General features: G+C 33.7%; 5 protein-coding genes across 8 annotated transcripts; all 5 read left to right on the forward strand.

Moving 5' to 3' along the window:
* The first annotated feature begins 892 nt into the window (after positions 1–892).
* LOC115982972 (peptidyl-prolyl cis-trans isomerase CYP23) lies at positions 893–8,680 on the forward strand. Its single transcript, XM_031105741.1, has 8 exons — positions 893–1,100; positions 1,205–1,318; positions 1,420–1,568; positions 5,985–6,057; positions 6,147–6,236; positions 7,115–7,154; positions 7,770–7,852; positions 8,265–8,680. The coding sequence occupies exons 1-8, from the start codon at positions 981–983 to the stop codon at positions 8,283–8,285; spliced, it is 690 nt and encodes a 229-aa protein (XP_030961601.1). The 5' UTR covers positions 893–980; the 3' UTR covers positions 8,286–8,680.
* Positions 8,681–27,264: 18,584 nt separating this feature from the next.
* On the forward strand, positions 27,265–28,726 carry LOC115979413 (transcription factor PRE6). The gene is made up of 2 exons (XM_031101444.1): positions 27,265–27,873; positions 28,351–28,726. Exons 1-2 carry the CDS (start codon positions 27,745–27,747, stop codon positions 28,501–28,503), a joined length of 282 nt encoding a protein of 93 aa, XP_030957304.1. The 5' UTR covers positions 27,265–27,744; the 3' UTR covers positions 28,504–28,726.
* A 3,480-nt stretch (positions 28,727–32,206) lies between these two features.
* Positions 32,207–36,835, forward strand: LOC115982852 (binding partner of ACD11 1). Its single transcript, XM_031105575.1, has 5 exons — positions 32,207–32,299; positions 32,436–32,623; positions 34,288–34,363; positions 35,940–36,053; positions 36,167–36,835. The coding sequence occupies exons 2-5, from the start codon at positions 32,505–32,507 to the stop codon at positions 36,590–36,592; spliced, it is 735 nt and encodes a 244-aa protein (XP_030961435.1). The 5' UTR covers positions 32,207–32,299; positions 32,436–32,504; the 3' UTR covers positions 36,593–36,835.
* Positions 36,836–45,566: 8,731 nt separating this feature from the next.
* Positions 45,567–57,848, forward strand: LOC115982850 (sucrose transport protein SUC3). 2 transcript variants are annotated; one of them, XM_031105574.1, is made up of 14 exons: positions 45,567–46,111; positions 47,810–47,875; positions 49,005–49,103; positions 49,188–49,252; positions 49,344–49,428; positions 49,539–49,572; positions 49,721–49,820; positions 50,125–50,200; positions 51,347–51,685; positions 55,171–55,288; positions 55,631–55,758; positions 55,853–55,916; positions 55,999–56,042; positions 57,327–57,848. In XM_031105574.1, exons 1-14 carry the CDS (start codon positions 45,818–45,820, stop codon positions 57,495–57,497), a joined length of 1,683 nt encoding a protein of 560 aa, XP_030961434.1. In that variant the 5' UTR covers positions 45,567–45,817; the 3' UTR covers positions 57,498–57,848. The 2 variants fall into 2 exon arrangements, with proteins under 2 accessions (XP_030961434.1, XP_030961433.1); XM_031105573.1 differs by having other exon boundaries at positions 45,568–46,111; positions 55,171–55,314; positions 55,525–55,758.
* An 11,251-nt stretch (positions 57,849–69,099) lies between these two features.
* Positions 69,100–71,326, forward strand: LOC115982853 (homeobox-leucine zipper protein ATHB-13-like). Of its 3 annotated transcripts, none has more exons than XM_031105578.1 (4): positions 69,100–69,253; positions 69,392–69,611; positions 69,692–70,068; positions 70,678–71,326. In XM_031105578.1, the coding sequence occupies exons 2-4, from the start codon at positions 69,485–69,487 to the stop codon at positions 71,026–71,028; spliced, it is 855 nt and encodes a 284-aa protein (XP_030961438.1). In that variant the 5' UTR covers positions 69,100–69,253; positions 69,392–69,484; the 3' UTR covers positions 71,029–71,326. The 3 variants fall into 3 exon arrangements, with proteins under 3 accessions (XP_030961438.1, XP_030961437.1, XP_030961436.1); XM_031105577.1 differs by having other exon boundaries at positions 69,431–69,611; XM_031105576.1 differs by having other exon boundaries at positions 69,100–69,611.
* Positions 71,327–72,089: the final 763 nt, after the last annotated feature.

The raw sequence follows: 72,089 nt of genomic DNA on the forward strand, positions 1-72,089 counted from the left end.
CTCAAACGGGCCTTACAATTCGGTTCTAGGAATTCACTTTACGACTAGGGTAGCGCCAACGACGGTAAGAATGGAACACAACAACAGAGTATCAAAGGTTCGAGCAGACACGGATAAGAAACAAAGACACAATCACACTATCACTGGACAGAAAAGAGTGACTTTGATACCATAAAGGGGGAAGGTGACGTATAGCTGAAGGGAAGAGACAGAAGCACAATGTATAATTTAGTGAATGTAATGTACGTAGCTTAAAAATAAATAACTTGAAAGTAAGAACAATAGTAAGGCGGTAGAACTAGTCAAGTAGTATATATGAAAATAGTTCAAAGTAAATGAAAGCAATTTAGAACCGTCTGTTATAACGGTAATCCGTCCAAAGTGGCGGTAGCAACAAGTAGAATAACGAACATAAAACTGAAAATACTTGTTATTGAAAGTATAATAAACACTTACAGTAGTAGTGAATATAGAGATGCTGACAAGACATTTTTTAATGTCAAAAAATATTTTTTATTATTAATTTAGGTCACGTGGACATTAATTTAGTATTATTTATTCCTGTCGTTTGTCACTTTAGCTTTCTCCGTTTATGATGTAACAACAAGGACCAAAATGGGAAATGTTTTTCAGGATAGAGACTAAAAGAGGTACAAATAAAATGCAGGGACTAAAATGAAAATAGCCTGAAAATGTAAGAACTAAAACGTGCTTTCCATCCAAAAAAAAGAAAAAGAAAAAGAAAAAAGAAACAACACACACATACTTCTGGGCCCCTAATAAAATCTTATTAGCCCAAAACCTTTCTCCTAATGGGCCCGTTACTCAGCCCAATTTCCACATCCAATATTTCTTGCTTTTTTGGGGTGGAGAATCAAAATGTGAAATTTCACATCATATAGATACTATAGTAATATTTCTGATACTCATAAAGTCAAAAAAATTCAGATCATACACCTAATTTTGGAGCTAAAAAAAAAATGTGGGCATGTAATGTATGGATCTCCTTTAGCTTACTCTGGTGCGTGGCATCAGTTATTTCAGTTAGTGCACTGTCCCAAGAAGAACCCCAACTGGGTTCTGTTCGTGTAGTGTTCCAGGTTCTTATTTTTTTTCGATTATTTTAATGTAATTTGGTTTGGTTTTAGTTAAAATTTTTGTTGGGTTTTAATTTATTTATGTGTGTAACAATTTTGGAAAACAGACAAACTATGGAGACATCGAATTCGGTTTCTTACCAACCGTTGCACCCAAAACTGTTGACCACATTTTCAAGCTTGTTCGGTTGGGATGTTACAATACCAATCACTTTTTTCGGGTATTTTAATGATTTTTTGATAAGCTGACTATGCTGTATAATGTACTTGTTATTTGAATTTATGTGTGTAATAATGGGATTAGTGTGTACTGTATTTGTAGGTTGATAAGGGGTTTGTTGCCCAAGTGGCTGATGTTGTGGGTGGAAGAACAGCCCCAATGAATGAAGAGCAAAGAAGAGAAGGTGAAAAAACTGTTGTTGGTGAATTTAGTGATGTCAAACATTTAAAGGGTGTTCTTTCTATGGGGAGGTAATGTAAATGTCTTCTTTGCTAAAGCAAATTTTTTTTTTTTTTTTTTGGGTTGTTTATAACTTATAATTTAGCTTATATAATTGTTAGTGCTATGATATTTCCCTGTTTAGTTCCTGTGTGGTTTATATTTTTTGCATCCTAAAACATAATGTATTACCAGCTTTACCTTTTTTTTTTTTTTGGGATACATGCTCAGTTGATTTTTAAAGCAAAATAAACCAATTCAATAGTTACAACCTAGGAAGCACCGACATGGACACGGACACGGGTACAGGGACTACATAACGACACAAGAACTTTCTAAAAAATTACAACATGAAATGGCCGGTATGACTCCGGTACGGCATCCTAAATGAAGTGTCCATGGGATGGGGATTTGAACCCTAGAGGTTTCTATTGGAAAAACTAGGAGGTGCCTTTTGAGCTACAAGGCTCTTGGCAAGCAAAATATCCCAATGGAAAAAAGTAACACCAAACAAACACTTAGTTGGTATTGTCTTCCTCAAAAGCGTTAATTTTGTCACGCTCATCGCCGGGCTAATTCACACTGTAGAAATAGTTTTATTGGGAGTCTGTTCTTTGAGGGAAACACAACAAGAAATGCAGATGAGATTAAGGGAGGCATTTTACAGTTTTATAAAATCTGTATTATGAGACACTAAACTGGAGACCAACACTAGATGGGCTGCAATTGAAAATACTTGAGAGTGAGGAGGCAGTTGGGTTGGAAAGACCTTTCGAGGAGGTGGAAGTTGTAGAAGCAGTCAAAACTATGAATGGAGACAAAGCATGAGGCAGTTTCAATATGATGGCCTGGGCATCAGAGGTTTCATGAGATATCAAAAAAATCACTGGGACTCCTACATTTTCAATGTTGAAGTTTCACTTGGTAAATTAGAAGATAGTTTGTTAGCCGATTCAATATCATGGTCTGTGCATTTGTAGTTTCCTATGTTTTAATAATGCATTACTGGGAAAGTGGATTTGGCGCTATGCCATGGAAGAAGACACAATATAAAGAGCAGTAGTAGATAAAAAAATATGGGTATCATTGGAGAGATTGGGTTTTGGGGGTGATCAATGAACCTTATGGATTGCCTCTTTGAAACATATTTGCAATGGCTGGGAGAGGTTCTCTAAATTCATCAAGCTTGAACTGGGTAGTGTATTTCATATTTGTTCTTGGCATGATCCATGGCATGGGGTGGTGATCGTTAAGGAGGCTTTCTTGCAGTATTTCAAATAGCCCAAAATAAGGAGGCTTTGTGATGGACTATATTTGATGGAATAGTGTAGCTAATTATTGGGACATTATGTTCACTAGATTGTCCATGATTGGGAATGAAGTTTTTACATTCTTTTCTCTACCTTCTCTATTCCACTAAAATTACTAGAGATGGGGAAGACAGAATGTGTTGGAATCCCACTAGGAGATGTATATTTAAGGTTAAGTCTTATTATCAGGCTCTTACTAGCAGAAGCCCTCATTTCTTTTGTGGAAAAGCATTTGGAGTGTTAAGATTCCTACACAAGTAACTTTCTTCACATGGATAGCTGCTAGAGGAAAGATTCTCACTATGGATAATCTACAAACCATTTGCTCATTCATTGGGATTATGCGCATAGACTATGGTCATTGGTGGTTTGTTTGTTCAAACTCCATTGGATTATGCCAAAAAGGGCAGTGGATTTGTTGGTTTGTTGGAAAAGGGCTTTGGCAGGCATCATTTTGCTTACTTATGGGGGGAAATTCCATTATTCATCATGTGGATTATTTGGAGAGAATGCTACCAATATACTTTTGAAGGGGTTGAGGGTTTGCCTTTAGAGTTAACTTTGTTTTAATTACACTCCAGGCATGATTGGATGGCTGCTTTGAGTGGTCACTCCTTTTCTATTTTGGAGGAATTTCTAATTTGTGAAAAAAAAAAAAAAAAAATGGTGGCTCGAAGAGATTTGTGAAACTTTAGATGACATTGTAGCATCCTTTGTACATGGTTATGCTTTTCTAAAAATAAATAAATAAAAATCTTTGATTACTATCAAATAAATAAATTGAAGTGTTACATGCATCGTAAGGTGTCACACTGTCTGTTAGCTTGGGACATTAGAGTTGATTACCAAAGATAGTTGTTAGCTATGAGGGTTGAAATGTCATGTGGAAGCAAAACCAACCGCATACTGGCTTTACTGAAGCATATTAAGTCTTTTAATTCTTCTGTTGGTTGCTGAGTTCCTCTGAAACTGAGGGTCAATCTATTTTCTATTTTAATCAAACCATTTGTGTGCAGTGTATGGTCAAGCCTAGGAGACAGCTACAACCGATTGGTAGATAGGATATAAAGTTTGTATGAATGCTATGCGATAGTAGCAAGTCAATTGTATTTTGTTCTGATTGTATCTGCAGTATGTCAGCTTTATTTAGAATTCTTTATAGTCTTGCATGTTCTTGTCTATTTTTTGATGAATTAACTTATTCATTAAAAAAAAGTGGAAATGAACACTTCTAGAGGTGAAAAAGTGCAGGAATTCTGCTGCTCATTGTGAATCAATACTTAGGGTTCAGTAAAACTAAAATAATTGTTTATAAGGAGTCAGAAGTACCTATATAATTCTGAGACAGTCTAGGGTGATTGATTGTGAGACTTGTTTGGTATGAGGTATTTTAGGGAGGATGAAAACTTGGGGAAGGAAAAGAGGAGAGAGATTGCAATTTTCTTCTGTTTGGTAGGGAAGAAAACTAGGTGGAAAGAAAGTACTCCCTGGACCCACTGAATGTTCCCCATCCAAAAGTGAGAAAATATGGGAAGAAAATGTGGAGGGAAGAAAATTGTACTATTTTGACCCTTATCTATCTGCTTAAAATGTTCCTGCCTGCAAGTTCCATTGCACCAAGGCCAAGACCTACTTTCTTGACCCCTTCTCTTGCCCCTTCCGAGAACATTCTTTCTGCAACTTATTTTCATCATCGACATGGTCATTTTGAGCACTAGGTGTTGATCTTCCAATTGAGGAGTGGAGTCTTGGGCCAGTTATGCCTCCTAAATGGGCTCTGAGTCTCCAGAAACAGGTCAGATTTCTGGTTAATTGCCAGGTGGGTGGTCAACCTGTGCTTGAGATCTAAGTTAAAGACAGGTTTAGGGTTTTGGACCAGAGACTTGTTGGGACTGACGGATTTGGTTATCTTAATCTTCGCTAGCTAGATTCTCCCATTTAGAGAGAAAATAGAAGCTAGAGAAAGAGAAGGTGTTTTTGTGTGAGTTTGTGTTACAGTAAATTGTATAATAGTAAATTAACACAATTGTTATTTCTTTTCTTTCATTTTTCTTCTCAACCAAACAAAGGAAAGTTGTTGGTATTTTCTATTCTTTCATCTCTTTTACTGAACATACATGATGGAGAATTGGTATTTTCTCCATCCTCCCTTTTTTCTATCCTTTTGTTTTTTCATCCTTACTTCCAAACAGACCCTAAAAGATAAGTTGGAGGGTGCCATCCGGATGGAAGTAGTAGGAGCCTATTTATATATGATATAGGCCTGAACAACGAAAGCATTTCAATATTTCTGATTTCTCCAAAGCTCTGCCTTTGGAACAGTTAGAAAGGAAATTTTAGATTCTGTGCTAAACTTACTTTCTGGTTCTCTATTTTTGGTCAGTTTGACAGCTTAAATTTGTGAAATTCAGTGTCTAATGGGGTTTGAATTGTTAACCCAGTGGTATTGGCACCCTTTGTGGAGCCCATGTCTAGGGTTTGAAGCCTACCTCCCTCTTCCCCTATTTACCTAGCCAAAATAATAATAATAACAATAATCTTAATACTTGCTTGGTATACCCTTGGATTACATCTTCAAAATGTATTGAAGAATAAGAACCAGATCATCACAATGGGACTGAGCTGAATACTTCATACTGATCTACTCGTGATTGTAAAATATTCCATGGTGGTCTATAGTCACCAACATATGAGGATAGACCAAGTTTGGTTAGAATTCATGTTTTATGTTTTCCTCATGAACAATTTATCAGCCCTCTCTTGCTCATAACTTTATCACAGCATCATGTAAAGAGTCATTTAGAGTGTTAAAGATATTGGGTTTATGTTAATGTAATGCCCAAGAGGTCAAATATGTTGTAAGCTCATGTAGGGCTAACCCTAGCTCCTATATACACTACTAGGGTTCATTGTAATAAATAATTGAGAATACAGTAAAGATGTAGCCCTTAGGGCATTATCTCTTGGGCATAGTCCATCGAGCTGAACCATGTAACTCTTGTATTCTTCTCTCTTTCCTGCTTCCGCATTTCTATATTATGTTATTCTCGTCTTTAACAGTTGCATTTGACTTTAATCTTCTATGGACTTCCTCATTTAGTTCGAAAGTTTGACAGGTTGATTTTTACTTTGGTATAGGTTTGAGGATCCCAACAGTGCTCAATCCTCTTTTTCGATGCTTCTCGGAGATGCTCCTCATCTTGATGGCCAGGTTTGCTAGTTACACTTGCCAGCTTTGATTCAAAGATATTTTAGTATCTCGTATGATATGATTGCTAATAAAATGGCTGACGTCTTCAGTATGCAATTTTTGGACGAGTTACCCGAGGTGAAGAAACATTGAAAAAGTTTGAGCAGCTCCCTACTCGTCGTGAGGGTATTTTTGTAATGGTAATATTCAGTTGATCACTCTCAATAGAATGATCTGAAATCTCGAACTGGTACAATTTTCTCCGGCCTTCTGATTGAAAATATATTTTAATGATGAACGACTATGGCAAGTTTTTTTGAGTTTGTATGTGTCTCTTGCAGAATTTCCCATGTGATATGTTAGTAGTTAACCCTCTTCTGATTATTCTCTCTGATAACCAATATTATTTTTATCTTTTCCCAATGTATTATCTTTTCTACTATACAAGATTTGCATCTTAGACCTCTAATCAAACTCCACTGGACCCCTTTACCATCTCATCTAAAGCCTAGGTTTATTGATGCTGTCATTTGATTGTAATATGTACTATAGTTTTACCATGAAGACAGATAATCATGTCATGTAAATTTCAAGAAAGCGATGTTTGTCCTTGTCCCATTCTTTCATGTGGGACCAGCTCTGGTAATGACCATTTCATTCACTTGGTACAACTTATATTGGTTTAGGTAGGGAACCTGAACTTACTGCATTCTTTTACAGAGACTAACATCTGATTGGAACGCTTAAATCATTGTCATGTTAATCATGTGATTTTCAGTCTGATTTATGAATCTTTGACTGGGATTTTTTGATGAGACTGGTTGAACAGTGATTCTCATGCCTCTTACTCTGAAACTTATGCATCAAGAAGCAGTGAGGATGATCCCATCCTAGTCTCTCTGACTTTAGTATTCTTCCATATGTAAATCCCATTAGTTCCATGCAGTAAATCTGGCCTTTTCTTTGTCCGGCTAGTTTGTCTGCTTCTGAAATTGTGCTGTTACATCACTTTGTTAGCATTTTAATTATTCATTCTCGGCACTCAGCTAATTTTTCTCTCTTTTTTCCGTTATTTCAGCCAACTGAACGCATCACCATCTTATCAACGTACTATTATGGTGAGAATTAAGCAGCCTGTTAATTTGATCTTGTTTGTGCATTTTCTGGTAACTCGCCTTTTTATTTCTATTGATATAGATAGAAACAGATTGCATTAGTATCTTCCCTATATAGATGCAACCTACATACCCTTGACATCCAGAGAAAAACTTCTCTAGATTTTCCCAATGGGGTTTACAAGCAGGATTGGGTTTTCTAGGAAAGCTTGTTATAAAATTTTATATACATATTATCACTAGATTCACTACAATGTAAATTAGTGGGCAGATCACCTGCATGGATCATTTTAAACTGCAAAGCTATCTGAAAAAAATTGAGCAGTGTTTATAGCTAGTTATGATGAGTAGGAAGAAGATTAAATTACGATAGTCAAATCAGCATGGACTATATGCCAATAATAGAAACTAATAGCTGACATGCAATAGAGATTGGGTTTTATTTTCTTATCAATTAAAAGACTTCCTAGGTTATTATGAGAAAATACTGATTATTATATAGCTGTCTTGTCAGTGGATTTTGATAATAGAAAGAAGAAATGAGTAGAGTAACATGATAGAAAAATTGCATTTTACTCGATGTAATTCTTGTTGCTTGTCTTTTTTATTTATTTATAGATACTGAGATGGAGAGCTGTGAAACGGAGAGGTCAGTTTTGAAAAGAAAGCTTGCTGCATCTGCTGTTGAAATCGAAAGACAGGTAATGAGGAATCCTACAAGATTTATACAGTTCAGACTCTTGAAGACATGACACTCTTGCGCCCCAATGTCTGGGATCATTTGTACATGTAGAAAAACTCTCCCCTACTTACCTAAAAGTACAGAGTTATGAAGTGTTCTGCATTCCGTCAAGATAACTAACACATCATTATTTCGAGTCACGGTTCTTATGCAAGGAAACATTTGCTTATAGACACACGATATTATTGATCAACAAAGACAAAAACAGCCGTTATTATGTTTATATTTTTGGGGAGTTATTACGCATGATACCTTGTTTCTGTGTTGAAACACAGCATGTGTGCTTCTGTCTGCTTATCTTCCAATTAAATTTACTTGACAAAAATGCTTTATTGTCTGACTTGGCCTTGTCTTGTGTTTTTTTCTTGCAGAGAATGAAATGCTTCCCTTGATTTTGCAAGCATGAGCCTGATCATCAAGAAGAGATGGTACAATTACTGTAAAGTTCTCCAGTTCTAACAGCAGAGCTCCGCGATATGATGTTTACTCAAAAACAAGAACCTGTATTTTAAGTTTGAATTGAATAGGCTTGTGTGAAGTAGTCAAGAAGCACGAACAACGAGCTCACTACTACATTTTTACCAATATGAACCGGTTCATTCATTGCATGAATAGACCAGAGCTGGTGTGTAATGAAGCTAATGGCTCAGAATTCATGTTGGAACTTGGATCATCGTCTTGGTGAGCTCAGAATTGACTCCTGGGTTGTGTGACAGCTGAAATTGTTCTGTAGCATGAGAGCAAGCCCATTATAGACTGTTAATAAAGCCCTATGCATTGAGGTCTATTAAGTTGCATGAGGCAATTGCCTTTCTAAGGACTTTCCCCGAATGCATGAAACCATGGTAGTTATAAATTTTTTTACCCAAAAAAAAAAAAAAAAAAAAAAAGGATAGTATAAAATTTAGGTAAAATATACTTATACTTTGCAGTGGTTTAAAATTGCACTCTTTTAAGGTGTGTGTATATATATATATATATATTTTAACTTTACTTTTTTCTAGTTAGTTTTAAAATTGCACTTATTTAAAAAAAAAAAAAAACTATACCAAATGAGCACTCTAATGTTGTTTTATTGACATCCCTAGGTTTTTAATTTTTCTGATCATGTCTCATGTCATTCATTTAATCAAATATATCATGTAATTTTTTTTTTTAAATTTTTTATGAGCTATTTTCATCTACTTGTTAAAATCATTAATGCTACTTAGGCTAAATCTGGATCCAGCGTTTTGCATTTCAAAATCTGGCGTTTTTTTTTTTTTTTTTTTTTGTGCAAGCGTTTCAGCTTTTACCATACAAAGTATACTGTTCATGTACTGTTTACAGGACCCACAACCACTTTATTTTAAAAAATAAAAATAAAAATGGGTCCCACAGTATTATTTACACATTTAAAAATTATTTTGCTACAGTGTTTTTAATTTTCAGCAAAATAAGCTCTATCCAAACGAAACCTTAGTCAAATAAGTTAAACGCAACCTTACTTGTTTAGCCACACCCCTCTCTAATCATACCCATATGGTGTCAAATTGTCACTATGCTTTGTTTGATGTTAATATTTTCTAGAAAATGAGTCATTTACCAAAAAATATTTTCCACAAAACCATCTTATTTTTCTATGTTTGGTAGCAACCTTACATGAGTTGGAAAAAAATAATCTAATTTCCTTTATTTAACGTGCTATGAGATATAATTGTTTTCCAAAACAAATTAGCAGAAAACAATCTCCAAAAAATAAGCCATATTTTTACATTAATTAATGACAGTTTTCCTTTTAATCATTTTTTATGATACTACTAAACACTGAAAAATGTGAAAAACTATCTTCACATAGCGATGACTAACCCAAGTGGACACTGAGAGAAGTGGATGGGAGTAGTTGACTAGATCAATTGATAGCACAGAATGTGACTCTAAACTTTGGGGGGGAGTGAATAGAACTGTTAGATAAGGATAAAGATTTATTGGTAAAGGGAAGAGGATGGTCCTAAACTCCTAATCCTAAGCCATCTCCTCCCTCCTGACAGAGCACCGAAAGAGGGATGGAGGACATGGACATTGGACCATCATAGAGTTATAAATGGGATTTTGGCTCCAAATACACAGATGGGTTCATTGTTTATGGATGTTTTGAGTTTTGATGTCAACATCAAAACTCAAAATGACTTCCAGGCTTATAGCAAAACCTTTCATCAAGATTTTAGAAGTCACACAACCATTCTACAAATGGTGGTAAAATGTAATTAGGGAAAACGGAGTCATTTTTCAGTTCTTCATTTTACGGATATGGAAACAGCCAAAATGAACTTCTGTTTTTTGAGAGGGGAAAACTGGAAATTTTATTATTGTAAGCCATCTAAATCAACTTGAAGTACTACAGAATATATGTTTGTAAAAAGAGTTGACATGTAATGGGACCAAGTGATGAACTAGTTTGGAAGAAAGTTTTGTCAATCGTGATTACTGAAATGAGTATTCACATATATTGTTGTTGGAACATTTTAATATTAAATAATTAAAATGAGTAAATGTTATAAAATAAATGTAAAGATGTGGAGTGAATATGGAAGATGAAGAGTTGTGAAAAATGTTTAATCCCACATTGAAAAGGAGAGAGACTTTTTTATTCTTTTTAATTGTGGTGATTAATGGGCTAACATGAATTGTCTCAGATATTGGGCTAGATACGTGCGCAAGGGAGAGGGGAAGAGTGGAGGTATCAAAAATGGAAATGAATCAGCCCCTTGGATCCTCCTACTTGACAGTCCATTCAGTAAGTAACTCCAGCCCATCAGATTAATATCCAACAATTAATCTTATAACACCCATTACATCAGAATAATTGGACCTAATTAATTAGAATAAATTGGGTAGTAATTTCGTAAGGCCCATTGAGCCTATAAATAGACTCATTCAGACCCAATCCATCTGGTGGAGCTTTGGGCTTGAACACTTTGTGCAGAGGTTGTTCTAGCCATACAACATTTGTTGGGCTGTTGTATCCTGGGGGAGACAAGTCAGAGAAGGTCTGCACAAGTCAGAGAAGGTCTGCACCGGTTACAAGAGTTAGCCAACCAAGGGCTTGAATCTCCTTAAAGAGAGCGAGTGCCGCGCCTCAGTCCAAATAGTGTTGTGTATTTCCTTTCTTTATATTAATAATATTCAGAAGTACTATTCAGTTTCTCTTTGTGTATTATTTCCATTATTATTGTGTTTGCACCAACAATTGTTAATCATATAAACTAATGTAAAGAGTTTTATAGTTCAATTAGTTAACATTTCTTGGCGTTTTTAAAAAGAGATATCCAAGTTCAAATCTCTCATCCCAACTATGGAATTATCAAAAAAATAATCAGATAAACTAATTAATACTTCAATAGAATATAATTTATTTTAAAGATTTAATAAGTCATGCGGTTATTAATATACGTGGATAATCTTCTAAACTATCACAAAAAGGATTAAAAGAAAATTTTTCTCGTTTTACATTTACATGACTCAACCAAGAATTGAATTGGCTAAATATTTTTAGCCACGAGTTTTTTTTGTGTGTGTGTGTGTGTGTGTGTGTGTGTGTGTGTACAATTAGGATAAACCAAAATGAATGGCGTACAACAAAGTGGAAAAACGATCACATGTATAACCAGGCCAAGTTGGAAATCACAATCACAATCACATGTAAGCCATGGTATTGAGAGCAGGTCGGTCATAACCTTTTCACGCTACTATACAAACAAGTTGAAAGCGATTTGAACGTGTCTCAAATTCCGATTCACGAAAACGTAGCATGTGCTTCCAGCTTTTAATGAAGCCAAACCATGATTTTTCGCAGAACTTGAGAGGAAAAGAAGAAGAAAAAGTCACCCACAATCGAGCATGGAGGGTATTGAACATTTGCCACTTGGCAGCACCTCAATTCCAGTAGTACAGGGGCTCCCCCTGAATTTTGAGTCCTCTCAATAGATGCAGACTGCAGACACAGTTTTGGCTGACTTTTTTGGATGCTGCAGTCTTATCATGCTCCACTTTTTATAATGATTTGTCTTCAACTAAGCCAAGGGGGAATATTATCACATGAATAAAACCTTAGAGACCTCTCATCTCATGTGTGATCCATGAGATCCTCGGCTCTAATTTTGAAGTCAATGCTTTGAAATTGTTCTAGTTGTTTCCAAATCTCATATGTGATCCATGAGATCAGGGGTGGCGCCACCTTAAGGCCAGCGTGGTCCTAGGACCACTTTAAGGCCAGCTTTTTATAATAATTTTATGCCAATAAAATTAAATTTTACTCCATAATTTGTTCTACATTCAGTAGATGAATGATTGCTTGGTTATGTACATTGAAAAAGATGTAGCTTGTAGCATTGATAATGAGACTATAATGCAACGATTTCAAAATATGAAAACTCGTAGAAAGCAATCGTAAATTTTATGTATTTGCGTGTTTTTTTATTATTGTTGTTGTCAATATATGAATTTCTCTTTTTATTAGATTATATAATTTATGCTTCTTAAAGAACACCTTGAGAAAAATTCCTGGAGCCACCACTGCATGAGATCCTCAATTCTAATTTTGTTCAATAATTTGAAACTTGTTTAGTTGTTTCCATATCTCCTATGTGCATCCATGAGATTGTTTAGTTCTAATTTTGTAGTCAATATTTCGAAATTGGTTTAGTAATTTCCAAACCTCTCATATGATACATGAGAATTGAGATCCTTGGTTCTAATATTGTAGTCAATACTTTGGGTTTCAAGGGATTTCTCACTGTCATACTTAATCTGTATGGCATAGGGGATTACATATTTCGTGGGGATTAGTTAGGTACCTAACTCTATGTTTGAATGGAGCAAAATGAGGGAAAAGTAGAGGACATATAGGACAATGGAAAATAACTAGAAAGTAGTCCTACCAAGAGCATGTTTGGTGCACTTTAATAAATCTTGTAATGGAATTCTTATTTATGTGGAATAACTACATAATCGTTTGGTTAGATTTTATGACATGTTATAGTTATTCATTACGAATTATTATTCCTTAAATTGAGGAATAGCTATTTGTCTCTTTTGGTATGTTTGGTTGGGGTGAAATGATAGAAAGGGAAAGAAAATAACAGAGGAAGATTTTGGTTTTTTAGGGGGGGGGGGGGGTGGGGGGGGTGGGGTTGTGGGAGTTTTCTTTCTAGGCCCACATTTAAGAAGAAAAAGTTTTCTCTCCAATTTGGGGAGAAAACTAGAGAAAAGTGGGAAAGAAGTGGGTTTGACAGAAAATTACCCATTTGCCTTCCCCCTTATTTAATGTTGTTGTTGTTGTTGTTGTTGTTGTTTTTTTTTTTTTTTTTTTTTTTTTTACTTCCTCTTTCTTTTGTTGGCATTGAAATTGACTTTGTTTTGATGTTTTGCTTTTTGGTTTTGTTTTCATGTTTTGCTTCCTTCTTCAAACAATTAAAAAAAAAATTCAAATCAAACATAAACTTATTATTATTAGTTTTTCTTTTGCTAGATGTTTTATTAATTGTGTTAGTTTGTAAGTTTGTAGTAATTAAAAAAAATTAATTTTTATAAACTATTAAAAATAGTTTTTTATGTAATAAGGGCATGAGAGTAAATTTTTACAAACTACATTTTTTATCCTCTCATTTTTTTACCTAACCAAATAAAATAGTTTTCTATCTCTCCACTTTAATTTCCACTCCCTCGACCAAACACATGAAGGGAAACTAAGGTCTTATTTGGGAGGAGGGAATGGAATGGAATAGAAAGGAATAAAAAAATCATTTTAGAATATTCTTCCATTTTCTTGTTTGAGAGTTTTAATAGAGGAAATAGAAAGCTTATTCCCTTATTTGAGAGTTTAAGTGGGAGGAAATGGAATGGGTATGAGAGAATACTCATTCCTCTCTATTCCCTTAAAACTTCAAATTTTCATTCCTCCGAAATTGAGAGGAATGGGAGAGAATGAAATTAGATTAAATAATTTTTTTACTAAAACTCTCAAAATGCACCTATATATTCAACTTTTAATTTTAAAATAGGAGTCTAATAGTGATATTGTCATAAAATAATTCCATTCTATTCCCTCCATATTGCTCCCAAACAAGATTATTTACATTCCATTCTTTTTCATTCCTTTATTTTTAAACATCCAATCAAGGTTACTTAATTCCATTCCATTCCATTCATTTCCATTCCATTCCTTTATTTAAATACATTCTTTTCCATTCCATTCCCTTATAATCATTCCATTCTATTCCATTCATTTATGAACTCTTAAACGGACCCTAAATCTTTTCTATCCACCAACTTTTTCACCTTCTCTCCGTTTTTTATCTTCTTACTTTTCCATTTTCCCAAGCAAATGGGCTTAAAAGAGATGTAATAGCTATTTCTTAATATTTAATACATTTAATAACTTTAGAAATTATTATATTTTCAAAAATAGAAGTTTGTGGCTTTATTCTTATAGTTATTTCACATCCAAACTTATTGATATGAATAATTATTCCATTATATCACATTTTATTTCTAGTAATACAAATTTTCATCCTTAACTTAACTATCATTCAGTGTACTAAGCATATCCTAAATTTTAGTATATTTTAGACAACTTCCCTTTTAGTCTTTTACTTTCCTCACTTCTCTCTTCATTTGAAACTGAAAGCTCAAAATGTGTGAAAACACAAGAGCTTGTTTAGACCCCCAATTTAAATTACGGCTTAGTTGATTTTACACTAACTTAATACTAAGTGCGGAATAGTGTAAACACAAGCATACAAACACGAGAGCTACTCTAATCAATATTTAAAACAACACAGCAGTAAAATGAAATGAACAAAAGTAGGGAAGAGAGATGCAAACACAAAAAACACCAAGACGTGTTATCAAAGAGGAAACCGAAGAATTTTGCAAAAAACTTCTCTGTCGCCCTCCAAGCAGAAATCGATACACTAGGCAATCAGTTGGGATACATGGGATAGCAAGAAACTCTCTAAACCTAATCTACTTGTTGTACCTAAGCCCTCCAAGCTCCTACTCCAACAAGACTTCTTGGAACCGTGTCTTGTCTAGCTCTCCGGATCCCGCAACAAGTTCCATGTTGCATCTGCCATCCTTGGCTTCTTCCAATGTTTCCCAGCAGCACCAAAACCTCACTGGACACTCTCAAAAGGTGTGATAAGTGTTTGAATTATTGACCTCTCAATGATATGGAAATGGAGAGGTAGGAGATGAGGAAATTCCACAAACAAATGTGTAGAGAATTGTTGGAATAACAATTTTTAACTCTTAATTGTTTTAGCTAGAGTTTTCTCTCAGAAGCTCTCTCTATCATTTGTGGGTAATATGGGTATATATAATGAGGGTACAGAAAGTGTGTATCAGACAGCACAGATTGGCAAAATAGAATGTCTCGCGGGACGGCCTTACCCGCGAGATACTCGCGAGACACAACTGTCTCCATTTGTACAGACTCTTCTCATTCCAGTCATGTGCAAGGCACATGCTTCACTTCGCGGGAAGCTTAGTCACGAGACACCCGCAAGAAGTCTTCTGGCTTCACTTGCTTGAGTTTTCACACTCTCTCTCTCTAACACACAACCCTTACAATCACATCCCATAACAAATACAGGATACACAACATTGAATAAAATTACAATCAAATTTAGTAAGGAATAAAAGCCAACAAAATACAAATTTGTAAATCACAACTTTATAGAAACATACCATAAGGTTATTTAAAAAATTAACAAAAGAAGAAAGAAGAAAAAGAAGAAGAAGGAGAAGAAAGAAACATTCCATGAGAAATATGGATTAGACATGGAGGCATCAATTTGCACGATGGGTCCGTTTTTAACAGTGTTGTCTTGTTTCTTTTACATGGGTTGATGCCCATGTTTGGAGGCAAAAGTACGAGACAACAAACCTTTAGATCCCATGAAAAACGATCAATGTTTGGTGTGTTTCATGTCAATCCGAATTTCTGCATGCTTTGTTCCTGTATGTTTATATTATTCAACCCGAAATAGATAGAAAACGTCTAATTTCTACGGGAGGCTAAGTTGATTTTAGTTTTCACCCTCAATAATTAATTTTGATCATAAGTGGAAAACTATGTTGTGGCGGCCGGGGGGACAATATTTTGATGTAACCACTCTTAATTAACAATAAGTCTACAAACACAGCAAAAGTTATTGAGAACTTTACACTTTTTGAGGAAATGTGCCACCTCATCTCACTTGGATTTGTGAAATTTTATGTGAATTTTTTGGTGCTTGTGTAGATTTATTGCTTTATTAAACCTATAATAACTATTTTTGCACAAACTAATTTTGACAAAATCTGAAAAGAATTTTCTTCGAAAACGTTAAAATGTATTCATTTTCAATTTTAAAAAAAGGGACAAAACTTAGATGAGGTGCTACACATTAATTTTTTAATTAAATTCAAACATATAATTGTATTGATTAAACCAATTGAATTCAATAGGTGATTCATTGATCAATTCAGCCATAATAATTGAATTCAATTATGTGATTTAATGATCATAATAGTTGAATTTAAGTAAAAAGTCTAAAGTATGTTTACAAGAAAGTCTAAAAAGTTAAAAAGAATTTAAATTTATACTTAAAATTTTGTCATTAAAATATTTTACATATGGACAAAACCATCTTAGTTATGGTGACTAAATTCAATTTGGTGTCTATTAAATTGAAAGGACCTACAAAAATAACGGCAGCTGTCGGGGTTGTGTGAAGCACATCAATTGGTCTCTTCAACAACAATTTTCCATTAGAGCAAAAGAATTCTCTTTAACAACACTTGGGTGAATTTTTTCATGTTTCACATTTTTATTGGTCTTTGTAACAACTAAACAACCTTGACCTTTGTAACTTTTGTTTGTTTTGTTTTGTTTTTTTTCAACCCTCGAGGTGGCTACAAGTATGGGAGTGGATTTCCAAAACTTTAGTGCTTGTTTTGTTTTGTTTTTTGTTTTTTTTTTTTGTTTTTGTTTTTTTTTCAACCCTAGTGGTGGATACAAGTATGGGATTGGATTTTCAAAAATTTTAGTATTACCTAATTTTTTTTTTTAAAAGTTAAGCAATTATGCTCATCTAGATCTGTCTTTTACAACCAAGTTGTGTACTTGGAGAATTATCTTTTCATTTTTCGTTCATTGGAAGAAATTTCAACAGATGTCTATGCCACAATTTTCATGAGATTCAATCTTGTAGTTTTGTGGTACTTCTTTATGATGGTGGTGGTGTGAGATTCAATAGCACTAAAAAGGCCTTCTCTCAGAACGCTACTCAAAAACTGATACTATATGTTTTAGATCCAACAATTGAGACATAAGTTCATGCAAAAATTTCTATTTATTTTAGCATAAAAATTTATTATATCACTAACATACACACCAACTAAAAAAAGTGTATTAAGAAATGAATAAAATATATTGTTGCACATGAACAAAAGTCATGTAAATTTACATGGGTATTGTGGTTGTGGACAAAATATGCATAATTTTAGAAAAATTAATGTGGGTGATTTTTTTGTGTTAATTAGCCAAAATTTTGTATTTATGTTATTTTAATTTTTGCATCGACTAATGCAACTACTCTATATAGAAATCTTAATAATTCTTACTCCATCCAAATTAAGTCAGACAATTTTTGGGTAAAGTTTATTATTAGTCCTTCAATTATTCGGTAAATTTTATATTGATCTTTCAAGTTTCAACTACCAATCATGTCATTTAGTGCCCTCGACTTTAAATGTTTAGACAATATCATTCTTGAATTTATTCATTCAATTTTTGAATGAAATTAATAGTTGAAGTTCATTTGATTTTGAAATTTTTCATGATAACCTTTTAAGTGGAGTAAGTCTAGAAACATACCCAAATCCACAACATACTTAAATGTCACATTGTGATTGGTGCATCTTTTTTTTTTTTCTTTTTTTTATAACAAATACTCATGGTGGTCTCATATGTAAGTACTAAAATTCAATAACAAGTTAACCTCCAAGCATGTTCTGGGTTTGGATGTGTTTGTAGGAAGGCTCTCTAAGGTGTTCTTCATTTGCACTTTTGCCACATCAACTAATTTAAGTAAAAATTAAATGAAGAGGAGATTCAATAATGAAATTGACATAATTTTTAAGGTTGAAAGACTTTGTTTATTCTTATGTTTATAATTCGATACTCAAGGGAGGAGGATTTGAAATACCACAAAGTGCTAGTTGAGCTATAAGACTCTTGGCAAGTTGAAATAATTATCACAATTAATAATTGGAGGGGACTAAATTTACATAGATAATAGTTGAGTGATCAGATTAATTGAATTTTACTCGATAGTTAAAAAAATCTAATTATATTAATTCAGCCTTAAATAAAAGAGGAATATGAGATGGTCATAGGGTCACTCAAGAATATTGAATATACCTTCTCAAAAAAAATATATATATATATATATATATTGAATATAACTCAATTGATAAATTTGATATTTTGCTAACTATTTTTTTTACCAAAGTTCTAAGTTCTAACCACCATATGACAGATTGACAAATGCATAAATTCAAGAAAAACAATATATATATAAACAAGCTAGAAAGTAAAGGAAGCCATCACAATCTCAAGTAGCACAGGCATCGCTGTCCATAATTGGGTCAAGCTCATGTGCCCATCTTAGTATTCTTCATAAACTGTTAGACAGGAAGATTGTGACTCTTGTGAAGTACTTAAATTTTAAACCCTATTTCTCTATTAGTTTGTTCATTCCCAATAGTTATTAACTTGTATTAACTGCAATGAACTACTACATATATTATATGTTGTCGGGATAAATAATATATACAGACAAAAACTCATACAAATGGTCCAAAAAAATGAATCAGATAGAGTACATAGAAAATTATAAATTAATATGAAGGGAATTATTTATTAATTTTTATTTGAGAGAATAATTCTAATTGCGAGCTGGTCGAATTTCCGTACACTGGAGTTTGATTTGTTAAGAAAAGAGTATCCAAATCTAAGCACCTGATTAACTGGCAAATTGTGTTGTTAATATCAATAACGAATCAAACTTGTTTTATATTAAAGACAGAAAATAAGTTTGCAGGATACTGTTTAGTTTTTTAATGTTCAAATGTTATATTCTATTAATATTATATAAAAAAATGGTGATACTACAATTAAATCTTCTTATTCCAAATCTAACCTAGGATACTAACATTTGTATTGTATATAATAATATAATTAAAATTGATATTGATCAACAAAAGATTAAGTTTTAATTAATTTTTAATTTTGTGTCAAATACCCTAAAATATATTTTAATATTATAAGTGTCTATCCACTTTAAAACTAATTTCAACTCAAAATTATTTAAAACTATTTCTAGTACATTAAAAACTACTTTCAATTTAAAACCTTCTTCTCTCTCCTCTCTGTGTGTGTTAAAATATTTAGTATTCTCAAAAAAAAAAAAAAAAAAAAAAAAAAAAAAAAAAAACTACTTCCAATTTAGTTTTGTTACTTGGGACATTGAGCGTGCATGATAGAGACAGGAGGGAGAGAAAGTGGAAGTAAGGCTTAATAGGGTTTAACTTGATGGCCAGTGGCACGGTGGGAGGTCTTTAGTTCCTACATATTCAATATATTTAATGGGTTACAATATAATGGACCCAATATATTGTATATATAGGAGCTATTTATAAGTTAACCCTAGACTAAACTTAGATTGTAGCACTTGTACTACAAATAAGACTAAGATTACTTTGTTAAATTGTCTACAGGATGGTAAAGTTTAGGAAAAAGCTTTTCCTTGATGTAAAACTTCTCTTATCGTAATGATTTTTTTTTTTTTTTTAAATTTTTGGAAGGTTTCCTTAGTAGTGTTTTTTTAGAATGGTTTCTCCATTAGTTTTTCATATGTTTCATCTCACTGTCTTTATTGTGTTTGATTTTGTGTGATTAGTGACATGTTACTTAATTTTCCATCACATGTTACTTAAGCTATTTACTTGTGAATTGGACTTTTGCACAACCGGAATAATTTAACCATTTGGTTAATTCACTTGTAATTCAATAACTAGAATCTAAAATTCTAACAATTGAATGTGAATAGTAGACAATTATTTTTACATGAATTCACTTTTTTTTTTACTTTTCTTTTCTTTTCTTTTCGCCACTCATGATGGACTATATTTCAATAAGCTATAACAAAAGTTGTGTAGTTAGATGGACTTTCTTTATTCTTGCATGAGCTTGTGTGGACCTTTGAAGTAAGATAAAGGGCGACAAAAAAGAAAAAAAAAAAAAGGCACTGATATAAAAGTATTGCTTACCATGAATCTCCGAGTTGATTAAACATTTTTTCACGTTGATCCCATGCAGTGAAGATGTTCCACAAGTGAAGGAAAATATAACTTGGTAAAGTTAGCAGCACACAGTAATTCTCACTCTTTGTGAAGGGCTTGCATGTATCTGAGTGTTTTCTATCAAATCACTCGTTACAATGAGGGGGACTCGCTACAAATACGCTGTGTAAAACTGAGATATTTTCTTTAAGTGACGCAAATCTTGCCATTTTTTGTTTGATCAAACACCCTATCAAATTCATTTTTCGGTGCTTAATTTGCCTTTCCCTATTTCCCTAAAAGTCATCATATTCCAGCACAGCACAGCACTACTATATGCCACAACGGACTTGACATTTGAGTACGACTTCTCATGCATGTGAAACTAAACCCCAATTCAAATTCGAACTCTAACTGTCATCACCTTTCAAACCATAGAGCTTGCAATGAGGAATGGGGTTCATGTGTCCATGTGGTCCTGATGTGGAGCTCCTCAAACATAGTACGTAAAGTTTTAACAGTGTTTGATTTATACTCAATCCTCTGTCTAAGTTACTAATTATCCCATGTGGATTCCACCTGCTATCGAAGTTCTCACAGTTTTAAAGGAATGATGCATATATCTCATACTTGTTCTTATTTACAAGGACTCTAGATTCTTAAGGAGCATGCATGTATTTTATGGAGCAGCCCCCATGAGACCATCCTTTCATGGTAGGACCCATAGATGTATGAATATATCACATGTTGTAAGAGATTGGTTCAAAGAATTGTTTCATAAGATAATTTTCCATTCCGAATGAATTGATTTCTCATGATAAAAGCGTTGTTATGGTCGTGTCCAAAAACATGGTCCATGTGGGCTAAAATGTTTGTAAAAGAGAATCACACTTAAGTCAGATTATATTTGGGTGAGAGTATTTTCATGTATGAAGAGTGATGATATTGTTTGATGTATATTGGAATTAGGTTTAATAGGGGGAGGGGAGTGATTCGACACCACATCTTTAGGGGCATGGCCACGTTATGACTTGGGGGGCCATGACCCTATGGCATCTAAAGTTATTAAGCATTGATTACAAATGGTTAGCCTACAAAAATAGGAGTCCCCTACCCCCCCTCCCCCCACACCCCACCCAAAAAAAAAAAAAAAATCCAATGATCCTCTTAATCAAATAATCGAGTGATTGACTAAGTGACTATATATACAATTTTTTTTTCTTTCTTACATTTGCTAAATTTTGGATTTGACTTCATTGTTTCCGTTGTAATTTGTTTATGCACTTTGGTAGACAATTTAATAGTTTATATTTAAAATAAAATTTGTAAGAATTTCATTTTTTGGAGATGCATTATTGTACTTAGTGCATAAAACTCCAACTTTTGTTAGGTTTGGGAGAGGCATACCTTATTTTTAATTTTTTTTAGATGCATTTTATTCTAAGAAGAAATTTTGTAATTATATATATGTTAAAGTTGATAATTTTAAATGTAATATATTTATAAATTATAACTTACTCTATTATTAGAATATATATGTGTGTGCACTCTTGAGTACGCATGTTAGGTTTGTTTTGGTTAATATATATATATATATATATATATCCATATCATAACTTGGCCTCTCCGAATAAAAATTCTTAGCTCCACTCTTGTACATCTTAATTGAATATATTATTTTCAATATAAGTCTTAAAAGATTTCATACTTCTATATGGGGTTCTAATCCCTCTCTTTCTTGTAACTATCAAATAATCAAAAATATTGTGTCACTTTCATTTGATAAGGGTTTAATTAGTACGTAGCATATGAACTCATCAGTCATTGATTGCTTTTCATTTCACTTGTAACTTTTTAGCAGACCCTGACTCGTATGCTTGTTTGTTTTATAACATTCGTATTGGCAATTCATGCAACTTTTACGTACAGTTTGGATCATTTCCAGATGAGCTAGCGGTGCCCTTTGGGTGCTCAGTTTGGCCATGAAAATGACTTGTTAATTAAAGGGGACACAAACTGTTGGTTCCCAAAACAAAATACCATAATTTTACAAGATGCTAATTTTTTTAAGTTTAATTTTATACGGCTTACTGTAAAGAAAAAAATTGTGATTATTCTCCCAAAATGAGATAATTTGGTAGGATACATTGTACTTGATTAATTATGAAAAAAATGTACGTAACAATGAATTTTTAATTCATTATTGCTTTCCCTTTTTGTAAGCATGGGGGTTTGAAACTTTGAATTACATACCTTTTTGGTGAAAACTTTATGGAATAAGATCCTCTTATTCATTTAAACTAGCCACTTCAAAAGTCCAATAAGATGTGATACTTTGAGAATAAAGGTCCGTTTAGATATAATTGAAAACTAAAAATTGAAATTGAAAACTGAAAAATATTGTAGCAAAATAATTTTTAAATGTGTGAATAGTACCGTGAAACCCATTTTTAATGAAAAAGTTGCTAAAAAGTAAAATTTGTGAGTCCGTGAACAATATACGATGTGCACTGATTGGCTGAAAAAAGTAAAAAAAGTCAAATTTTGCGGCTACTGTTCATTAAACAGTGCATGAATAGTAGCCGCAAGTCTTACAAACGTGTGAAAAAAAAAAAAAAAAAAAAAAAACGCAGATGCAAACGTGCTGTTTTTAGCCCAATCCAAACGTAGCCTAACTTTGGGTTTAGACACTGTCAACTTAGGGGATCTCTTAATTAATTAGTTCCTTATGAATTTTGTCAAGGGTATGATAAAATGTGAAAAAAAAAAAAAAAAATTTCTATTGCATATATAATTATTTATATTGTAGATTCATGACATTGAGATGTCATTGAATACAAAGTTCCGTACGTAAATTAATCCAACACTCTTCATCATGTATGTGAAACCGAATACAAAGATCCTTGGTGTAGATCTCTAAATATATTGGGTCCTATCAAGGTTGGCACCATAAAGTTTGAATCATTTTATATTTAAATATTATTTAGTTCATGTTCTATATTATAATTTTTTTTTTTTTTAATTTGAAATCTTTTATTCTACTTTTTGATAGGATTGATTCACTGGATTTAATGGGGATTGAGTTATAGATTAATCCACAATTTTTTTTTTTTTTTTGAAAAATGCTAATACTACTTTAAATTTTACTTTTTAAAACTTATAATTTGATATGACAAGGAATGTGATTGGTAATATTTTAACAAGATAATAAATAATTTTTTTTTAAATAATTAAATCAATATTAATGATTGGTAAAATATTAATTTGTAAAACCTATATATTAAATTTGTATAGTATATATAGCATCACTCGATTTTTTAGCCTTCCTTAACTGTTGAGAAAAAAAAAATATATAACTCACATTATAAAAAAAAAAAAAATCAAAACTAATTGTCTCCTACATTTGGGGGTCTTTCTCTAGTAGAGGCCTAGCCCCCAGGTCCTAGGCCATGTCCCTAAGTAGTAAGTACTATTGAATTATGATGTCAAAGTTTTAATTCTACTTGTACTGGGGGCTTTTCTTTACTAACTTCACTGCAACTAACCTAAATTAGGGTTATTCCCAAATACATGCATGTTTTGTATTTTACTTCAATAATAACATGCACATTTGGACCCTGTCAATTAAATTTAGTGCCATTTGGCATAGTGATTTGAAATCGTGCATTTTCAAAAAACATTGTTTTTTTTTTTTTACTTTATTTTTCTTAGGTATAATTTTTTCAAATAACACAAATTTTTATTATTTAAAACTGAAAAATAAACTGTGTAAAAAGCTCGATTCTATTTAACAGTTAAAACTTGTGCAGTTACCTTTTTCAGTACTTGCAGGTTGGCTTTTGTGTGCATGAGGTATCGCCCAGAGTTTTGGACAAACTAGTGCATGCTAACAAAAAAAGAGAACAAAACTAAGGTTTGAACGAATCTTGGCTGTGTATAGTCAGATTAATACAGTATGTCCTTTTCTTTTGGGTATAAGAGTATAATTATACAACCGTACAGTCGTATATAGATCAAGATCATTTCTACCTTTTAATATTACTTATAAAGTTCTGACTCACATTTACTTTCTTGTCTGTTTTTTACCATACCCTTGTTTTGGAAGTCATTTTTAACTTCAAGAAATAGTCAATTTTACATTTTGGTTTTCTCAGTCATTGTTTGGCTCGACTGAGTAGTGTTGCAACACATTTAGTCTTGCTAGTTTGGTACAGAAGATGGACTACGTAGCTAAGCCCACAAAAGCTACAGAGATATAGCACCTACCTAACTAGCTATAAGCACTTTTAATTGCACAAATAATCAACATTATTGTAACATGCATTGCACATATATATGGTCACTAATATTGTTCAATTTGCTACCTCTCTTTACCTAAAGAACTATTCACATGCTTGTTCACATGACTATGTTTTGTCTAGTCCAGTTTTGGTACATCTACTATTTTTTTCCTCTTCTTGAGCTATAATAAGAGTATCCACATCAAAATGTGTAGAATTTACACAATTTTATTCTAAAAATAACTTACATCAGTCTATGTATAAGCGTGTAAATTTACAAATTTGTTATAGTAATCATGTAAATTTACATTGGCATTATTCATTTTATATTTAATTGTTTATTTTTTTTCTTCACATATTCCTATAATGAAAGAATAGAGTGGATAATAGTTGTTATGTGTAAAAAAAATAAACTTAAAAAAAAAAAAGTAAGAAAAATTGATATTTTAATAAAATGTAGTGTAAAATAAATAATTTAATATGAGGTGTTTTAAAAAGTGAGTATGTAAATATATTAAAATAGACAAGAATTTTTGCAATATCTGATGTGAATGATCTAATAAACCTTTTCGATAGTGGGTGATAGTGTGGTAAATTCCTAACCAATCTTTATACTATATACCAAGTGTTTATATTACTATTGTCATGGCAGCTCTTTCAAATTCCAACTCCCAAGCGTGGGTTACGTCCACAAAGTGAATTCTAACCAGGAATCTCGCCGGGAAAAATTGAAACATATTTTGTCACATGCAGACATGTAACGTCCAAAGTTTTTACAATTACCTAGCTTATCTAGATTTTTTCATTGAAAATAATACAATATTATAAGATCTTTTAGGTTGAGACGCAACTTCTTCTACAGACACCTGGATAGTGGGCTCAATAAACATAAAAAGTCTTGTCTTAAGCTCGGAGATTCCAAATTCCATCCATCATATTATCTTTCCGAGATGTTCTATGGATAGAGAGTGGAATATTTAATTTGACCAAAAACTAGGACACTATTTCCTTATATTAAAAGATTTTTTAATACGTAAAATTCAACTTTTTTAATTAATTAATGTTATACTACTAAGTATCTTTTTATCATTTAAGAATTTTTGTCAAAATCATTGTTGAATTGTATGTTTTTTATATTGAGAAGGGAATATGACTCATTTCTATCTCTAATTCCATAACCGAAAACTCAATTAAGGAAAAAAAGGATATTAACAAATCCATCCTATGGGACAAAAGAATTTACGTCTCTAATGACGAAAACAAAATCCCAGCTAAAAAACGAGTTTAACGAAAATTTGATATTCATAGAATGGAGCCAATAAATCTTAAGGTATTGATAAATAATAATTACATTTAATGATACGAACTTTGAATAAGCATAGAGAGAACATGTGGTTTAACAGTCATACTAAGTACTAACAAAATATTAATTTAGTAAGTTACATGTTTTTTATCAAAAACTTAAAGGTTAAGTACTAACAAAATATTAATTTAGTAAGTTACATATTTTTTATCAAAAACTTAAAGGTGATGTTAGGTATAACATGAACTCTAAAATTATATTATGTATAACTTGAATTCAATTTCTATAATTTAATAATGAAAACCCAATTTAAGTAGGGTAAGATTCTAACTTTTTTACTACGAGAAGAAAAAATAACTAGGAGATTATTAACACAGGAAGAAGATTCTATGACAGATGGTATATTTTACAGTAATAAATATATGAATTTCAATTTTAATATAGTGTTGATATTGACAAACTAAGAAATGAATATTGAATAAGACATGGCCTCGAATTGGGTTAGACCACGCAGAGTTTCCAAGATGACACATGCAAATGTCGTTTCCAAAGTCTGGAAGGGAAAAAAAAAGCATTGGGGATCATATCTGACTGGTCAAAAATGTCATCCTTTAGCAGCAATTTGTGCAAAACAACTTTCAAACTAGGCCAAGAGCCTTAAGTTCCTTAACCATATAGGTAATTAGCTTAGCTAGGCACTTGATAGAGTGCAGAAGAATGAAGATATGCATATAAATATTACTATATTATTAGTGCATGTAGCAAACTTGTTTAGGACAAAAACACAGTTATTTAGGCAAATCCATTAAGGACAAAACACAGTTATTTATGCAGAATCCCTTTAGGACAAAACTGGTACTGTTATTTAAGCAATTTCAATTAAGACAAAATAAGAACAATTATTTAAGCATTTGTATTTAAATTTTTTTTAATCAAATTCAACTCCGTAATTTATTTACTAATGAACTTTATCATTAAATTTAATTTTTTTAAGAGAATATCTTGGCACATTTTATACTATAATTAATAAAATTTAATTAATAAAAAACTTAAGATCTTGTTGAAGTTGACTCATATTTACAATTGGGTCATTAAGTTAGAGTAGTCTTATGAGTGTTACTATGTAGTAAAGTATGACGTTGTTTCCATAGACTTAGGCACCTTGCTGAACAGTGTAAATTTTATGCGTTAATTTCTTTTTTCTCTCTTTTTTTAATCTTTGCTAAGAAATTGTACCGAACTTATACCTGGTAAATTACATGAAATTAAGGCATCCCATATGAGTATATAGTAGTGATAATACTGTACAAAAAATGAGGAAATTATTCAAATGACAGGAAGTAGTAGATAACATGGGCTTGCGTGCTAAGACTGACACATAGAGGTCCCGCTAAGTTGGCTGATAAACAAGCACATTTCCCTTAACCCACTTGAGCTCTAACCCCAGTTTGGGGACATATAGAGAAAGCACAGTATGGCGTATCTCTCTATTCCCTTTATAGCTAGATCTCTCTCTCTCTCTCTCTCTCTCTCTCTCTCGCGTTCACACACTTACACATGTAAAACACAAACATACACATACACACAAACACACCCACAACCCTATTTAATAACAAGCATAGCCCACCTCTTTCTCCCATGCACTTGTCCTCTTCACTCCCAACACCACCTCTCTTCTCTAGTTTTTGTTCATGGTTACTTGCTTCCCTTATCTCTCTGTCCATAACTTGTCTCAAACACTCACTTCCTTCTCTCTTTATATATATATCTCCATCTTAGCTTCTTCCATACCCAACTAAATTAGTTTTTCTGATACAAACTTTCTCTGACAAGAGCTTGAGTTCCACTTCTCTCTCTCCTTTGTCTACTATTTCTTTCTGACACTCCCTCTGAACAACAATGTCTAGCAGAAGATCCCGTTCGAGGCAGTCAGGTGTTTCTAGCAATATCACTGATGACCAGATCACCGATCTTGTTTCCAAGTTACAACAACTTATCCCTGAGATCCGCAATAGGCGCTCCGACAAGGTTTATTGCTCTCTTATCTCTCTCTCTCTCTCTCTCTCTCTCTCTCTCACACACACACACACACACACACAAAACATGTGTGGTCTCCATTTGCTTTAGCTAATAAGATAAGTCACACTCACTGCCTCGCTTGTTTTAATCCACAAAGCCCACAACTTGAGGTGTGTGGACCTTAACACACACTTGGTTTGCCTATAGGATTACTACTTAAATACTTTTTTCCCTTTTTGTCTAGCTAGGAAGGCAATTTGAGCCTAGGTTCATGTATAGAAAGAACAAAATAATACCACTTAGTTACAAAGACTTTTGACGAATACTTATATATTGTTTACCAAGTTCTCGAAAAGAATTGACGGATAATATTGCCAAATTATAGGACTCTGTATTACGTATGAATAGTTTAGTCAATGTCGTTATATGTTATATATATTTGCAATTGGTTTACTAAGTGTAGAATTTATATGTATATTCTGGCAGGTATCAGCATCCAAAGTATTGCAAGAGACTTGCAACTATATAAGAAGCTTACACAGGGAAGTGGATGACCTAAGCGACCGTTTGTCCAATCTTCTGGCTACAACAGACTCTGACAGCGCTCAAGCTGCAATAATAAGGAGTTTACTGATGTAATAGAGAGTGTTACATTATATAAATATATATATTATTGTCTTTCTTCTTCTTTCTTTTTCTTTATCTTCTTCTATCTAGCTAGGGATTGGTCACTAGGCCAAGACTAAGGGTTAACATGGGCTCCATGTTATATCCCTTAGTTTAAAAAAAAAAAATGTAGTAGTAATTAATCTTATATATAATAAAAGAACTTCTAGAGTTCTCAAATTTTGAGTGCTTCAAAGCTTTTTGTATCTAGATTAACCTGTTAATTGTCTCTTGCTGGTGATTGTGACACTTCTATAGTAAATATTAGTATTGAAAAAAGTTTCGTTTTCAAAGTTTAAAAGGCCATATACAAAATATCAATGTTTCTAGTCTCTTTTACGTGAAAAACCTAGAAGTAGACCGTTAAGGTCCACCATGTTCATGACATGTGACATTGGTATTATAACTTCACACCAATTTTGTAATGACACATGACGGCGACCATATCAACTTAAATGACATAACATGACCATCATGATGATGATGACGATCGTCTTCAAAAAAATTTCAAGCTCAATGCAATGAAGCAAACTGAATAATAATTTTCCACATTCATTAAATTTGGGGAGGTTTTTCTTTTGGGGTTGGGGGGGGGGGGCTTGATCTGTTTGATTCTTAATCGCCTAACATGGGTTTGCCGCAGTGTGGGGCAGAAAGTTTTAGCTTTGTAAGTACGAGAAGAAAGAAGAAGATAAAAAACGTACAGAACTCAAATATATGAGTTACTTTCATGTCATGTACTATCAGAGTTTTTTTTTTTTTTTTGTTAGCCAGGCTATATTAATTATTGGGACTCCATAGTACAATTCAGCGTCAAATCTTAGGCCAATGACATTCTAGCCAGGGTCATGAAGTTGAACACACAGAGAGTTGTTATTACGTGTGCCTTTGGGTAGAATGATAAAAGAAAATTATTTCATTATTTAATTTATTTTTGTTATTATTTATGGGTCTTACTGTATTTTTTTGATATTATTCATGAGTCTCACTGTACTATTTCAACTAAATTTTACCTTTATTTACAATACTTTCAATAATAATTTCTCAATTTCAACAAAATAAGCGGTATCTAAACACATCCTATATATTATATTTTCCTTCCTTTGTGTTACTTCACTTCTTACCCCTCTTTACTAAATGTAAATAAGGGGTTTCCACCACATAATTAAACCTCACATAAATTATTTATGGCTATCAATAAGCAATGAGGGCAGTGACATATATTACCTGATAATTGGTGCAGTGATGGATGTAATAAATTTCATAATTATTTTCACAATTGTTTTTTAGAGATAGTTTCAACTTATGACATCTGTTTTTTATTATTATATTTTATAATCCTTCCTTTATGCCACTTCTCCCTTTACTAAATGTAAATAAGGATTTCTATCACAAAATTAAACCTCACATAAATTGCGGCTATCAATAAGCAATAAAGGTAGTGACATTACCTGTTAATTGGTGCAACGATGTAACAAATCTCATAATTATTTTTGCAATTGTTTTTTGACAAATAATTTCAACTTATGATGCTCGCTCCTAATAATTGATTTTTATCATTAGACCAAAATTCCAATCGATTCTTGGTGTATACAGGGTTCAAACCCCAAATTTCATATTTGATGATAAGAAACTTTACTAGCTAAGCGCTAGCTAACTAGAATCCACTTTTTTCACAATTATTAAGTTGGTAAATTTTGATTGATATATAATAAAATTAAGTGATGTTATACTAATTACAAATTATCAATAATCATAATCATATTTTTTGTTTTTTGTTTTTGTTTTTACCATTGCTCTTCTTGGAGGCAAATAAAAACTTACTAACCAGGCAACAAGTACATGTTTACACTTCAATAATTAGTTTGATTAATCAATAATACCCTTCTATCTCATTCCTCAAATCAAGACATTATCTGCTACGTACAAAGATTTGATTCACTGCCGTCCTATGATTTCCAAAGGGTCAACTTCAAATCCTTCTTTCGGCCTCCAGAGCTTACAAACACACCGCTATCCTCGCAAAAATCTTAGTTTGCAGATAATGTTTGACAAATGTTGATTTGTGTTAACTTTAAAGTTTGAATTAGTCAATCACCTATGCTAAATGGTGTCTATATATATGGTGCACTCTACAGGTTAGCTTTGAGCAAGTTATCATAGTTAATTTGCATGTGATTTTGCTCAAATTCTGATCACAATGGCCATTGTGTGAATCAAAATGTTGCTTGTGATTATCAGAAGGTGCGCATGTAATTGAGAGATTTTTTATAGGCAAATGGTCAGGTTGTCCTCGAACTCAATTAATAAAGAAGTAACGTGGTCCTTGTTTCAATAAAACCAAAAGAAAGGGAATCCAAGTTAAATGGCTGTACTAGAATTCTTTGTTTAGCTGGTCCCTACAAAATCAACATTTTGATTTCTTTGATTATAAAGCATCATATGAACCAATAGTGACTCCTATATTTTATATAATTTTTATAATTTATTATTGTGATTATTATTTTTTTGATAAAGGCGGAGCCAAGATTTCAAGTTAGGAGAGCTGAAGTATAAGAAAAAAAAAAAAAAAAACCCCATGAAATTTCAAATAAGCATTCATTTAGTGTCAACAAACTATCAACAAAGGCAAAGATACAAAATCATTATTTCATAATACATTTATAATGCAATCATTCACTAACAAAGACAAAAACATAAAACACCAATATTTTTTACTATATTAGAGCATTCGCATCAGCTTGTGTAAAATTTTCTATCTATTTTGGCATGAAAACCTACTTTTTTATTATTTTACATACTCAATTTTCAATACATCTTACATCGGATTATCTATTTTATTAGAATACTTTTCCCTTATTAATCTTTTATAATTATCCCAAATCATATATCTCTCTTTCTCAACTAAAAACAATTGCCCTCAATCTCAAGAATTACTAAGATATTCATTTGCATAGCTACAATAATTATGTAAATTTACACAATTATTGTAATACAAATGCATTTTTGTACAATGATATATAATCTGATATGAGTGTATTTTGGGGTTGATTGGGCAAATCTGAAGCCTTATGCTATGTTACAATTAACAAAAATTCTCTTACAATGAAATCGATGTAAAATTGTAGGGGAGAGGAGGGGCAAGATTTTTGGAAGAGGTGACCCAAATATAAACCGTAGAGAATATACCTACTTTAGTTTTTTCCCTTCAGGTCAGCGTGGCACGGGTCTAATCCTCCACCGTCTCCATCCTTGTTTGCAACCAAGTAAAAGATGATTTATTTCGTTCTTTGGTTTAGAGATAATATTTTAAGTAGCCTGGTACACACATCATCGCTTTCAAATCTATGTAAAAAGCCATAAGGAGAATATTGCATATATTTATATTACATAAAGATATTTAAAATTTGATTGTGACTAAACTTACAAGTGGGTCCTTATGGCCCACTAGATTCCCAGCCCAGTTAGTGCTTAAAAGGCCCAAAGGTTTTTTTTTTTTTTTTAATTTTTAAAAACCCATCGATTATGGAATGGAACACTATTTCAAATCCCATTGCATTTTGCAAATTTAAGCCCATTAATGTTATAAAAACATCAGCCCAAAAAACATACCTCTCAAGCCCGTAAAAAAGCCCAAATACAATAGGCCCAAAATCCACATCCACAAAAAAAGACAAAACTGACAAAATCTGATCCGTTTGGTCGCGTTTGGTTTAAAAAGTAAATCTCTCTCCTTTCTTCTTCACCAAACTCTGCTTTTTTAAAACCAGTAAGCAAAGAAAAAAAGATTCAATGATTTCTTCAAAATCAAGTTTCATTATTTGTGAAAATTCCTTGTTGTTTATAATTGTGTATATATGCTTTCTGATGATATGTTTTGAACTTGGTTTTTTTGATCATCCCAGGTTTGAAAGTAGTAGAAGCAACTTGGGTACGAAGTTGTTTTTGTTAATTTTGATTAGAGTTTGGAAAACATGAGTAGTAGCGGTGGATATACTATAGAAGTTACGGGACTGTCACCGGAAGCCACTGACAAGGACGTGTTTGATTTCTTCGCTTTCTCTGGTGCAATTGAACATGTCGAAATAGTCAGGTAGTGTTTTTTTTTTTTTTTTTTTTGGTGGGATGAACTTGAATTTTAGTCTTAGTTTTTTTGTTTTCATGTTGGGTTTGTTGTTTTCGATGTTTGTTTCGTATATATGTTTTTTGTTGTGCGCTTGTGGCACTATTTTGTTGGGCTAAACTACTGTTTATTTGTGAATTTAAATTGAATAACTCCAAGCAGTAGTGAAGAAAATGAAGTTATGCGAGTTCCAATAGAAGAAACCACACAAGAAAGCATCAAATTTACGTGGAAAACCCTCCGAAAAATCATGGGGCAAATCTAATTAATCGAGTTTATGTGCAAAACTTGAGTTTGCAATAAATTGGGTTGTGGGTCTTTCACCTTGTTAAAATACTGATTTAAGCTATTGGGATACAGTAAATTTAATCATTTAACCATATACTTCTAACATGCCTAATAGCTTAAACTGTTAGTTTGGATGCTTCAACATAGTATTGGAGCCTGGTTTATTTGTTTGTTTGTTGGTTCGTTCCTCTTGTTGGGTGCATGGACATGGGTGTGGTTGTTGGAGAGTCTAATGTTGGTTAGACGTGGAGTTTGGTGACTAGTTTATGTACTAGTTGGATTGCTCCATTAAATAGCTCAAGCTTTTAAACATACCCACAATTTGATAAATTACTAGTTGTCCCCAGGGCTTAAGTTGTTAGGAAATGGTGTATTTTATAATTTAACTATTATCATAATACTCTCCCTCACATATGGGCTACTTTCCCTTTCTTTAGCGGAGCCTAGGATGTGGGATTTTTTAAAATTTTTTAAGTAGGAGATAGAGTGGAGTCGTGGTTCAAACTTAGGGCCACTTGCTCCGATGACACGATAAATTTCCGGTTATCCTAAAACCTTAAGCTATCAGAAAATGGTGAAGTTAATCATTTAACCATTATTTTAACACAATTTGCCTCTTTCTTTTGTTTTTACGTTGTGTTCAGTTTTGGTCCTTCGATTATCTACTCAGGCAGAGATCCTATTCCTATGATTAGTTTCACTCTTGTGATTGGTATGTTTGTTTGTTGTAAACTTACATTATGAGACTAATAAGTAATAACTTAGGTAGTGTATAATTTAATTTATACACAGTCTGTTTTCGTATCCTGTTGGAGCTGACTGAGTCCATTTTGTTTCAGAGCTGGGTTTTGAAAAAAAATAATTTTATAGGTTCTTTTGGACATAAGGTTGTTGTGGATATTAACTTAGAAATCCCTTTTTAGTTCTTCTGTTGCATAGGGAGTTTTCTTCATATTATGGCATAAGCCATTAAGTTGCATTCAAATGTTGGGTTGAAGAGGATGGACTCTTTCAATCTTCATGGGATGTCCAAGCATCGTCATAAACACATGGTGATTGGTAGTCCATACTATTGTATTTTACAGTACTTGAACTGAATGTTCAAGTGTTGTTATACACAAATAATTTTAAACCAAATAGTTATTATTAATTCTTGTTGGTAAGTGGATTATAGTCAGCTCCAGATGGCTTGGCATTACATTTTTCTTTTTAATTACCAGTAAGTAGTAACGGAGGTATTTTGTTAATTTCCTTGGCACCTTATGATTTTTCTGTATAGTGCCCTAGCATATCCTCTGATTCTTGTATATGATTAGCCCTTACATTTTTTATTTTGCTGAAAACAGATCCGGTGAAGATGCCTGTACTGCCTATGTGACATTCAAAGATGCTTATTCTCAAGAAACTGCTTGCTTGCTCAGTGTGAGTATTGGTGAAACTTTTTGCTAGAAAAGTGATAATCTGTTAGGCACAAAGCTAGAATCTTTGGTAATATACTTGTGTTTAGGCAGCTATATTTCATGAATCTCTATATATGGTGATTGACCAATAATTGTGCTTACATGAACTCATCTTCAACTTTATAAAGCTAAAAATTATTACATTGGGTTGTGCATAACTAAGCAATAAAAGAAAAGAAAAAAAAAATCACATTGGAGCTCTTTTAGCTATTCTCCATTGTTCGAGAGCACTTGTATTTATTCAGTCTCACATTTGGGGAAAGTAAAGAAATGAATGGTTGCTATATATTGTTGGTTTCAAATCCATACACTGAACCTTTTGGATTGGAGTAATGTACAAACATGCATATCAATGGGCTCTTGGTGGACTTCATAAGCATTTCTCTCCCTCAACAAATTGATATCTGATATGATGGTTCAGGTTCCACTTGAATGTCTTGTTCTTGGTACATTTGGTATGGCTTTGTTGAGAGTGTGACTATTGGAGCAAGTTGCCTCTGATGGCCCTATATTTGGTGCAACTTTTGTATGCATGACACTCTGGATTTGAAAAGGACTGAACACTTGAGGGGGGAGTTAGGTCAATGCAGTAGAGATTTATACATGAGTGGGAGATTTATTGTGAATGTCACTTCAAGGAAAAAAATAAGAGAAAAAGAGCAGTTGATGTACATAGTTGGGCCTAATCCATTGGCTTAAGATTTTCAGTTAAAGTGGTGTCCTCAATAAGTATATTAATGGGTTTTTGGCAGACTTTGTAAGCACTTCTCTCCCCCAACGTGCATAGATCACTAGGAACCTTTTAGGAACCATAAGAGCTTATTGCCTGCCTTTTGTCATCCCATTAAAATTGGAGTGAACTTGCAAAAGTAAATATAGATTGCCAATACTATAAAGCTAGGATTTGTGCTAAGAAGCTGTTGATGGTGAAATTATGCCCGAACTAAAGATAGCAATGGTAAAGATATACTTTTGGAAGATAGTTTCTTTTCAGTTTGCAGTAAGAATGTACAAATCCTACTTCCTGACAGATGTCTTGGGCTGATTGCCAGCATGGTATGACGACTTTAGCTTGCCCCCTTACCCCCACCAAAAAAGAAAAAGAAAAAAGGGAAACAGGAAGAGCACTGAAGTAATAGATGTAAATGTTTATGAAGAAGGATGACTCTATTTTACTGGCTAGAGGTTCCAAAGGGCTCTTCTTTAGAAAGATTCCCTACATTATCAAATATATATATAAAATGCATGCCTTCAGTAGCAACATCTATAATTATGGCATTAATGGTAATTATGGTATTAGCTAAAGCATGTCTTAATTTATTCACTTTCCTGCTACCCTATACTAGAATTCTAGTGATATTCCTTAATTATCCTATTTGTTCATTTGATCTGAGTTTTCTTTATCAATAGGTTTACTCATTCAAGAATTTTTTTTTCATAGTTAGGTTTCTAATATTTGTTTGGTTTTCCTTGTCCTTTTGTGTGGCAATTATGTGATACTTGGTTTATACTTTTTCTTTTTCTTTTTTTTCTTTTAGGGTGCCACAATTTTGGATCAACATGTATGCATAACGCGCTGGGGGCAATGTGAAGATGAATTTGGTTTTTGGAGCAGACCTTCATATAGCCATGAAGAGGAAACTAGTTCAACTGTATGTCTTTCACTCTTTTGTGTCCTCTAGTTGTTCTAATGATCGTAGCTTGTTGCGTAATGATCTATTTTTCTTAATCACTGAAGCTAAATATTTTCTTTCTACCTTGACAGACTTCACAAAGAACCCAATTCCCCAGCACTGGAGAGGCAGTAACTATGGCTCAGGAAGTAGTTATAACCATGTTAGCCAAGGGATATGATCTGGGTAAAGATGCATTAAGCAAGGCCAAAGCCTTTGACAGGTCTCATCATGTTTCAGAAACTGCAACAGCCAAGGTGGCTGAGCTCAGTGAGAGATATGGCCTCGCTGATAAGATATGTGCAGGGGTTGGAGTTGCTAAATCTGTGGATGAAAGGTACCATGTCTCAGAGATGACCAAGTTGGCCGCATCAGCAACAGGAAGAATGGCTGCTGCAGCTGCACACACTGCGGTAAACAGTAGCTACTTCTCGAAAGGAGCTCTATGGGTCTCGGATGCTTTAAATCGAGCATCTAAAGCTGCAGCTGACTTGGGTGGTCACGGTGTTCAGCACTGATGCTTTTGGTTAACTCAAATATGGCTTGTTTCTTCTAGTCTTGTGTATATTAATAGCTTACAACATTTATGCAAATATGCAACTATAGAATACTCGCTATAATTAGTTAACCTAAAGAGGACAAAGAAAGATACATCATAAAGTTGTGTATCAGTACCTAGTGTGATCTTGGTTTTTGTTTCACTTCCTATGCGGATTTAGGAATAATGTATAATAAGGCTTGTGCCTTTTTGCTCTTTCTAACGTGTATCTTCCGCACACACATGACACGACCCATATACATATATATTGATAAATACCTCATTTAAATTATGGTGCATTAGACTGAAGAAATCATGAGCTCTAGAGGTAATATGATTTTCTAGTTTTGTGCTTTCTTCTTTTTATTTTTTTAGTTGAGCAAATGTGCTTTCCTTAATCTGTGTTGAAGAAGGAGCATAGTTCTCTTGATCTATTCCTTCTGGTTTTATTTTATTGGGCTAAAAAAATATAGTTTATAGGGCTTAAAAAATAATTTTGATAAAATTACAATTATATTTAAAAAAATATTAGAATATTTAAAAAGTTGTTAAGTTGAATAAAGTTAGAAATTATGGCAAATTAAACTAATCTCAACTCACACAATTTTTTTTTTTTTTTGTTTGGGGAACGAGTCACACAATTGTTGACTGTTCTCTTCTTCTAATTCAGACATCAACTTAAACCAGAATTTTCCAATTCCTATATAATCATTTCAACTTTATATATATATATATATATATAAGATTCCTGCGAATGTGGAATGAGACTATGAAATTATCAGAGAGAAAGCCTTAATAAAAAATAAAAAAGTAAAAAATCACAACTAATATGACTAATTATTAGTGCTAGAATTAGATAAAAACGAGTAAAAGCTCATCGATCCAACTATAGTGGTTTTTTTTTTTTTTTTTTTTTTGTGTATTTGTGTTTGTGTCTGTGTTTGTGAGGCTGTGTCAGACAAATTTTAATTAATGAGTTGAAGCACAAAAGTTTTTACTTTTTTTTCTAACACAAGTTTTGTCTTTTTTTTCAGTTTATGTCAAGTTTTCAGTTTTGTAGGTACTGTTTGAGATTTTTTTGACTTTTTCAGACAAATTTTTTTTGTCTTTTCTGCCCTTAACCGGCACCGCTCTGCTTAATTAATAACTCAAAGAATGCTTTTTTGGATAACTGTGACTAATGCACAATTATGAAACATTTTCTTCATAATTGATTGGCTAAAGCTCGGTGCTGGTTAACATTCTGCTTAATTAATAACTCAAAGAATGTTGTTCTGGATAACTGTGACTAATGCACAATTATGAAACATTTTCTTCATAATTGATTGGCTAAAGCTTAATTTGCAGCTCCTTTTGAAGTTTGATTACGCGTGACATCCCACCATTTGTGGCTATTTGTGGAAAAGTCTTATATGTGGAGTTGTCAGCTGTGGACAAAACGTGAATCTGACTCGACAAAATTCCACTGTCGGTTGGGGTTTCCCTTTCCTTTGCGGAAAGTAAAATCAATGTGTTGAATTTTTATTTATCCAATCAACGGTCCTGATTCCATTACATTATCAAAATTACCGTGTGTCCCATCCAACACTTGCATCTCACTTTCCCTTTGATGTTACTCGTTGGCTTACCCGAAAAGACAATTACCATTTTTTTAATACAAAAATTAAAGGCAGATTTTTCTTTTTTTTTGGGAAGTTGAAGTTTTTTTTTTTTTTTTTTTTTTTTGATGAAAAGACAGTAACTTTATTAAGAAGAAGATAAAAACAGTACATCTTGAGCCAAAGCAGACTCAATAAAGTCTGGATTTTCCTCTATCCAAGTTACATAACTGTCAATATTCTTGGCATGTTGAGCCAATATGTGAGCTGGCCGGTTCCCTGTTCGCTTAACATGTGAAAACTGGAAAGACCTGAATGCCTGTACCTTCTGACCAATGCCGAGAATGATGTTATAGATGGATGCTTGAGGACAGCTAGCACCGAGCATAGCATCTACGATCATTTTTGAATCACATTCAAAATGAACATCCCTTATACCAACATCCCAAGCAAAGTCCACAGCTTCCTCCAGAGCTTTAGCCTCAACTTCTAAAGGACCCAAAGGACAGAACACCTTCTTGCTCAAGGCTGCTGCTACCAGGCCATCATGGTCTCTGATGATGACCCCCACACCCGATGCCTGTTGGGTCTCAAAAACTGCTCCATCGACGTTGACCTTGTACCATGGCGGGGAAGGGTTGGTCCACTGTTCCCTAACATGCATCTCCGTCTGTGAAGGTTGGAAGTTGGCAAGCTGAAACTCCTCAAGCAACAGTCGTGCCTTCTGCAGAATCGTTGCTGCCGTTTGTCTTGCTTTTCCTTGTCGGACTGCATTCCTGTTAAACCACATACTCCAGGCAACTGTTATTACAAGTTCCAACAATTCATTACCCACCCGCTGAAAGAATTGTAGATGCCACAAGAGATCAATGAAGTCTCGAAAGTGTACCCCACAATTATCAAACGGAATTCCTGATAACTTCCATACTTCCTGAGCTCGGTCACAACTCCAGAAAAGGTGACCACCAGATTCAGCGCCTAACCCACATGCTTCGCAAATTGGATCATTAAGGACTTTCCGATGACACAGATTGTCTTTTGTAGGTAAAATATTACGACTTGCTCGCCAAGCAAATGATTTAACTTTATTTGGGACATTTAATCGCCAGAGATTTTTCCAAAAGCCACTACGATTTCCATTGCTGGAACTGTCAGGTCTCTGCACCGAAGAAGAAGACAAGGCTATCTTATAAGCACTTCGAACCGTAAAATTGCCTTTGGAAGTATATGCCCATATTAGCCGATCAGGGGGTAGCCTAGAGCTCAATGGTATGCTCATAATTGACCGTGCATCATCTGGAGAAAAAGTGTGCCGAATCAAATCTCTCTGCCAAGTGCCATGGTGTGGGTCGATTAAGTTGTCAACTGTCATTCCCATTGGTAGCGCCACTGGAGGGCTAGTGAGTTTAAAAGTGACCGGACTAGGCAGCCATTTATCCCTTCTGATATCAATTGACGCTCCATTCCCAACTTGCCACCGATACCCTTTACGCACAATACTTTGAGCTGAGAAGATACTTCGCCATGCAAAGGATGGATTATTCCCAAGTTCAGCTGTAAGGAAGTCACCCTGGGGGAAGTAACGAGCTTTGTACACCTTATACAGAAGAGTACTGTGACATGTTTGCAATCGCCAACCTTGTTTTGCCAACAGTGCCAAATTAAAGGCCTTGAGATCCCTGAAGCCGAGACCCCCCTCCTCTTTTGGAAGACACATCTTATCCCAGCTTAGCCAAGCCATCTTGTTTCTTTCATTTGATTGACCCCACCAAAACTTTCGAACCATAGCAGTCATCTCATCACATAAATTGTCTGGTAACTTGAAAACACTCATTGTATATGTGGGAACTGCTTGAGCCACAGTCTTGATGAGTATTTCCTTTCCAGCCTGTGAGAGGAGTTTTTCTTTCCATCCAGAGAGCTTATTGTTTAGTCTTTCAATGAGTTGTCAGAATGTGTTACGTTTATTCTTTCCGACCAAAGATGGGAGGCCCAAATATTTCTCATGTTGTTGAATGACTTCTGCACCAAACCTGTTTTTGATCTCATCCTGAATGTCTTGGGGAGTGTTGAGGCTAAAGAAAAGGGAGGTTTTATCCCTATTCAATTGTTGCCCAGAAGCATGCTCATATGTCTCCAACACTTGTTCCAATGCCATACAGTCATCCCTAGTGGCCCTGCAGAAGATAAGGCTGTCATCTGCAAAGAAAAGGTGTGATATCTCCGGTGCACCCTGGCAAGCTGCAATTCCCTTTAAAGAGCCTTGGTCCACAGATTGCTTAAATAACGCTGAGAGTCCTTCTGCACAAATCAAAAAGAGATAAGGAGATAGGGGATCCCCTTGGCGTAGACCCCTAGTAGGAGTGATACATCCTCGGGGTTTCCCATTAATTTTTACAGAGTACTTTACAGTACTAACACACCTCATCATAATAGTCACCCATTCTTCAGCAAAGCCCATCTTCCTCATAATACCTTCCAGACAACCCCATTCCACCCTATCATAAGCCTTACTCATGTCAAGCTTTAAATCCATCTCCCCCACCTTACCACTTCTTTTTTGGCTTATGTGATGCATTATCTCAAAAGCAACCAACACATTATCTGTAATGAGACGGTTAGACATAAAAGCGCTCTGATTTTCACTAATAATTTGTGGAAATAACCGCTTTAGCCTATTAGCCAAGACCTTAGAAGCAAGTCTAGAAACAACATTACTAAGACTAATAGGCCGATACTGATTGATCTTAGTTGGATTCTTAACTTTTGGGATTAGTACAATATGAGTGTCATTAAAATTAGGGGGAAGTAAACCATGATTAAGGAAATCAAGTACAGTTTTAATGACACAATTACTCACTAGAGGCCAAAAATGTTGGTAAAAGAGAGGAGGCATACCATCAGGACCTGGTGCTTTCTTTGGATGCATTTGCTTTAGAGCCTTTGACACTTCCTCAGCTGTGAACGCATGCAATAAGGATTCATTCATAGCCATAGATATCCTTGGTTGAATTGCCTCTACTACCTTGCTGTGATCAGTAGGCCCATTAGATCGAAAAATCATTGAAAAATAATTGAGTGTGGTCTGTTCTATACTTCGATCATCCTCCTTCCAAGTACCCGTTTCATCACATAACCCACGGATGGTGTTCCGTTGAAATCTATTGGATGCTTTAGAATGGAAAAAACTAGTGTTTCGATCTCCACTAGTTAGCCATAAATTCCTGGATCTTTGTTGCCACATTGTACTCTCAGCATCAAGCCATATATTTAGAGCTTTCCGAACCTCCATAATCTCATCATCAATCTCCTTTGACCCATGCATCAGCTCTAGCCTCTTTAATTGTTTCTCTAAACCGGCAATCTTTCTACCAACATGGCCAAACTCCATTCTGTTCCACACCTGTAGCCTTGACCTACAATTGTTGATACAATTTGTAAAGGGAAATCCACCCGGTTTACATAATCCTTCATACCAAGCTTCTTGTACTACCTCGTCACACTGTGGATCACGCAACCACATAGCCTCAAATCTGAACATCCTCTGCCCTCTACGCCTTTTGTCCTCCTCTTCTTTTGGTAACCTTAGTGTCAACAATGAATGGTCCGAAGTAGACATAGGAACATGGTGAACTTCAGCTCCAACAAACTTTGACTTCCATGCATGGTTTGCTAGAGCTCTATCTAGCCGAATCTGTAGGCGCCCCTCGTTAGGTTGGTTCTTAAACCAAGTATACGGTACCCCATGAAAGCCAAGGTCATGAAAACCACAGTAGTGTATGACATCGCGGAACCGAGTCATTTGTCTTGCCGGTCTGACATTACCTCCTGCTTTCTCTGTGGCACTGGTTATTTCATTGAAATCCCCAATGCATAGCCATGGAAGTGCACTAACATGACTGAGTGACTCCAATAGTTGCCATGTCTCTTCTCGCTTACTTGTTTCAGGGTGACCGTAAAAACCAGTTAACCTCCAAACATCTCCATTGCTATCACTGTCAACTACAGCATCAATGTACCATCTCGTAATACCCTTAATCTCCACTGTTGATTCTGGTTTCCAAAGTAAAGCTAAACCGCCACTAGAACCAACACTAGAGATTGCAACCCCTTGACTATACCCCAGTTCATTCTTCAACGCATTCATACTATCACTAGAAAGTTTTGTCTCTATAAGAAAGACAAACTTGGGAGCTTCCACACGCAATGCTCGTTTTAGAGCTAGGACTGTCGGCCGGTTCCCAAGCCCCCGACAGTTCCAACTAAGGGTACTCATTGGACCCGGCGGTGCTGCGCAGCAGCCACCGCCGATCCAAAATTGTGTGCCATTAACTGACCTAGAGCCCGAGTCTCTTCATCCATCTTCATCCTCTTCTCAAAATCCATCCCGTCTTCCTCCTGCAGCTGATCACTTTTTCGCTTTGGCCCTAACCTCTCACTAGATGACTCCCTGGTGTCCATTGGCCTAATTTTGTCCGTTACCCTTTTCCACGTACCAAGGGTATGCTCCTGTCCTTTAACTCCAGTACTACGGTTTTGGACTGTCCCCGCAGTTTTAGTCACAACAGTTTCTTCCACCTGTGAATTACTAGTACCAGTGTGAAGAACATTTTTCCCATGCATAGTCTCTATTGGAACCTCCCCCTTAAGAGTTGGCAAAGTTCCCAAGTCACGATCAATCTCCTCAAGATGCATTTGGAAGAGATCTTGATTGTTAAGAATTTCCGTATTTGAAGGGCCGGGCTGTATTAGCTCTTCCACATTTATCGGTTTTTCCTTGCATGGGTCATTCACCGTCGCCGATGTTGTCGCCGCCGTATGTGCCCCATAGTCAACCACTTCTGTAATCCGGAGTGATTGCGTAGTCCTCTGTGGTGGAGTATCAACTGAAGCATTCTGAGTTCCCCCATGGTAAGTCACAGGTTGAGACCTGTAAAACCTTTCCATTGTTGCACGCATCCATACTCCATACTGTTGTTCCTCTCTACGAAGGCTACCCTTGCTGTTGAGCCAAAGCTTACAATCCTTTTCATCATGGTTCAACACTCCACACCAATAGCAAAAAATCGGCATACGCTCATACTGAAAGGAAACCCATTGTGGTTGAGGCCCTCCAATATTCACCATCCTACCTCTGCACAATGGTTGAGTAATGTCAATATTAATTCGTACACGGATACACTTACCCCTGCAGTCTCCTGTAGCAGAAACATCAACGGCTTCAACTGCCCCTAGCGTCTTTCCTATAGCCTCAGCGTTCTCCCTTCGCATACACCTCAGTTGTAATCCATGGATTTGAACCCAGAAAGAGGCTCTGTCAAATTTAGCATCTTCAACGCTTGCCTCCTCCCCAGGCTTGAAGAGCCCTATTAAATACTTGTCGAAAGTCCAAGGTCCTTGCATTAGAATACGGTTAACATCCGTTTCATCATCAAATAGCAGTAGAACTGTGTTTGCCCCAAGGTCCCTAATCTCAAAGTTACCTCCCGATCTCCACATGCTCCTCAGTGTTCGAGTTATGACGTCCATATTTGGTCTTCTCTTGGTAAAAAACTTCGCCACTAATACCCTGTTGTTGGTGTTATCAGTGTCTGGGGTTACCAAGTCCACGGTATGACTCTCTTTGCTGTTCAGAGACAAGTTGGCCCACCTACCAGTGATGTCCTCCATAGTTGTGTAGAGAAAATTGTACGAAATTCTACCCGTAGGAGAAAGGAGGCCTACCTAAGGTAGGCAAAAAGTTTCACGGCACTAGGGTTTCTCGAGACAAAACCTAGGTCAGGAAAAAATTTGGGAAGTTGAAGTTGAATCAAAGTCAGAAATTAGAATAAAGTTTCAACAAAGTCGCCTGGCCGTTCCTTCTGTGGTGGATCCATTTTGGATTTCATAGGAAGCATCACTTTTGCAACAGCGTTTTTCTTTTGAGTTTTAATTAATTAATTAATTTAATATCTTTTTGAAGACCCACTTTTTTTTTTAAATATGATTATATTTTACAAATATTTTAACCAATAAAATAAATTACATCCGTACACACTCCATTTAGACATGTAATCCTATCCTATCTTTGTCTTTAATCTTTAACATATAATAATTTCACCTATTTTTTTGTTCAGAATTTATTTACGTTGGTCAACAAGTCAACAACAAATGTTGAGCTATCTCACTACAACCAAATTGAAATAAAAACTATTTGAGAGAAATAAATAAATCAAATTGATCCAGAACGTGTAAATAAATTTCTTTTAAATAGAAAATAAATGGAAGAACGAAATTGTTCTCATTTTAAAATTTAGGATAAATTTCATTAACATTATTTGAGTTTGTTCTAACTAACTTCAAGATTTAAAACCTTCTCAAAAAAAAAAAAAACACTAACCAATTTAGTTCCTAAAGCCAACTTAGTCCCTAAACATTATTAGGTTAGTTAATTATTTTTCTCAATTGTCTTGAGTACTAAATTGACTTTAGCTAGGGCTATCTAGACCATCCATGGACCTAACCCGCCTATCCAAACTGACCGGTTTGATCTAAAAATCACTCAATTTGACTCTTGTGATGGTCAGCGGTGGTTTTCGATGCCTAAAACCTGATTCCGACAAGTTGGTTGGCAGGTCATTTCTTCAAAACTCGATTTCAACCGACCCGACTAATTCCACCACCAAAATCCCGACATTCTTTGTCATCTAAGGAATTACTTAATCATATCTCGCCAGACACGGCCATATTTCAGCTAGATCCAACGAGTTTCGGCTACATCTCCTCCTTCCTAACTCTAACCGATATCGTCTGCCATTTGACGAAGACCCGACCAATCTGACTCGACTCCTTCACCGATTGACGGTAGGTCTGGAAAATCTCCACCCAATTTGGACGAGTCGGTTGTGAGTTAGGTACAAACCAACCTAGACCAACCCGTGAATACCCCTAACTTTAGTGACTAAATTGTTCAATTTTGAAAAATCTTGAACCTAGTTGGCATTAACCAAAATTTCAAGGTATGTTAATAAAAATAACCCTAAAATTAAAATGATTTTTTTCTTTAAAAAAATTAAATAATTGAATAATAGACCAATGACAAAATCATGATCTTTTTCACCCATAAAAAAGAAATTATAATTTTTGTAAAATTTAATTTGACTATTTTTTCTCATAATAATTTTTTGTTGAGAAGATCTTATAATAAATTTAATAACAAAAAATAGATAATTAACAAAAGATAAAGTCTAGAAGAAAAAAAATATTTGACATTTGTTTTTTTATAGAAAATTTGATTTTTGTTGATATGACAGATTTTCCCGGTAAAAAAAAAAAAATTGTCAATTTTTATTTATTTTTGGTATGTAGCCTATGACTCTTCGTGGTGCTGCAGCGTAGCAAAACATATACAGACTGATCTCTGTCTCTTTCTCTGACACATTCACACCACCGTACCCGCCGAAAATTCTCTCTGAAAAATTTCCCCTAATTCTTTAAATCCAAATCCAAATTCAACATCCAGATCTCTCTTCCAAGAAAAAAGAAGCCAAAAGACCTAAACTCAGTATCGAAAATTTCTTGAATGTGAGGCGGTTGAAACTGATCGCAACCGAGTCAGCGTCCGAGTCATGGCGGGGAAGACCGAGTCAGTGTCGATCCGGTTTCCGTACAAGAACCTGAAGGACGATGCGGCGGAAGTGGAAATGGTTGGAGTCGTCGACGTCGACATCGGCTCCCCCTCCCCAAACCATCGGATCGATCTCAATTCTTCTTCTTCTCCTCCTCCTCCGTCTTCGTCTCCGCCTCTTCCCGGAGAGAAACAGAATTGTAGTTTGGCGACTCTTGTTCTCAGTTGCACCATCGCCGCCGGCGTCCAATTCGGCTGGGCCTTGCAGCTCTCTCTTTTGACTCCCTACATTCAGGTCCATTCTCTCTCTCTCTCTCTCTACAAATTTGTTTTCGTTTTTGTTCGATTCGGATCTGAGGAGCTTGAAACTGTTTGATTGAGAATTTAGATGCTTCTTTTAAGATTGAGAGAATTACAGGGAGTTTGTGATTTTGAGTGCCGCTGATTTTGATGTCATTGTGTATAGAGGGAAATTGGAATTTCTCAATGGGATGTTTGGTTTGTCCTATACTAAATGTTCAATTAGTAGGTATATAATGCAGCATTGATTGAAAAGAGAAAAATGTAGATTTCAATGATACGTTATGTTAACAGGATTAGGAAATATAAAAAGCTGTCAAAATAGTTTCTAAAAAAATTTCTAAAAATAGTTTTCCTTAGGCATCTATTAACTTTTCCCTTGGAGGATTTAAATTGACATTCGAGATGAGATTATTTGTTTTTCTTGATATTTGTGTATAGTTCGACTTTGTTTTTCTGAAAAAGGAAAAAAAAATATATATATATAACTGTTAAATTATGACCTGTATGATATGATGTTAAATTACCGATTGCCTCAAAAGCTTGGGCTATTGGGATATAGTAAATTTAATCATTTAACCACGTGATTCTAACAATAGCAATGAATGCATTAAGTCATTAGGCACCCGTTAATGAAATCCTATGTTTTTTTTTTATTTTTTTTATTTTTTTTTTATTTTAAATTTTAAATTTCTATTTTTTATCTTCACAATTTTCAAGAGAGAAGTATAATTGGCTGTGTACATCACTTGTGCACAAAAAACTTGATTGCATCAATGTTGACATTCTTTTTAGAACTCCGAATGAAAAAAGACAACTAATTGCACATATGAGTAATGAGTGCGAGTTCAATGTCCTCTTCATTTAAGAGCAAAGTGGATGGGCGGGGTTGTGAGTTGAAGAACTACTGGCCGCATGTGTACCTACCAAAAAAGGACAAAATAGTTGCACCAATTTGAATTCGATACAAAATATAGCTCTTGATTGTTGATGCCTAATTTAATGCAATTTCTTATTTGGAAAAAGGAGAATAAAATCTACTTTTTGAGGAAAGTATAATGTTTGAAGACTTTTTGTCTGTTTCTGCTAAACAAAACTCGTTTTTACAATGTTTGGATGGTATCACCTAACATAATTCCAGATTTAAAAAAAATTACATTATGAATTGAAGATGAGTTTAGAGAACTTATAAATCCGCTTTCTAAGAAACTTGTCGATCAATAGCCATTCTCCCATTGCTACTTTGCATGGAGCCTTACCGTTATGTATGCTAAAGTATAGGATGCCTTAGCTCCGACTCTCCTACCCACCTCCCTTGCTGTCAAAATTGACAACTAAATAATGACCAAAATAAAATAACATGGTCATATTTGGTATCACAAATGCATTGAATGCTTGTAGCATCGAGATTCTGGAGAATGTTGAAAGCTCAAATTTTTAAGTGTGAAACAGAACTGTTTCAACTGTTACTATGTAAAAGGATGTTTAATGGTAATATCATTATCATCTCTGTTCTTCTGAATTTTTTTCCAGCTTAAATTGATGCAATTTGTTATCTTCTCACAGTTTATTCATTATTGGTTTGATGGTTTATGGTATCTCTGCCTTGATCAGTCAAACTGTATTGAGTTCTTTTTAATTTTATGCTTGAGCTTCATTCTGATTAACTAATGCTCTCAACTAATTGTTGCAGACACTTGGAATAGAGCATGCCTTTTCTTCATTTATTTGGCTCTGTGGCCCTATTACTGGTCTTGTGGTAGGTGATGGCAATCACTTTATTTCCTTCTTTCTTGGTTTTCTCACTGTGTGACTGATGGTCCAGTTTTTTTTTTTTTACATTTTATATCCGCTTTGTATGATTTGGTATGTATTGCCCCTTTTAATTCTTACCAATATATCACACATCATCATATCATGTTGGAATCAATATGGAATGCAAACCGTTTCTAGTCCTGTGTTTGTTTATCTAATGAATTCTATCTTATAGCTTGTTTCTGTTTGAAAAGAGTATGCCCTCCCCCCAAAAGCCATCACATGCAAATAGAGAAAATGAAAATGAAAGGAGCAACTTGCATGTTGAGTAGTGCCACCTTCAATAGAAAGTACTTGTGCTTAATGAAGATGATTTATAATATTTGCCACAATGGACTTTGACTACACTATGCATTGTAGCAGTTGAATACTACCTTTAGTTTGTGAGATTCGTTATGTAGTACCAAGAACAACCCAAATAGTAAATAAGGAAAATAGGAGGCCTGTATTGGGTGTCTGCTTCAATTGGTTACAATTTGTCCATAGGAATGGATAGTTTCTACAGCTTCTTAATTTTCTTGTCATTTCTACAGAAAATGAAAAAAATAAAAAATGTTTCATAAGCTTCATCAATGTCTTCTGGTACTTCAGATCCTGTGCACTATGAATCTATGATGCTTCTTGATTTTACTGAACCCCTTGATGCCCTTTGATGTTTGTCTCTGTGGTGATTTATTCTGTGGTGAGATGTGCTCATGCAATACAGTCTTAAATTTCTTCTACATATTTGTCACCTTAGGGTGTATTTGGATACTGCTTATTCTGCTGAAAACTGAAAATATCGTAGCAAAATAATTTTTAAATGTGTGAATAGTGCCGTGTGATCCATTTTTAATGAAAATTTTGTTGAAAAAAGAGGTTTGTGGGTCCCGTGAACAGTGCACGGGACCCACTGGAAAAGAAAAAAACACCAGTGCACGTTCTCACAAAAAAAGAAAAAAAGAAAAGAAAAGGAAAACGCTGAAATGCAGACGCTGGGTCTGTTTCAGCTGTACCCAAACGGGTACTTAATATATGTCTGCTTCCGAATTCCGATAGTTATGATCTTGAGTTACTTGCTTATTATTTTTCAGGTTCAACCATGTGTCGGTATTTGGAGTGATAAATGCACTTCTAAATATGGAAGAAGACGGCCATTCATTTTTGTAGGATCTATCATGATCTCAGTAGCAGTAAGTGTTAGGAACTCTTGGATCTCTTAAATTTGTTGTTGTCTACAGCTTTTTATATTAGCTAAACTAAGTCTTGCAATATAGGTGATATTAATCGGGTTTTCTGCAGACATTGGATATATATTAGGTGACACGAAGGAGCATTGCAGGTTCTTATTGCCTCCTCTTGATTCTTTGTTTTTTCTATTTCACATATATGGAATATTTGAGGTTTAAAAACACTCATCTATGCAAATGCAGTATATACAAAGGTACCCGGACTAGGGCAGCTATTGTCTTTATTATTGGTTTCTGGATGCTGGATCTTGCCAACAATACAGTGCAGGTAAGGCTTCTTGAAACAATTTATTTCTGGTTTCCAATCACTGCAATTTAAATCTTATGCCATTAACCACCATGAATGTGAGCAAACAATGGAACTTTTATTGTTTGTAGGGACCAGCTCGTGCTCTTCTGGCCGATCTATCAGGTGGCTTATTTTTTTACTCCTATATCTTTTCCATTTGGGTTCTTATAATTTAGTGAGACCTAGGAACTCAATCTTTATTTACATGTTTTACTTACAAACTACATGCTAATGCAAAACATTATAACTTATGTTATGACTATATTTTTAGGGCCCGATCAACGTAATTCAGCAAATGCTGTATTTTGCTCATGGATGGCTGTTGGAAACATTCTAGGATACTCTGCTGGTGCTAGTGGAAGTTGGCACAGGTGACACCCCTTGAATGTTGTTTAGTTGTAATATGCTGCTCTGTAGATTTGGCTTGTGCATGTCTTTATGTGATTCGTTCGATGCATTCCTTCATCTCTGGTTAGATATCATAATTCATTCCCCATTTTTTTTAAAATTTTTATATTTAAAAAATCAACCATATAGACTTAAAGAAACTCTGTGTCTTGCACTTCCCACTCTGGTTTGTCTCAGTTGAAATATGATTTTGTGTTTTCATTGTTCAAATTCAACACTCAAGTTCTTGTGGAGATTAATTTATTTGAGAAATTCATTTATGAGCAGATGGTTTCCATTCCTGACAAGTAGTGCTTGCTGTGATGCTTGTGGAAATCTCAAAGCAGCGTTCCTTGTTGCGGTGGTGAGTTAGTATACTAGCATGAATCTTTCCCATTTTATATAGTTAATTACTTCTCTGACTTTTATTTGAAAAAAATATTATTTTTTTCCTGTCAATCATGTGTATTATGGTATCTATTATTGTGACTTCTTACATGGTTTATCATATGTAAATGAAGCACAATTTTTATTTTATTTTGATAAGTAAGAATAGTTTTAATAAATGAAGACTACTTCATGTACAATGAACACAGGTAGCCTAAAGAATTACAAAAAATTCAGAACAATTATGTACAAAAGGACAGACTCTAAAAATAATGGAATCAAATCTCTATGCTTAAAACCCCCTACACGAGATTAATCAAACGGAGAGCCTATGAAGGTGGGTAGTAGCTGATCCCTGTACTCACCACATCATCAAAGAATAACGGAACCAAATTCCAAATGGCTGAAGAATGTTTACCCAACCAATTCCTCCAGCCAAACATAAGATCAATTGCTCTCTCCAGTAGGACCCTGTAGATCCCCAAAGATCGGAAGACAAAGCTCCACAACTGATAGGCCTCGCCTCATTGCAATGCATCAAAAGGTGATCCACAGTCTCCCCACTACATAGGCACATGCAGCACCAGTCCACTATAATGTTCTCTCTTCCTAAGATTTCATAAGTGAGAATATTCCCCCTAACCGCCGTCCAAATGAAAAAGGAAACCCTTTCACGGGGAAATGCTATAAGTAATTATTAGATTAGGATGTGCCTACTTTAAGTTGGGGAAATGCTTTCTCAGAAACTTGTGTATTATAGCATGTTAAATTTGATTAGGACATGCCTATTTTAAGTTGTGGAAATGCTATTTTTACACCCAAAATGGGCCCTGCATGTGTAAGAGAGAGGAGCCTGCAAGAAGATATTATCGGTATGGAAATAATAGTTCCCTATAAGTAATTGCTCTAGGTTCTGATTGACAAAGGAAATCCATATTGACATAGCTTTGAAATTTCTTTCTTCTTTTTATACACCTACCTTTTTAGTAGTTCAAAAGTTCACTTATTTTTTAATTAGTTAATTAATATTATTTTTTTAAAAAGCAGTTTGCAACTGTATGTGTTCTGCTGGCATCAAATTGTATGATTCTGAGTCGAAGAATGGTGTTTGGTGTATCTGCAGGTTTTCCTGACTCTTTGCACACTTGTGACACTTTATTTTGCAAATGAGGTTCCACTTACTGTGAATCAGCCCCAGCATCTGTCGGATTCTTCACCTTTATTGGATGATCCTCAACAAAATGGCCTTGATCATTCGAAGTCAATGCCTGATATGCCAATTAATGATAATGCCAATGGTGAAAGGGATAGAAACCTAACACAGGTCACCTCTATAGTTGAGGATCATCAAAATGAAAGCGTTAATGATGGCCCGGGATCTGTGTTAGTCAATTTGTTGACTAGTTTAAGGCATTTGCCGCCTTCGATGCATTCAGTGCTTATTGTTATGGCTCTTAGTTGGGTAAGCACTCCAATTCTTATATCAATATCTCCTGTTTCTGTGTATTACTTTCAAATTAGTTGTTAGTCAATTTGCTGTTCATATTTTGCTCTGACCTTAAGAAAGATTACTTTTTTTAGGCCAAGAGGTTGTTAGTAAGATCTTTGAATCAGCTTATTGGTCTTATGGTATATCTCAGTCTTGCATGGATATTAACTGTTAGCATATTTGTTTTTACTTGATAAAAAAGAAATAAGTCAAATGGATAAGTTTACGTGAAATGGAAACTTGCATATACCTATAAATTTGTAATTTAATTTTGAACTAATATGATCTTATTATAGAGTAATTTTGTAGGGGCTTGAGTATTTGAGATGAACTTCAACATCGAGAGTTTTAATCTATCAAGTTGTATTGACAAAATCTGTAATTGTTTATTGTTTAATTCATTGATTGTATTTTTAAACACGGAGATTTAAGTATGATTTGGGAATGATGTAATTTTCAGATATTGAGTATTACGAAAGTTGGTGAAAGGAACATTTAGCTCCAATACAAAAACAAAAATTATATGATGTAAGCCTTTAAAAAGAAGTTTGAACTACTAAGTTGTATAATCTGTGAACTATAGCAAAGAATATATGGAATAAGTGCAACTATTTTCATATATAATCAAATGGAAAAAAAATTGCAAATCAAAGTTATCATTATAAAACTAAGTATATCACTAGGTTCTCAATTTATGAATTGAAGAAGATAAATATAGCTATTTATATTCCTTTTGTACATTTTAGAAATGGCAGGATGTCAAACACCTTCAACAACATTGCATTATAATAAAGAAGATGAAGGATGCCAACTATTTCTTACCAAATCACACTACAGAATAATATGGTGTGGCATTCATTTAAGGGTAAAAAGAAATGCCTATATCAATTCTTTCTATCAATTGCCTAAGATAAGGGATAGTATTGATGCAGCTATCAAAGATTCCTTTGCTGTTCTTCACAACTTTGTAGATTCTAAGATTTATGGTTTGGAAGGTCAAGTCAATTGAAATTTAGGAGTTAAATAATTGTTTTTTCACTTAGAAAGTTATCATTAGGTTTTTTTTTTTAATTTTTTTTTTTTATGTTGTATCTGGTTCTCCTTTTATTTTCTTTGTTATGTTTTAGGTGTGTGCTCTTTATTCACAAATTGACCAAAGATAAATATGTTCTGTTATAATCTCTCTTTTCTTTTTTCTTTTCTTTTTTTTTTAAAATTTTTTTTTTCATTTTATGTCAGCTTTATTATTAGAACATCGATTACCCCCAAAAGAGAATGAAACACTTATCCCCCCCCAAAAAAATTTATTATTAAAACAGTTCTTTATTTTTAAAACCTGAAAAATGTTTATTATTATTATTTTGAAAAAAGGTAAATCAATGTACTTTTGTTGGCAACTCACATGAAGTTGAGAAACACGAAAAAATCCTAGCATTGTAGGAAGTGCTGATTGGCAGACCCAAGGGCCTTATCAGCACTTCCATCACTACTTAGTGCTAAACGGCAATCCCTTGTCCAAATGCTCTTATATTTTTGTGACAGATTTCCCTCAGTCCCATGCATGTGGATCAACCTTGATTTGTCAACCAAGAGCATTTTGATCGTTTGGATCAGATTGCATGATTGGCACATATAAGGGTTTGTTAATTGCAAGTTAGTTACTAGTAACTATACTAAGTCGGGCTAGTTAGGGTTCAAGCACATGTAACACATTAATTACATGTTAATTCTTGTGAGCACTAATTAGTAAGCCAATTATTGAGTCGTGTGGCCACTTAGAATAGGGCAAGTGATGTATAAATAGGTGTTGTAACTCTCATTTGGACCTCTGAATGAAGAATAGTCATTTTGATTGCTTAGTCTTGTCTCTCTTGTTAATTTCTTGGAGGTAAAGACTCCCTAGAAGTAGTCTCATCTTGGCAGAGGTGACTCTTGAAAAAGTCACAATCTATTCCATCACTCACCAAATTCATGCAATCCATCCTCTAGATCCATCACCTAATGCTTGCTCTGAAACCCTTGTTGCATTGTCATCAAATTCTACTTGCATATTCCTTCAAGAACCCTCGTCAACCACTCACATTCTAATATTCCCATACTATACTTGAAGTTCCCAATGCGTTAAATACTAACCCTAATCTTCAATCTACCAAAATCTCAGATCAAACACTAGTCTCATCTCATTTCCAAGCTATAACCAAACCCTCAAGGCTTTCCAATCCTAAAAACTGGCCTATAAATCCCTACAAAGTCTTAGTCCCAAAATTTTGGGATCAGTTATGGATCCTTAACAGATTAGTTTGGGTTAGCTGCATGTAACTTAGGGACACCCCCAACGAGTGACTAAAGTTTACGCTGGCTGTTAACCTACCGCTACCCTTCTCCTTTTCCTGGGATTGGGACCGGCTATAAACAAATATATGATACTAAGAACAGACCCAGATGAAGTTATGAAATATTTTTATATATATATATATACTAATAAAATAATTGTTGTGTTCTCACTGTGTTGTATCATAGTTTTCAAGAATTGCCATATTTTTAATGTGGCCGGGTTCCTAGAGTCAATTTAAGAATCTTTTACATTTGTGCTCAATGCTTTCAAAGAATTTAAAGATTTTGATTAATGGATTATTGTTTGTTTTGGGGCAAGAGTGCGTAGAGTATTTTGTTCTTTCGTTCTCTTCTTCTTTGGCATGCCAATACTGTTCACAAAATTTTCATACAGCTCCTGAACAGCAACGATATTCTCTCTTAGCAATTCCAGATCACACCATGTTCCCTACCTATCAATACTCTAGAACTTTATATTTTTCCTTGTTAGCCACCAAATAAACCATTAAACTAGCCATAAGATGCTAATTTTGATGCTGCCTAGAATTTCTACAACTTGGAATCCTCTAGCTCCAAGATTCAAACTTTTCAAACCTAATTTGGTTGCAAACTAGGCCAATCTCAAGATCATCTTTCTTTCTTTTCAAAATCCCACCAAAAGCACATGCAGACAGAGTTCCCTAATCTATCCTATGTGAAGAATGATTGAATCAACAAACATGGGGGTGGGGGGTGTGGGGGGAGAGAAGCATAATGAGGATTTTTACAGAAAGTTAAGGGTTATCTAGAGGGAGAAATGAGAGAATTGAGATTTATTTTGAAAACAAATTGGTATCTAATATTTAAAATGGACACTAAAAAGTAAGATTAAAAATGTTCTTTTTTGTTGAGTATTAAAAAAAAAAAATTATTGACTTATAGTAACTAGTTTCTAATTTGGAATTTTGTTAAGTTTTTAAAAATAAATATTTCTACTTATGTCATGTGTTGGAGGCCTGGGCCTCATGTGCTGTTACTTCTGCATTACTCTGTGCGTGTGTTAGATTAGTGTTTTTATGTGATGATTGCTGGTTCAACCCTCCATATTAACCTTATGATGTTTGCAATTATAATCTTAAATGCAGCTGTCCTGGTTCCCGTTCTTTCTTTTTGATACTGATTGGATGGGGAGGGAAGTTTATCATGGAGATCCGAAAGGAAACCTTTCTGAAGTACGAAAGTATGATCAAGGTGTCAGAGAAGGTGCATTTGGTTTGCTATTGAATTCAGTAAGAACTCAAAAATTGAGCATCTGTAATTTTAAATTTTATTTGAAATGACTCATTCTTTATTCAATTTACAATAAGAATATTTTTCACAACTTGATGATAATGGAAATTTATAAATAGCGTCTTATCTTGCTAAACAGTTATCTTTTTTTTGAGAGGTATCTTGCCAAATAATTATCTAAAAGAAATTTCATATTTCTTGTGGTATAGGTTGTTCTTGGCATTAGTTCTTTCCTTATTGAGCCAATGTGTCAGTGGCTTGGGGCAAGACTAGTATGGGCAATGAGCAATTTTATTGTGTTTGTCTGCATGGCAGGCACTGCTATCATTAGTTTGGTATCCGTCCGAGAATATTCTGAAGGGATTCAACATGTAATTGGTGGGAGTGCAGCAATCAGGATAGCTTCCTTGATTGTATTTGCTCTTCTTGGCTTTCCTCTTGCTGTAAGCATATTTTCCTTGCAGTATCACTTGATTTGTCTCCATTTCTGCCCTCAGAAGTATGTGTTTGCTGGTATTGATTGTTTGTGTGTTGCAGATTACATACAGTGTTCCATTTTCTGTCACAGCAGAGTTGACTGCTGATTCTGGTGGCGGCCAAGGTTTGTAACAATTTCTTCTTTATTTCTTATTGTTACGATCTTTATCTAGTTGTAATTCTGAAGAGTTTGTATGGCTATACAGGGCTGGCTATTGGAGTGCTAAATCTTGCAATTGTTGTTCCACAGGTATTTCCATGCATTTTTCTTTATTTTCTGCTCATTTTCCTCATTAAAATTTGTAAGAGGTTACATTTTTTACAAAGTTGGAATGGAAAGAGTCCTAAAACAACTATCTAAATCTTATTATTGTTTTGTAGTTTACTAGTTAAGTGCCCATTTGTTACCTAGTTTTCGGTCTTAAAAAGTGAGTGATGTGGGAAGTGCAAAGAAATATTTTGCGTAATTTGGCTTTATTAATTTTGGGAGTCAATTGTATTTTTATCGGTCAGGTAGATTTTTATTTTAGATTTTAGTTGCTAATTAGGTTATGAGTATTTTATTAATTAGAGAGTAAGGGTTTTTATTTTTGGGTGTGTAATTCAATAATTGAGTTTTCCCAAGTCATTTAAAATTAGGCTTACTAAGTCAAGTAGAATTGGAATTAGGGTTTAGTCCAAAAGGTTTATATAAGCATATATTGCATTCCTAATGAGATGGATAACAGTTTTTTTATTAATAAAATTTCTTTGAAAATTTTCCAATGGTTGTTGACTCCAACCAAGTGTAAGTGCTAACTCCTAGAGGTTCTCTCTCGCTTGGTGCTAACTCCAAGTAAACCTAGGTATTGATCCCTAGGTTACCTATCCCTTATTTTCTGCTCTTCAATTTTATTGTCATATCATTTTGGTTTTGTCTTGCATCACTGTGTTATTAAACCCAAACATAATGTTAGTCCCATTTGGCAGCTGATGAAAAAGGCGTGTTTTAAAAACGTCCATAATTTACACGTTTGTTTTCATAGCTCCACGAGAATGCTTTTTTATTTATTTATTTATTATTATTATTATTGTTATTTCTTTCTTTCTTTAATACTGCTAATCTTCTCCCCGCATTTTTCTGCCTTGTGTGCTTGTTTGCCATATATTTTTAGTTTGAGCTTATTATGGCTACAGAAATTCTAACTTCATTTCAATGTGTCTTTTGATACTTATATTTACTTACAATGTACCAATTTAGCCACACTAAAAAAATTTCCACCAACAATGTACCATAGTCACCTCTTTTTTTTTTTAATTATTTTTTATTCTTTATTATTTGGGTATAGAGTTCAGAGGTAGCTAATCTAGCTTGTAAAGTCGTAATATATTCTTTAAAATTTTGGGGATATTGATGGGGCTATAAAAGTACTTTTCCTTTTTTACTCTGGTTTGGTTGTGATAAATGCTTATACACACTTTCATTTTAAAGTTATTAATAAATGAAAGTTGTTAATTTAGTTGATGCTGATATCAACCGTGTTGATTTATTCAGATGATTGTATCACTTGGTGCGGGGCCGTGGGATGCTTTATTTGGTGGAGGAAATATTCCTGCCTTTGTTTTGGCTTCCTTTGCTGCCTTGGCAGCTGCTGTTATTGCAATCCGCAGGCTGCCAGATCTTTCCAGCAGATCTTTCAGGTCATCTGGTTTTCATTTTGGTTAATGACTGAGGCTGCCTCATCAAGTTGACAACCAACCTGAATATTATTATCAGCAGCCCCATGAACATACTCAGTGACTTTCAGAGGGATTGACTCTGCCATTTTGCGTACGTATCATATTCTTATCAAAAGAATTTACACATTCCATATTCAATTTCATTCATTTTTTTCCCCATTGTGGGTATCTGTACCCTATTTAGAGTGTAATACATCACTATTTTTAAAGAATAACGTGTATATAGTGAAAAGTTTAGTCATATTCTCATTAATAGAAAGATGAAAAAGAAAAGAAATTTCCTTACTCATTTATTCTTTTTAACATTCCTAATTATCATATTTCTGCATTCTGAGTTCATACCGACTGTTTAATCTTTTTTTTTTTTTCCTTTGTCGTTGCTCATGTGTATGTTGTTATAATGTTTTAAATTAACTGATAACCCATCATTCCAATGGTGGTTCCGTGTAGTGGTACATTGTTAGTTTGGTTGTCGCCCGTCACTGGTTTGGTCCTGGCTGACATAAGCAAACTCATAAAGGATGGTGAAGCTTTCTTCTGAATTCCAAAAGCACAAACTGCTCTTCTAAGGAAGTGTGCCAGTTCAATCTTAGGTAGTTTCACATGAATTTTTCCGGTATGGCTCTACTAATTTCTTGTTCTTTCTGGAGTTGTATGAGTACAGAGCGGCCTTAATACCTTTTGGTTGGACAAAAAGGATTGGACTTTTACATGACTTGTTAGTAGGCAGAATTTGTTTCTGTTTTGTTCAATAATAATTTTGACATTAGTGATATAGATTTTAACAGCTTGCAAAGCGGAATAATAATTGTAAAAAGCAGATAATTTTGGCTTTTCTTTTATTTTGTGGGGGACTTGAGTGTCTCCCATTAAAAAAAAAAAAAAAAGACTTGGGTTTAGGCTTATGGGCCTGTTGTTTCCTATCGTGTGAACCTTGTTAGGTCTATTGTTTAGGTAGCAACTGTTGGCCTTTTAAGACTAGCTCGACCTATTCCAGGCCTGTTAGTCTGGGTTAGGTCTCTGGGTCTGTTTAACATGGCTGGACCAAACTGACGGATTACTCAAAAACTCCAGTCCTTACTGAAGTTTATGTTATGTTGAATTGCTATATTGTGGTATTTGAATTTTGAATTCGAGGGATGAAGTCATGAAGAACTCCTTAATTTGGTAATATATTAATTCTCACTTGATTGCAAGAGTAACAAAAAACTAAGGAAAATAGAGGATGCAAGGGGGAGGGAGAAAAATAAAATATAAGTAGGGGGAGGACAATAAATATTCCTCTTTCGATGATTTAAAATTTTGAATGAGTAGAAATGATAAAAAATAATGTAAATTGACAATTATACCTGTCCTTTGTTCAATTCAAAGAAATACATAATAAATTGACATTATAAGGGTAAAATTGATCATTTAATTTTTTTTCAATATAAATGGAATCACTTCCCATCCATCCAAATACACTACCGTTTAAGTGTTTGGATGAGTTATTCATAAACATAGCTATTGATCTAAAGTGAGGAATAAGAATAATTTTTTCAAAGGGTTAAAAACTCAAGAATAACCAATCCCATCTTTACTCAAATATTAGTTGTCTTTCACTTAATTTTCTTATACTCTTATTGTTTCAAAAAAAAAAAAACTTACGCTTTTGGGATCAACGATTTATCTTTGATGTCGAAATAGTCATTTTCCACTTCAGAATTTTTTGGGCTTAACCTTCGTCACCAACAACATTGAATAGCCAGACTAAGGTTCGATTCTGGATGACAATTCTGGCTTGATAGAATTTCTCATTGATAATGCTTGCATAAGTACAAATGGATATGGTTTATGGACTAAAGAGTTTAAGGTTCAAGAGCTTATTCTTTTTCATGAATTTTTTTTTTCCCTTTTCATTACTAACATTATCACTGGGTTAAACGTGAAAATCTGAAAGCTGATTATCTTCGTCATCATCGAAAACAAACAAATTTGTTTCATAGTGAAAGTGTGTTGAAATATCTACATATTCATGATAAGTGTTTCCTACCTTGTTAATTATTATTTTTTCTCTCTTCAACAGAAATTTGTGGAACTTTATAAAGATGTTTCCAATTGTCTAAAATTTCTTTAATACTTTCATATTTAGTATATACTTAGTCAAATTGTTGTTGAAGGCCCATTATATATTATGTTCCATAGAATAATCAATGGATTTTGTTATTATCACAATTATCTTATTCATCGAGTGTAATATATATATTTTTTAATTTCATAAATAAATTATTTGAAGTTTCCTTAATCTCTTTTTTGAGATCCCAGTCAACTATTGCTCCTTTAGTAGTAGACAACTAGACATAGACTCTGGCTCAGATTTTACATAGTTCTTATTAATAAGTTTTTTTCCCCTAGTTTTTAAACCATGAGTGATACTATCACTTGTACTAACATTTTTAGATTTACGATCTAATTATAACATTTGCCTATAATCATGTTTCTCGTGTCTTAACCAAGAGTTGATACACTATCTTATCATTACTATATGATACTATTCTTGACTACCATTGGTATCTAAAACTACCTATATGCTTCACTGTGCCTAGATGCTTCCGACTTGAACTTCATTTGAAGCAAATACATGTTGTGGATTTACAACAACGAAAAAATGAAGTAGCATACCAAAAAAAAAAAAAAAAGAATACATTAGACTTAATAAAATAGAAAAGATATATATATATATAAATACACACCTTGTTTATAGAATCTTTTAAGGATGGTAGCTAGGTTCTTTCAAACTTAATTGTGAACTATTACAAGAAGAATATGGCTAAATGTATGGGAAGGAGGTTTGGACACTCTGGATAGACAATCAAACTATAAAGATACTTGAACCATTTAGTATTTGATATTTTTACACTTAATCTATTCAAAAGGTTCCCTTTTATCGGGGAAAAAAATATAAATATAATCAAGAAAAATTTATTAGTTACCATCTTTAATAAAGTAACCTAACTTTTGTAAAGTAACCTTAGTTTATTTTTGTTGTGAGTTGACATTTTGCTTTTTTGCATAGCGTTCACCAAACTTATGACATACTTATCTTATCTTTACATTTGATTGATAAGGTTGAGATATTCTTCATCATCTCATGGGGCGGGGGGGCGCTGGGGGGGTGGGGGGAGACAAAAAAATAGGAACTTGGTTGTTTTCTAGCTAGCGTCTTGGGAGCCATCGTTAAGACTTAATAATTAAAATAGAAAAGATATAACCTTGTTTATAGAAATTTTTAAGGATGGTAGCTAGGTTCTTTCAAACTTAATTGCGGGCTATTACAAGAAGAATATGGCTAGATATATGGGAAGGAGGTTTTGATACTTTGGATAGACAATCAAACTATAAAGATACTTTCTTCTAAAAAAAACTATAAAGATACTTGAACCATTTAGTATTTGATAGTTTTACACTTGATTTGTACAAAAGGGTTGTTGCCCTTTTATCCCCGGGGCATATAACCAAGAAAAATTTACTAGTTGACTATCTTTAATAAAGTAACTTAACTTTTATAAAGTAAATTTAGTTTATTTTTGTTGTGAGTTGACATTTTGCTTTTTTGCATAGAGTTCACCAAGTTTATGGCATACTTATCTTATCTTTACATTTAATTGATAAGGTTGAGATATTCTTCATCATCTCATGGGGGACAGAGAAATAGGAACTTAGCTATCCTCTAGCTAGCGTCTTGAGAGCCACTCTTAAGAGTTAATACTTAATAAAATAAAAAAGATATATATATATATATACCTTGTTTATAAAATCTTTTAAGGTTGGTAGCCAAGTTCTTTCAAACTTAATTGTGGACTATTACAAGAAGAATATGGCTAGATATATGGGAAGGAGGTTTTGACCCTCTGGATGGACAATCAAGCTATAAAGATACTTTCTTCTAAAAAAAACTATAAAGATACTTGAAACATTTAGCATTTGATATTTTCACACTTGATCTTTACAAAAGGGTTGTTGCCCTTTTATCCTGGAAAAAAAAAAAAAAAAGAAGATAAATATAACCAAGAAAAATGTACTAGTTGACAATCTTTAATAAAGTAACCTAACTTTTATAAAGTAATTTTAGTTTATTTTTGTTGTGAGTTGACATTTTGTTTCTTTGCATAGCGTTCATCAAATTTATGGCATACTTATCTTCTTTTTTTTTTTTTTTGAGAGCTCATACTTATCTTATTTTTACATTTGATTGGTAAGGTTGAGATATTCTTCATTATCTCATGGAGACCAAGAAGTTGGCTGTCCTCTAGCTAGCGTCTTGGGAACTACCCTTAAGGGATTTCTTCCTGTAATAACTTAGTGTGTAGGATGGAGGAACTATACACACTCAAGAAAATAGCTAGTACATAAAGCCCTTGATAATTCATTTCAACTAAAAACGAAAAGACTAGTTGAACCACATGCTAAGTTTTTTTTTTTTTTTTTTTTTTTTTTTTTTTTTTTTTTTTTTTTTTTTTTTTTTTCTTGTGGCCATATCTCCTAGCAAATCTTTAATTTTTTTTATTTGATCTGCATTTAGGTGTGTAGTTAATTGGGAATCTGAGTAACAAGCTGTCTTTTACCACTAGTTACAAGAAAGAAAGAAAGAAAAGAAAGGAACGAGTTCAACAAGTAATCTTTCCTTGTCCTCCTGTATTTGAGACTTTAAGGATGACAATGAAGGCTGTTTCTGTTTGATTACTGGATCGACAACATAAATGGTAGAAGATAAAAAGGCTTCTTCTTAGTAAGTGATAATATTCTATTGGATGTTAGTTGAACTGTGCTAATCAGGGGATGGAGTCTCATCTTTCATTGTCACTTCTGTTTTGTGAAATGTAAGGGATACGATTGCAACAAGTCCGTGCCTCCATGGAGACCCAGACAGTACCACCCATTAAAATAAAATTTTACAAAAATATTCCTTTCTTCGAAATAATATCAACTAAACATACTTAATAGATAACTTTTGGTTATCACTTACCAGTTCATATTATAAAGTAAAAGTAATATATGAATATTACTCTTGAAAAGCAAGAAGAGTCTCAAAATGATAGGGCCCGATTGTCTGGCTCTGGGGTATTGTATTAAAGAACGTTTCTTTCTTTTGTTGGAAAACTATAAGAGATAATATATATATATGGGTGCGGTTAACGGGTGCTTTTAAGGCATTTGTTAATGAATCAATTAAAAATTTTAATACAATTTTTTACATAAAATATAAAAAAACTGTTAAAAAAATTAATTAATTTTTTTCATTTCTTATAAAAAATTTCTATAAATATATCGTAAACTAATATCCTTAGAACATCCGTTAACTTTTCTGAAACGGTAGTTTTATTCCGAAGACTACAGTCTATAGTGTTTTTCAGTACTGGGACAAACTTGCCTAAATGCAGGTAACATCTATAAAGGCTTGACAGCTAAATAGATCATGCTTTAGGTGAATCTTTCTTCTTTCCTCAGCTTTTAGAGATTGTACTCGGCACCACTATAAGAAAAGGAAACTACTTCTTTTAGCCAAGCTCTGTAACCGACATTCTGGTTGATGAAACATGAAGTATACGAAACTAATTTTACAATAAACAAACAAAAAAAAATTCATAAATTTTAAATAAACTGAAACTTTATATAAAATAAGAAAAGGGGTATATATTTCGGAAAAGAAACTTGGAATTAAACTTGCTTATATAATTTTTTTTTTTTTAAAAAAAATTCAAATAGAATGAACCAATAAAAATAAGTTATACCAGCCAACACGAAAGCAATAATTTGTTTTTTTGTTTTTGTTTTTGTTTTCATCTTGTTAATTCCCATTCACAATGTTTTGTAATATTTCTTCGTTACGGTATAGTTATATTTTTACTAACCTTATTTTCTAAATAAAATGAACCATATCAAATTGTTAAGAGTTGCGTAATTCAACTGACATCTTTAGGTTTTAATTTTTAATTTTTTATGAAAACATCTAAGAATCGAATCCTCTCTCTCTTTCATTGTAACTCTCAAATAAAAAATAAAAAACTCATACCAAACCAACACTAAGTGCATTCCCATTCGATGCTCCATTTTGTGTTTTTATCTTTTTTTGCACTTACTAATAGCACCTAATGCATAAAAAAATAAAATAAAAAGAGAATTTTGCATACAGTAACATCTAAAAGTAAGGTATACTGTAGCAACATCTATATATTATATATTAAACATCATTATTTTATTCAACATCCAATTATTTTAATCGTACAAAAAGAATAGAGTATAAGATGTAGGGTGTATTATTATAATTATGATGGAAAATAGGAAAAAAGTATTTAAATAGAGTTGTAACTCGTAAGAGAATAGAGTATGTGATGTAGGAAATATTTTTAAAATAGTAATGTAAAATATGAACTAGGCTTGGATCCAATATTTTTAGTGTACTGAACTCGTTGAAAAAATAATAAGTAATTAAAAATAGACATATGTCACCATTTCAACAGGTCAAGTGCAACTGAATTAATATTGAATCAATCTTTACTCGCAAAATAGATTAAATAATTTTTTTGACAAAGCAAAATGTTTTTTTTTTTTTTTTTGGCATTTACGGATGAGAATGCTAGGTCTGATTTTAATCTTTGTTAATTCTAGCTGGCCTTGTTTTGCAATATTCTTTTACTATGATACCCTACTTTTTATGGATTTTGTTTTGGTGGATATGGAAGATGAGGTATCGCATCTAGCCACTACTCTATCAAACTCTCATGGTATGTGGGATTTATGTATATATACACTGAAAAAAAAGAGCTGTCTTCATTGAACCCATTTCAAATTTTTACACACGGGATCGAGTGATCTCACATCAATAGGCACTTTTTCGAGTTGTGACTTGTGACCAAATATATAAAATTGTCCTGCTGAATGGACGGTTGTGATCAATGTGGCTACACATGGCCACAGAGGAATAGAATTTTAAGTAATAAAACTGAAAAACATAACTGGACCAGTGGTTGATGAATCACTATCAAAGCATATCTCCTTGCCCAAAGGAATCCAAAAATCATATATATATATATATATATATATATATTAAAAATGAAAGAAACTACAAAACCCACCAAAAAGAGAGAGTGAGATGTCAAGCAAAGAATTGCACATGGAAACAGAGTACGCTAAAACCCCCATAAGCATGAGGGCATGTGGAGGAGAAGATTCATCTTCTTTCTTTATTATTATTTTTATTATTTTTGGGTTTTTTTTATATATAATTTTAATGGGTTTTTTTTATTATTTGAATAAAATTTTTATTTTTTAAAAAAATTTGAGAGATGGGTTAAGGAACATGGATCCACCCCATTCCACTGGGGTACCCCTTCAGCTTCCAACTAATGAAGTCATGTGGTGCAGCTGAGATTAGCTTGTCTTTGGCCAATACTAAAGAGCCTTTTTTTTTTTTTTTGTGTGTGTGTGTGTGGGACCCTGTACCTCATGTCCCATCAACACCATTTTCACAGATTGTGGGGTCCTTTGCTTCTTCTTGGATTCATCCTCATGGTAGAATAATAAGGCAACCAATGATTTCTCCATCAAAAGCCACAAGGCCATATTTGACATAGATCACCCATCACATACTTTCTCTCACAATGTTTTTTTATACTTGTCCTACTACTACTACTAGTCCATCCCATGCGTGAGGTACTAAAAAACAATAAATAAATAAAAAAAATTTGTGAGAAGCTTCTTTGATTCCTTTTTATTTTTTGCTTGGTAAAAATATTATTTTTTCCTTTAAAAATTATTTTATGTTCTATTTTTTATTTTTGAAACTTGGAAAGTTTTGGGTCCGTTTGATACATGTGTTTAAAAACTGAAAATTATTGTTTAAAAACTTTTATGAAAATACGTGTAGGTAAAAAAGTATATGGAAATATGTGAAATGTTGTTTAAAAACTGAAAATTGTTGTTTGGAAACACTCTCCAAACACCCCCTTAATCTCTTTCTTTTTGGAAGGGGATATGAGAGGAGAGTAAGAGGGAAGATGATTAGAATATTCTAAAATTTAGTCTATTCTAATTATCTTCCATTCTTCTCTCCTCTATTCTTCTCTTTTCTCCTTCCATTCAAACATAAAAATTTCAAAATACCCCCTATATATTTAGAAGTTAGGTCAGTAATATCTGATGACATTCCAATCTTGGGTTTGTAACACTAAGGTATATGTAAAAAGACAAGTATTGAAGCTACTCAAAGATTTGCAACCAATCTTCACTTGAGTGAAATCCTTTCTCTTACAAGCGAAATAAAAATTAATCCTAAAAGTTCATATGTACATTGTTTGAGGCTCATTAGAGTGAGAACGCCATACTTTTTAAAATTTCACGGATGAAAAATAGTTTAATGTCCAAATTAGCTTATTTAATGGTTAAGAGGATTTTTTTAACCTTATTTTTCTTTTCTTTTCTTCTTCTTCTAAGCTCGACATTATGTATATTTAGACACACGTTACACATATGTACATACTAAATTTGTAGAAAGAAAATAGGAATACTTTTATCAAATGTTGTCATATTCAAATAGAAAATTGAATTGATGAATTTATATATACATATGTTACACATATGTACATACTAAATTTGTAGATTGAAAATGAGATTGCTTTTATCAAACGTTGTTAAACAGAAGAAGATAGACATCAATTGTCATATTCAAATAAAAAATTGGATTGATGAATGATGTCATTGGCTTTTTACCATTCAAATTTAAAACATTCAATCCCTTGAAAGATTGATTGGAACATCGGCAAGCAAATAAATGACAGCATGACACACGAATTGAAATTGTGGCAAAGTATGTTTGTGGCTAATTAAATAAGCTATTTCGGGACCATGCGTTGGAATTATAGTTCTTTATCATTGACCCTGTGTGCTGCTTTATTTCTATTTATGATGGAATCAGTTTAGAATAGGAAAATGAAAGAAAGAACCATAAATGATCCACAAAACTTGGATAGTTACTGCTATGCTGTGAAGAGTGACCCCGCTCATACTATTTCTGATATATAACCTTTGTTAAAAAGCATGACCACATTCAACAATTGTAACTTTTGTACTGGTCCTTTTACCAAGTGATGTGAACTCGATTACTTTCTTTACATTTCAGAACTGACAAATTGTGAAAGGTATTCCCATAACTTTTTTTAGCCCTTCTGCAACCGCAAGTGAATCAAAGCTAATAATTGTAGTAGAAACTACTAATTTATCCAAAGGCAGATAAAATGGGAAATTGACTTCAAAAGTTGAAAATGGTATATGGTCATTCTCTAGTTCTGTAGCTCAATGCAAAATGATGGCTTATACTATACAATCCCTGCAAGCTCACATATGGTATGACCAAAGGTGTTCATTGGTTGACTCCAATTCAAAACCTGAGGTAAAATGTTCAGCTAGGAAGCCTATAATAGGTTAACAAAGCAATTGTGTCAGATGACTTGAACATTATTACTTAGATTTCACCTCTTTGTAAGGAAATGTACAACGTTTTAAAACATAAGAAGATACACATTGTTATTGTTTGTTAGTGACAAACTCTAATTGAGGGGGAGAGAGAATATGGGTATTAGGATCCTCTCCGTTTGTTTATAAAAAGAAGATTATGTTATATTAAAGATAAAGATATATTATATTGAGAATTAAAGCTCTACCTAAGATGATAATCCAAACTACGCAATACTATTCTTCGATCTCCAGAATAAACATACGCAATATTATGTATACCGTTAAATAAATAGAAAAAGAGAAAACTAAACTTAAAACTCTATAATTGTAAAAGATTTCAAATTATTTTTTGAAATTTAAGGCTATTATAAATTAAACTCGATAATTTCATTAGTTTAAAATCATATTAATTGATATGATCTTAAACTCAAACAGTTTAATTTGAAACTCGCGTAACTATATGGTTTAATTTATAAGTCTTAAACTTTACGACTTAATTTCAAAGCATGGGAGGACTTTTTTTTTTTTTAAAAAAAATAAGCAATTAAATCTTTACAATGAAATGAATATTCTTGAAATCTTTTGAAATGGATGATATCTTGATTGAAAATGAAGGAAAAAAAAGGGAGGAAACGACAAAGGAAAGGACAGCAAGGAAGGCCAAATGGGAAGAAGTGGCTATAAAGAGAGGAACAGTGGGGTGCAGTGGGGGAATGGAGACGAACACAGAGATGGGCTGGGGTAACACTTAGCAACAAAGATGAAAAAGACCAGCTCTTTCTACTGTGTAGGGTTAACACTTAACACACACAGCAGCCTTATATTTGTTTGCCTAGACTTTTAAAATCTCACTCGATCACTGATCACTTTCACTTTCTCTTTCTTACACATATAGTCTAGACATGCAAAGGCATTACACAGGGTTGGTTTGGCTTTGGCTTTGGTGTATGAGATGAGATTGAATGGAAAAAAAATAAAATAAAATAGGGATAATCGATGATGGGAAAGACCTTCGTCCTTGTGCACGATACCTGTTGGTGGGTTAGGTAGCAACCCCTGCCCGCCTTTCATTGGACCCATCCCCTAGATTCCTGCCCCTTCTCTCTCTCTCAAATTCAATCCCCCTTTGGACCTAAAGATACAGCCAACTCATTTCTCTTTTTCCTCAAGTTATCTCTCCTCTCTAAATCTAACTATACTTATACAATCTTTTTTTCCCACATCGTCGGCATTTGATTGTTTTTTATCTTCAGGTCAAAACACTAACTGATTTTTAGAATAAACCGACTTTGAACCTCAAACATTTTAATAATTCGACTATAAATTTTTTTTTTTTTACTAATTAAACTGATTGAAATCTATGATTTATTGTGGTTGATAAACAATGAAAACATTGTTAATTATAAACTATGTTGGAGTTGTAAAAATGTTTTTTCACAATGTATAACAACAATTGTGAACAAAAAATTATAATGATAATAATAATAAAAAGTGTGTCCTTATCATTGATCAAAATCACACACCATGCAAAGTTGCTTTCTCTAAGAAACCATAAATCTATCTCTCTCTCTTTCTCACTTTTTCTTTCACTGTATGAAACCACACCCATCTCTCCATCTGAAAGCTCTAGTTCATATATACGTTTATTGAAATAAATAATCATTTGGAGCTTTTAGAGCTTTTCTTTTTCCTCTCAAGTCTACTACTTCACATTAAAGAAGAATAAAATAAGAACCCATTTCTTTCCTTTACCCATGGAATCAATCAAGCAACTTGAAAAGTGCTTGCTTCCCATTTTGAAATTTATATTTATAGACAACTGTCTTTGTTAAGAATAACACCACTGCTTGTCTCCTGAGAATGGAAAGAAGATTAACATTACATGAAAATAACAGCAAATTCTATAAACAAAAACAAAAACCAAAAAAAACAAAAAACATTATAAAAAGAAAAGAAAAGAAAAGAAAAAGACTACAAAGTAACCATTGACATGGTTCAGCACGTTTCCCTTTTATACAAAAAATATAACTGTAAGTGTACATCATATTAGTTATATATATATACACACACATATATTTGAAATAATAGTATGTTCTGTAGAGAATAGTGTTGATTTATCTTGATATAGCAAAGTAACATATAAAAAGAGAATTCACTCTTCATAAGAAGAGAACTACAGAAAAATACATCTCTCTCTTTCTGTCTTCCTTACATATAAAAGAATAGTAAACTCTCCTAGAAGCTGATAAGGTATATAAGCCAATGATCATTCCAATTGTGCATCTACTTCCGATTGAAGAAATCAATATATATTTTCTTTTATGTGATATATAATTAAGTCTCACTCACTCTCTTTTCCTTCTCTTACACTAAATTTTGTCCACTCAGTGTTTCTTCAAATCTTCTCTCTCTCTTTCAATATGGCAGCCAGATTATCACCAAGGCTTTTAAGACTGGTGGCATAAGCCTAGTTAGAAGATAATGACTAGTAATGGGATGGCCTTCTTCTCAACAAATTTCATGCTACAACCTCCACATGAAGATGACAATCAACATTCCACTTCTCTCAATCCAATCCTACCTTCATGCACACCTCAAGACTTTCATGGTAAGTACTCTCTCTCACACCCACATAAATACTTAAAAATCTTAGTATGGGCTTTAAATGACGTTTTCTTGTTGATGTAGGGGTTGCAAGTTTCCTAGGGAAGAGATCCATGTCATTTTCAGGTGTGGAATTGGGAGACGATGGTAATGGGGAGGATGATTTGTCTGATGATGGGTCACAAGTAGGGGAGAAGAAGAGGAGGCTTAACATGGAACAGGTTAAGACACTTGAGAAGAACTTTGAGTTGGGAAACAAGCTTGAGCCAGAGAGGAAAATGCAGTTGGCTAGAGCTCTTGGTCTGCAGCCAAGACAGATTGCTATATGGTTCCAAAACAGGAGAGCAAGGTGGAAGACAAAACAGTTGGAGAAAGACTATGATCTTCTTAAGAGACAGTTTGAAGCAGTCAAAGCAGATAATGATGCACTCCAAGCTCAGAACCAAAAACTTCAAGCAGAGGTTAGTTCCTAGCAATAGATGCAAAATGATTTTTCTTTATTTCCAAGATTTTAATTCTATTTCACTGGATTTTTTTTTATTACTTATTTTTATGGATAAGTTACACACGTATTCAATGAATTTTTTGAATCTAAAAGAAAAAGAAGTTTCAGTTGAATTTTAAGTCATTAGTTCTGCCGGGATCTTTTGCTTATTGATTTTGTAAAACATATATCAAGTTCTGCATGGGAGTGTGGATTGTGTTGAAATCAGGATTTTGGAAATCATGATTATTTTTATTTTTTGCCCACTAAGATTTATGCTTTTTGACTTTTTCTTACATCATGATTTTCAGAGCCTTATTTCTGTTGAAGAACTTCTAAAAACCAATAATGGCTTTTTAAAAAGCTCCTGTTCCTATCATTTTTATTTTATTTTATGTATATATATTTGATTGATCGTAGTTTGGGGCCGAAGGGTAGTCATATCTAAAAAGAGAGAGAGATCTTCCAGAGTCAGACCCATCTGAGCTAGCTCTCATTTGATTGATTCTCCATGTACTAATTCTCTCATTCTCTCATTTATGTTTTTTATGCTTTCATCTGAACTGGTCTATTTTAATTGCTACAGATACTGGCACTAAAAAATAGAGAACCAACAGAATCTATCAACCTCAATAAAGAAACTGAGGGTTCCTGCAGCAATAGAAGTGAGAATAGCTCTGAGATCAAGTTGGATATCTCAAGGACACCAGCTATTGATAGCCCTCTATCCACTCATCCAACAAGCAGACCACTATTTCCAGCTTCTATGATAAGGCCTCCAGGTGTGGCTCAACTCTTCCAAACCACATCAAGGCCTGAACTTCAATGCCAAAAGATGGACCACATGGTCAAAGAAGAAAGCTTAAGCAATATGTTTTGTGGCATGGATGATCAATCAGCCTTTTGGCCATGGTTGGAGCAGCAACATTTCAATTGAATTTGAATATTATTATCCCAAAGTGGTGAAAGTCTTCAAGAGGGGTTGATTAATTTGACCTTTGTTCATCATGGTGCTTTTAATTAAAACCATATTTTGGTACCTTAGAAGAATATTGGTGTATAAATTAAACTAGAATATAGCAAGTTGAATTTCCAAGTGGGGTTGATAAACTATATGGAGGAATAAAAGGGTATGTGTCTTGGAGTTTTATACATACTACTACTACTGCTACAAGTTTACTAGACTTTAAATGTTTCTTCTTAGTTGGATTTATGCGAAAAAAATTCAAGTCCAAGTGAAAATCATATTTGTTAGGACTAGTCGCAGTTCTAGCATGGACCATGAAAAATAATAAAGAGAGGGATTCCCTCCTTATATTTTTAATTTCTTTTCTTGCTTTGGAATCATGTCTTTGTACTGTCAAAAGGAAAATGCTGGCAACTGGGTTAGTGCATTGAAAGAAAGTCCTTGTACTCAATTTTGTTTTTGCTGATTTCATCAGTCAGTACCAACGGTGAACAAAATCTACTCGAAGTTAATAAAGTATACAAAAATAGAGAGAGAGAGAAAGAGAGAGAGAGAATCTAACACACATTCCAAGAGGGAAACATGACAAGCAGAAGTAGAGCACAAAAAAACAAGGAGAGTTGGAAATGGTCGTTCTCTCGTGAAGGGGATGTTGGTAATTTTCCATTGTTGCTGCTGACAAACGAAGGGAATGGGAATCAAAAGCCTTTATATATGTCATTGATTGTGTACCCAAACCCAACTTTAAGGCACTCAGCCCTCAGCATAGTCTTCACACTTTACTGTACCCTTTTGAGTCCTTGATAGAAAGAAATTCATGTGAACCCACTGTCACCCACTCTAGCATCCTAGACAGTCCCTTTCATCCCCACTTTCATGGTTTCCTCCCTCTACTGTGTCCTTTTTTCCTTCTTTCACTCTTATCTTTTCTATGTCCTTCCTGTTTCACGTTTCACGTTTTGTATAGCTGTTTATTACTTCTTAAAAAACTCCACAGCCAAAATGAAAAGTCCACTGGATTCTTTTGAATT

This window comes from Quercus lobata, chromosome 3, assembly GCF_001633185.2.
Source record: "Quercus lobata isolate SW786 chromosome 3, ValleyOak3.0 Primary Assembly, whole genome shotgun sequence".
Lineage (NCBI taxonomy): Eukaryota > Viridiplantae > Streptophyta > Magnoliopsida > Fagales > Fagaceae > Quercus > Quercus lobata.

Bases quoted from the DNA above. Each gene is read 5' to 3' on its own strand.
- LOC115982853 (XM_031105576.1), top strand. From the start codon at position 69,485: ATGACTAGTAATGGGATGGCCTTCTTCTCAACAAATTTCATGCTACAA. The intron at 69,612-69,691 runs GTAAGTACTCTC...TTGTTGATGTAG, and splicing joins CACACCTCAAGACTTTCATG to GGGTTGCAAGTTTCCTAGGG. The intron at 70,069-70,677 runs GTTAGTTCCTAG...TAATTGCTACAG, and splicing joins ACCAAAAACTTCAAGCAGAG to ATACTGGCACTAAAAAATAG.
- LOC115979413 (XM_031101444.1), top strand. From the start codon at position 27,745: ATGTCTAGCAGAAGATCCCGTTCGAGGCAGTCAGGTGTTTCTAGCAAT. The intron at 27,874-28,350 runs GTTTATTGCTCT...ATATTCTGGCAG, and splicing joins GCAATAGGCGCTCCGACAAG to GTATCAGCATCCAAAGTATT.
- LOC115982850 (XM_031105573.1), top strand. From the start codon at position 45,818: ATGGCGGGGAAGACCGAGTCAGTGTCGATCCGGTTTCCGTACAAGAAC. The intron at 49,821-50,124 runs GTGACACCCCTT...ATTTATGAGCAG, and splicing joins GCTAGTGGAAGTTGGCACAG to ATGGTTTCCATTCCTGACAA. The intron at 56,043-57,326 runs GTATTTCCATGC...TGATTTATTCAG, and splicing joins TTGCAATTGTTGTTCCACAG to ATGATTGTATCACTTGGTGC.
- LOC115982852 (XM_031105575.1), top strand. From the start codon at position 32,505: ATGAGTAGTAGCGGTGGATATACTATAGAAGTTACGGGACTGTCACCG. The intron at 32,624-34,287 runs GTAGTGTTTTTT...TGCTGAAAACAG, and splicing joins GAACATGTCGAAATAGTCAG to ATCCGGTGAAGATGCCTGTA. The intron at 34,364-35,939 runs GTGAGTATTGGT...TTTTTCTTTTAG, and splicing joins AAACTGCTTGCTTGCTCAGT to GGTGCCACAATTTTGGATCA.
- LOC115982972 (XM_031105741.1), top strand. From the start codon at position 981: ATGTGGGCATGTAATGTATGGATCTCCTTTAGCTTACTCTGGTGCGTG. The intron at 6,237-7,114 runs GTAATATTCAGT...CCGTTATTTCAG, and splicing joins GTGAGGGTATTTTTGTAATG to CCAACTGAACGCATCACCAT. The intron at 7,853-8,264 runs GTAATGAGGAAT...TTTTTCTTGCAG, and splicing joins CTGTTGAAATCGAAAGACAG to AGAATGAAATGCTTCCCTTG.